We start from the raw sequence: 72,089 nt of genomic DNA on the forward strand, positions 1-72,089 counted from the left end.
CAGAGCCAATAAATGAATCAATACAATGAAGAAGTGTAAGTAAAGAAATGTAGGCAATATCGTATGCAGTGGGCCATACAGACTATTTCTTCTACAAAGAGATTTTTTTCCATTTGTGGGGAGAGTGTTACAAGGTCACGGGTGATAGAAATGAACAGGGGAATAAATAGAATTGGGGTGCCTGATTTTAAATTTGGGATGAATCAATAAGAAGTTTAAGGATCTGAAGGGGTTTGCAACCCCTGCTCCCCCAAAAGAAAACAATACGAACCAACCACAGCTCCCAGGGACTAAACCACCATCCAAAGAGTACACATGGAAAGACCAGTGGTTCCAAATGCATATGTAACAAAGGATGTCCTTCTGGGCATCAGTGGAAGAAGCCCTTGGTTCTGCTAAGGCTCAACTCCCCAGTGTACAGGAATGTCAGGGCAGAGAGGTGGGAAGGTGTGGGTGGGTGGATGGTGGAACATCCTCAAAAAAGCAGGGAGAAGGGTAGATGATAGGGGGTTTATGGATGGAAAACAGAGAGAGGGGATAGCATGTGAGATATAAATAAAAACAATCCAATAAAAAGTTTTTTAAAAGGGAATACAAGAGCACAGAATACATAAAGTAACTTATCTTCCTATCAAGGTTATCTGGTGGTGGCTCTGTAATTGGCTCAAAAGTTTCAAATAATGATGGAAACAAGTAAATAAATCTAAAAACATTTTACTTGTCTGCTAATACTTTGGCAGCAGAATTCTATACCATCTTAATTCCTATATTTTAAGAGAAGCACATTTTTCTTACAAATGATGTTTATTCCCAGGTGCACGCTGTCGAGCATATGAAATGTTCCACTCCTTGGAATGAAAGACTGTGCAGTTTCAAAAGTCTAAGAAATGTTTAGAGAACACAGAGGTCTTGGGATATAGGATAAGCCTAGGCTTCCAAACTAAAATATTTGCATACTGGAAAGAAGTTCTTCATGACTCAGAAAGTTCTACCTTGAAATATTCCAATACACATAGTAACTTCTTTAGGCACAGAGTTAAACAACTCACTTGACTAGAATGCTATTACATTAAAAATATAACACATAAATTCAAACAGACCATTATAAATTAGCTAAATGCCTTGAGAGCTATACATATACTGTGTCGTTTCTTTTCAAACATGATATTTTGAAAATTACATATATAATAAATTTACATACTATTTGAATGGCAATTAAGTTTCTAGTATGATTAATTAATGAACATTAAATAACTATATTCCAATGGACTTTCCAAACAATTTTTTGCTATATCAAGCAGAAGGAAGAATATTTATGAAGTTCAAAAAAATTAAAACATTAAATAAAAAGGAAAAGTTTATATCAAGAAAGGATACAAACATTTGAAATGATCCAGGAATGGTGCGATCAGGTCATACACTCAGATAAGTTGAATGACCAGAACACATATGCTTTTCAAACATGGAAAATAAATGGCTTTCCTACTAATTCTATTAATAATATTAATATATACACTGTAATATGGTTGGGTAAAGAAAAGCCTAATATAAATTTCATTCATACTATAATTGTATAACATATTTTAGAATGATGTATGAATGACTCCTTTAGGGAGTTTTTAACATAAAAGCTAAATTAACTTTTTCAATTATATTTTTGGAGAATTCTTACATCTAGAATGTACTTTTTTCCTGATATGTTTAAATGAATTCTTGTCTGGTCTCAACAAGATAATGTAACACTTGGGACCAAAAATGAAGGCAAGGGGTGATGTGCTAGAAGTCAAGATAGACAATACTTCCATAGCCACAATGAACTTCCCTTTAGTGCTGTGGTAGACAGGAAGAAAGGTGACCCAGATGCAAAAACCACCAGCGTACTGAATGATAGAAATTTGGTTTTATTGAATGTATCAGGCTAATTTCTAGACAAAAAGGCCATGGTATAACTCCCAAGGGCCAAGAAACAGGTATTCCAAGACAGAGTGGAAGGCAAGAGCTGAACCCTTGTTGCACAAAATGATGATGTGTCCATGTTCAGCATGAGTATCTTGGTCAATGAGTGGTGGTGACATTGCCATCCATATTCCACAAAGAAGAAGTTGGATTAAGGTGCAGATAATGATGTAGTTTGGAGCTTTTGATATCATTAGCCACCTTACCATTCTCCCTGGAAAACTGACCTTAACGGCAAGGACCACAGTAATAGCTTTGGCTAACACGGTGGCAAAAGCCATTGTGAAAGCAACTCCAAAGGCAGTCAGCTGTAGGATGCAAGTAGCTGTGTGGGGCTGACAAACTTGAGTGTGATGAGCAAAATGTAACTCAGGGCTTGATAATTGGCCTTGACAATAGGAGTGTTTTTGTGTTTCACAAAGATCCCTATAACAAAGGCAGTGAGTACAGATAAGCTATTGATGTGCTAGCTAATGCCATCCCCAAGGGGTCTTCATAGTCCAGAAAGCTCACAGACATTTGGAAGCCGTGGTTCTTCTCTGTATTTGCATAATGACTCTCTGGACACTTCACACACTTGTCTACATCTGGTCAGAAATGTAGGTTATCATGAGATCATAAGTCAAGGCTAAGGTGATTTTTCTGTGACATTTCGAACTACAGGGACTGTCACGGAAGTTTTGGAATAGATGATAATTCCATTGGATGTACTTTAATGGGAGGTATGGCATATAACAGGGTCATTAATTGGGTCAGTGGGTGCTGGCATGGTTTCTAGCAAATACTGTGATATTTGGGATGGAATACCTAGTCATGATTATAGGGTCCCTAAATTCATTTTTAACACTTTAACAATTTTTGTGTACATCTTTTATAGTTTTCTTATCTATTCACTTTTTTATGAATATCAGCTTGGGCACTGATTCATAGAACTATTTTAGGAAAGAACATAGATAAGTTAGTATTCCTTTGTTGGACAAAGACTACTTTGGCTTTTTCGCTAAGAAATGGTGTTGTTGTAAAGCTTCTAATAATTTTCACTAATGTTTCCATAATAACTTTGTAATCATTAAGTCTATCAAGGCTGGGTAAGTATTCCGGTATTTCAAAATGCTACTCTCAATGTGATTTCTTTAATGTCTTTGAAGTAGCCATTTCTACTGTGATGAAATGGAATAGTAAGTTAGTATTTTTTTAGTTTTCTCTGATAGTTAATAATGTTGAATATTGCAAAGAAATATTTATTGGGCTTTATGTTTCTTCATTTTACAACTGTGTTTTTATTCAATTCACTACTTATTGATGAACACATCTGTGTTCTAAGTATTGGTCTTTGACATTTCATTATATATTATAGATATGAAATACTCTGAGATATATACTTTGAAATTATTTTCTCTCACTCCATAGGCTGCTTTGTCTTTATAGAAACAGTTTCTTTTGTGGTGGATAAACTAATTTTATTATATCTCTTTTGTTTGTGTTTTGAAGATGATTTTAACACTACTTGCTAAAATCATTTTCAGAGAGTTTGTATCTGAATCTTCAAGTACACTCTCTCTGTTTCCTTATGGAAATGTCAATGTTTCAGACATGGAGTGAATAGACCTAGTCATATTTTAATTTACCTATGCACTGGGTAAAATTTAAACAGGTAATATTCTGTAGGGAGAGGAATAGTTTTGTCAGTGATTCTTGATCAAAAAGTATTGTCACCAAACTATGATTTTCATTTTTCAAAAAAAAGAGGAAACTATAGCTCTTTTTGTGAATTTTGAAAAAGGGTCTCTCACTGAAACTTGGGATAATTACAACTTCCCAAGTGTGGTACATGAGGTACAACTTTGATGAATGTGAAACTTTGTAAAGGAAGAGAAAGAAAAACTCCCAGATGTATAGAAAGCTGTATCTTATAAGAATACATCAAAGTGGGCTCAGAGCAAAAGCCAATGTTTGTACTAAGTTAATGATTATTTGGGGAGTTTCGTCTGGAAGGGGGCATTCATGGACAGGCATAAATCTCTATTTGGAACTCTGAGCCATATGGACCCTTTAGAAGATGTATTCCAGAAAACAGATACAGTATTAAATAAGTTTAAGAGAAGAGGGACCAAATTACTCAGAGCAAGGATGATTAGTTTCAGAACCCATATTATTCATAACATAACTGTCTTATTTGGGGTTTTCCTACTGTGAACAGACACGACGATCAAGGAAAATTTTATAAGGATACCATTTAATTATGGCTGGCTTACAGGGTTAGACGTTCAGTCCAGTATCATCAAAGTGGAAATATGGTAACATATAGGTAGGCATGATGCAGGCAGAGCTGAGAGTTATACATCTTCCTCTAAAGGCTTCTAGTGGAAGACTCATTTCCAGGCATCTATGGTTGAGGGGCTAATAGACCACAGCCATAGTAACACACCTTTACAAACAAGGTGGTCCCTTCTAAAAGTGCCATTCCCTGGGCCATGCATAAAGAAACCATCACAATAACCAAAGCTAGAAAAGAATGAGAAAAAAAAAGTCAGGAGTCAATGAAAATCTTAAGCAAGGCTTTGAGTAGACCGTGAGAAGTCAATAGGAGCAAATGATCTTTGCTTGCTACATGAAGCTTATGTCAAGGTGAGACATCTGGAAATCCATTAGAAAACAGTAATAAGATCTTTCAGGAAGACAAGTACAAAATCTAGAAGATTGACTACTTCTCTGGCTGCTAGTGGACAGACTTTATGTTATTTCTTAGGCAAAGTCATTGAAGTAGGCATAAAAGTAAGTCACACTCAAAATTTCATATGTATAAGTCTCCATAATAAACTGTGTGGGAATATGCACAAATCACACATAGAGGCCAGTGAACAACTATGTACCCAGCAGGCTTGTTCAGTGGAGGAGAAGAGGTAAGATGTGGGGATGAAGAATAGAGGAGGGAGGGAAGACTGTGATGAGGATGTAAATATTATATATTTTAACCAATATAACATAATATCAAAAAAGGAAGAGAATAACTCCATATAACAATATCACTGCCTCAAGTATATTTTTCCAAATCACTGTTTTAATAAATTGCATGAAAAGGCATTTGTAAAAAAAAACCAACAGTAAAAAAGAAAAGGACAATTTTTCACTACATTCATTAAACTGGGAACCTATTTCTGTGCTCATGAGAATAGCAGAGCGTTTCCTAACCCTCACCCACTGTACCACTCTGAAAGGAAGATCCTATACATCACATGAGTAGCACAGTAGAGATAAGGTTGGTGCTGTGGACAAAGTTAAGTGACCTATAATGGTATGATTATATCATTTCTGGCCCTGTAATTTGTTTATTGTGCATTGGGGTGGGCTGTGGAGAGATGCCAATAAGTTATTTCCTTCCAATCAATTATGGCAGGGGAAGATGGCTGGCCTGAGGTAATGAGAGCAAGAAAACTGTTCCTGTCTCTTCCTGGATACAACACTTGGAAGAGCATGGCCAGCATCTCTCCTTGTGAGGACACTACAGTTGGTCATGGCTCTGCATATTAAAGATAGACCTTAGGACATGAGAGAAGGAGTGTTTGTTCTGCCTCTTACAGGTTTCAGCATTAAGTAAGGTATCTGAGATATAGCTGGGAAGCTCTTTCTGATGATGTGGGTGTGGCTCAGCAACTACCCAGTCATAGATAGATCCAGAACTTTTAGTTGGTTCTCCTACACATTTGCTTTATGATCTTCTGGAGTACATGAGAGACCCAAACATACAGATTCAAATCTGAAGAATGTCAAATACAAATGGTAAGAACATGATGTTGCAGAGCAGTCCTGGTAAGTAACCCATATGGATAGTATAGTACTCATAGGACTCATAGTCAATAAATGAATCAATACAATGAATATGTGTAAGTAAAGAAATGTGGGCAATATATTATGCAGTGGGACATTCTGGCAGTCTATTCCTTCCACATAGAGATATTTTTATTTTTGTTTGTTTGTTTTTTATTTTGAGGGGGAATGTTGCAAGGGAGATGGTTGTACAACTGAATAGGGAGATGAATGGAATTTTGGGTGCCTGATTTTAAATTTAGGATGCATCAATAACAAGTTTTTTTAAAAGGGAATGCAACATCAGAGAAAATATGAAGTACCTTATCTTCCTGACAAAGCTATCTGGTGGTGGTTCTGCAATTGACTCAAAGGTTTCAAATGGTGATTGAAACAAGTAAAGAAATAATAAAAAAAACAAACATTTTTCATATCTGTAAATACTTTGGCAACAGAAGTCTACACCATCTTAAATTCTATATTTTCCAAGGAACACATTCTTCTTACAACTGATGGTTATTCCCAGGTGCATACTGTGGAATATTATATACTGTGGAAATTTTCCAATCCTTGGGATGACAGATTGTGTAGTTTCAAAAGTATAAGGACTGTTTACAGAGCACAGAGGACTTTGGACATAGGGTAGGCATAGCCTTCCAAACTAAAACATTTTCATCCTGGAGAGATGTTCTTCATGACTCAGAAAGTTTTACCTTCAAGCATTCCATTACACATTGTATCTTCTTTAGACTCAGATATAAATAACTCACTTGACTAGAAAGCTATTATATTTAAAAGATAACATTTAAATTATAACAGATAGCCGGTGCTTTTTAATATAAAAACAAAATTCAAACAGACCATTATAAATTTAGTAAATGCCTTGAGAGCTTTACATATACCATGTTGTTCATCTTCTAACATGATATATTGAAAATTAAATACACAATAACTTTATGTACTATTTGTATGGAAATTAAATTTTAAGTATGATTAATTAATGGACATTAAGAAAATATATTCCAATGGACTTTCCAAACTAAATGTTTTGCTATTTCAAGCAGAACGAAGAATATTTATGAAGTTCAAAAAAATTGAAACTATATATAAAAAGGAAGAGTTTATATTGAAAAAGGATACAAACATTCGAAATGATCCGGGAATAGAGCCATCAGGTCTTCAACTCAGAGAAGTTGAACGACCAGAAACATGAAAAATAAATGGCTTTCATACTATAATATTATAATATAGTTAGGTAAAGAAATAAAACCTGCTATAATTGCATTGCATTCATATTATAACTGTACAACATGTTTTAGAATGATATATGAATTATTCCTATGAAGTTGTCAACATAAAAGCTAAACTTATTTTTTCAACTATATTTTAGGAGAATACTTCCACCTAGAATGTGTTTTTTTCCTTATATGATTAAATGAAGTCTTGTCTGGTCTCAACAAGATAATGTAACACTTGAGACCAAATATGAAGGCAAGGAGTGTTGTACTGGAAGTCAAAATAGAGAATATTTCCATAGCCACCATGACCTTCCCTTTAGTGCTGTGGTAGACAGTAAGAAAGGTGACCCAGACACAGAAGAACACTAGCATACTGAATGATAGAAATTTGGATTCATTGAATGTATCAGGTAAATTTCTAGACAAAAAGGCCATGGTATAACTTCCCAGGTCCAAGAAACAGAGGTATCCCAGTACAGCGTGGAAAGCAAGAGATGAACCCTTGTTGCATAAAATGATGATGTGTCCATGTTCAGTATGAGCATCTCGGTCAATGAATGATGGAGACATTGCCATCCATATTCCACAAAGAAGAAGTTGGATCAGGGTGCAGATAGGAACAATGTAGTATGGACCCCTTGATATCATTAGCCACCTTACCATTCTTCCTGGAAAACTGACCTTAAAGGCAAGGATCACAGTAATAGCTTTGGCTAACACAGTGGCAAGAGCCACAGTGAATGCATCTCCAAAGGTGGTCTGCTGAAGGATGCAGCCAGTTGTGTTGGGCTGACCAATGAAATTCAAAGAACATAGAAATCAGAATTTGAGTGTGATGAGCAAAATGTAACTCGGAGCTTGATTATTGGCCTTGACAATGGGAGTGTCTCTGTGTTTTACAAAGATCCCTATAACAAAATCTGTAAGTGCAGATAAACATAAAGCTATGCTGGTTAGTGCCAGCCCCAAGGGTTCTTCACAGGCCAGAAAGCTCGAAGTTTATTGGTAGCAGTTGCTCTTCTCTGTATTTGCATAATGACTATCTGGACCCCTCAGACACTTGTCAGACTCTGTTCAGAAATATATGTCATCATGAGGTCATGAGTCCAGGCTAAGATTTTATTCTGAAATATTTCTAAATACAGGGACTATCACAGAAGTCACTGTACTTTGTTTTCTCAGGGAAAAATTAACTTACATACTGGTATGCATAATTCTAATTTTATAAAGTGCACCTTGGTCCTTCCTTATTTCTTTCCATATTTATATTCACATATAATAGGACTTGATCTAATCCTTCTTTAGTTACTACCATCACACTCATTTCCTTCCCTAACTTTTTACTCACTACTCAATGTCCTCTGTATCTCTACTTCTTACATTTAAATAACTACTCAATCCATTTAGAAGAGCTAGAGCATGTACAACTGGAATGGTTTCAGTGGGAAAATATGTAGACTTTTAAGCTCTACCTTTGTAAAGAATAGTATTATTTTTTCAGGTACTGATCACCTTCCAGTAAATTCCTTAACGATGTTCTTAATTGTGATCTAAATTTTACTAACTTAATGATTTTGTTTTCTTTTTGTACTATATTTTTACCTTTAGTGACAATGCTGTACCTCTTTTGAAAGTAACTCGAATACTAAATTACATTGCAAAAAAGTACCTGTGCCCTGATAGTACTCATAACTCACATATCCTTTTTAACTTAAACATAGAAAACCTAGATTAAAGGAAGTAGTCTTTGCAATACTTTTCAGATGTTTTCTTCTATTCTAAATTTCCTTTTTTTCCTCAAAATTCCTTGTGTTCTCAAATTCTGTATATTCTCTGCTCGAGTTTATGAAATAAACGCTATTACATTAGATAGTATTCAAATACCAGTCAATAATGTTTTTTTACCATTTGAAACAAGCATATATTTTCTCATAAATAGATTATTCCCAGAAGATGTGAGGGATTTTCAAAAAGATTATAATCCTCTGCTGTGAAGCTTTTAAAAATGTTTGGAAATATTATGATTAATACAAAAATATATGCTGCCATATTTATCAATTATATTATCTGGGCATGTTAGTTTGAATATACTTGGTACAGAGGGTGCCAATATTTGGAAGTGTGGTCTTGTTGAAAAAAGTATTTCACTGTGGGTGTAGGCTTTAAGGCCCTCATCCTAGGTGCCTGGAAGTCAGTCTTTTCCTAGAATCTTTCACCTGACAATGTTGAACCCTCACCTACTCTTGTCTCATGACTGCCTGGATACTGTCATGCTCTTGACTTGAGGATAACTTACTGAAAATTTGTAAGATAGTTCTAATTAAATATTGTTCTTTTAAAAGTTGACATTGTCAAAGTTGTTGTTTACAGAAGTAAAAATCAAGCTAAAACATAGGCAATACCCCAATTGTGGGTTATTGCTGAGATAACCTTGACCATGTTTTTGGTTATAAGAATGGAAAACATGAGATTTTTGATTTGGAAAGCAATACAATTTTTAAGTGGGGTTTAATGGGCCATCCTTGTATGGATATGGAATACTTTGTTGCTGAGGGTAAATTGAACTGCAGAAGCTTAGTTCTAGAAGTATCAGAGGAAAAGAATTTTTACATGGGGCTGCTCTTGTGGTATTTTGTTGAAGTATGTGTCTACCTTTTGCCCTTGTCTAAAGAGACTAACTGAGGCTAAGATAAAAAGAATTATATTAACTGGATTGGCAAAGAAAGACCCAAAGAGCTGAACATAGACTTAGATATCTGATTAAGTCTCAGGAAGAACATTTTCATGCAAGCATAGCAAGATTAGAAAGTAAAAAATATAAAACACATTGCTCAAGTAAAATTAAAAGGGCACCAAGAAATGAAATAAAGCTGATTCCTATGTTCAAAGAGAGAATGAATGAATTAAGAGCATGGATCTCCAGGCAAGAACCCACCCAACCAAACTTATTGTTTGTATTTTCAGTTGAAAAAGGAATACTTTGGAATTTTAATATGGAATGAACTACAATCCAGAAATACAGGGAAAACTGGAAGAGACAGGCTTTTGACCAAGATGTGATGAACAGTAGCCGTGAAAAACTTAGGCCAAGGCACGGTGACAAAGCAAAGCAGATATCTGAGTTTAAGTCCAGCCTGTGACAGAGTCAATTCCAACTAGAGAAAATCTAAGTGGGATAGTACATTTCAGCATTCAGGAAACAGAGCCATGCAGACCTTGGGTTGAAGATCAGTCTACAGATCAAGCCCAGTAAAGCCAAACACGTGCAGCCAGAGAGTTGTAAAACAAAACCTGGTAATAGAAAGTGGAAAGCCATATTCCAGTACTAGTAGGTAGACAAACTTGGCAACATTGGCCATGGGGTTCTGGCCTATGGGTTAATAAGAGAAGGAGATTACTGGAATAATTGAGGCTGGTTAGCTGGAGCTAAAAAATTAGCAATAGTTAAGAATAGAGGTGAATTCATCTGGGAAGTGTTTTCTGTGAATACAGAGAAGCTGTATACCCAAGGTTTTACTTGGTGCTGCAGTTGGACTTGGTTTTAGAGTCACACAGGTGGTACTGATTTTGAAAGTATGAAGGAGTCATGGAGAATAGCTGAAGCTTGGCACTATGAGAGGCCAGAAAAGACATTGGTGAAGATAAAGCATCAGTTGCAGTTGATACCTCAGGACTGCAGGTGTTGTGCAAAGACATTGAAGCTTAGGAGCTTAAACAAAGCCTATGAAAGGAAATTAATTGGTGAAGCCTAGCGGCAGTGGGAGAATCCAGTGTTCTGGAGATGTCAGAAACATGGTATTATTACCAAGAATACCAGCAACAGTAGAATGGAGTCAACCAGAGCCTGGAGTGCTACAGAGGGCTGAGCTATGGAAGTAATATAAGCCTTTTGGAGGAGCCTAGATAATATATGGATTCCAGACATTGGAATGAGAAGCTATAATGCTGAAGTTGCCTTGGAAACACACACACACACACACAAACCAGAACCATAGAATATATGCTGAGGAAAGCTGCTAACAGGGATTGGAACCAGATAAGAAGAAAAGATATTCCATGACAAGGCCAAGGTTAGACAATATCTTTCTATAAATCCAGCCTTACAAAGGATAATAGATGAAAAATTCCAACACAAGGAGGGAAACTAAACCATAGAAAAAGGATAAAAAGGTAATTTCTTGCACCAAAACCAAAAGAAGACAGACACAGAAACATAATTCCACCACTAACAGCAAAAATAACAGGAAAAAACAATCACTTAATATCTTTTAACAACAGGGGTTGTGATTTAGCTCAGTGGTAGAGCGCTTGCCTAGGAAGCGCAAGGCCCTGGGTTCGGTCCCCAGCTCCCAAAAAAAATATATCTTTTAACAACAATGGACTCAATTTCCCAATAAAAAGACATAGACTAACAGACTCGATATGTAAACAGGATCCAGATTTTTGCTGCTTACAGGAAACACACCTTAGAGACAAAGGCAGACAGTAACTCAGAGGAAAAGGCTGAAAAAGAATTTCCAAGCAAATGGTCCAAGGAAAAAAGCTGGAGTAACCATTCTAATATCAAACAAAATTGACTTTCAACCAAAAGTTATCAAAAAAGATAAGGAAGGACATTTTATATTCATCAAAGGAAAAATCCACCAAGATGAACTCTCAATCCTAAATATCTATTCTCCAAATGAAAGGGCAACTACCTTGATAAAAGACACCTTACTAAAGCTTAAAGCAACCAAGGCACTTCACATAGCAATAGTAGGAGATTTAAACACCACACCCTCATCAGTACACAGACTAGGGAAACAGAAAATAAACACAGACATAGTGAAACTAACAAAAATTATGAATCAAATGGATTTAACAAATATTTATAGAACATTTCATCCTAAAACCAAAGAATATACCTTCTACTCAGCACCACATGATACCTTCTCCAAAACTGACCATATAATCAGTCACAAAACAAGCCTCAAAGATCCAAGGAGATTGAAAGAATTCCATGCACCCAACCAGATCACCAGGGACTAAGGCTGGTCTTCAATAATAACAATAACAACAGAAATATGATATGTATATGAAAGTTGGATAAAGTTTTATTTAATGATAATTTCTTCAAGGAAGAAATAAAAAAAGAAATTAAAGACTTTTTAGAATTTAATGAAAATTATAACACAACGTACCCAAATTTATGGGACACAATGAAAAAAGTGCTAAGAAGAAAACTCATAGCTCTGAGTGCCTCTACAAAGAAACAAGAGAGAGCATACATTAGCAGCTCTACAGCAGACACGAAATCTCTGGAACAAAAAGAAGAAAATACACCAAAGAGGAGTTCAAGTCAGGGCTAAAAACAACATAGTAGAACCAAAAAGAACTATACAAAGAATCAACAAAACCAGGAGTTAGTTCCTTTTGAGAAAATAAAAAAGATAGATAAAAACTTAGCCACTTTAATCAGAGGGCATAGAGAGAGTATCCAGATTAACAAAATCTGAAGTGTAAGTGGGCAAACAATAACAGAGTCTAAGGAAATTAAAAAAAAAATCAGATCCTACTACAAAGCCTATATTCAACAAAACTGGAAAATCTGGTTGAAATGGACAATTTTCTAGACAGATGACTGGTACCAAAGTTAAATCATGATCAGACAAACCATTTAATCTGAACAAGCTCATAACTCCTAAAGAAATATAAGCAATTATTAAAAGTCTCCCAACCAAAAAGAGTTCAAGACCATATGGGTTTAGTACAGAATTCTATCAAACCTTTATAGAAGGCCTCATACCAATATTTTCCAAACTATTCCACAAAATAGAAACAGGAGGAACACTACCCAATTCCTTCTATGAAGCTACAATTATGCTTATACTTAAACCACACAAAGACCAAACAGAGAAAGAGTACTTCAGACCAATTTCCCTTATGAATATTGACACAATAATATTCAATAAAATTTTTGCAAACCAAATCCAAATACTGATCAAAATGACCATCCAACATGATCAAGTAGGTTTCATCCTAGGGATGCAGGGATTATTCAATATGCAGAAAATCATCAACATAATCTACTATGTAAACAAACTCAAAGACAAAAACTACATGATAATTTCATTAGATGCTGAGAAATCATTTGACAGAATTCAAAACCCCTTCAAGATAAAAGTCCTAGAAAGATCAGGAATTCAAGGCCCTTATATAAACAAAGAAATTAGGGAAATGACATCCTTCATAATAGTCACAAATAACATAAAATACCTCGGTGTGACTCTAACAAAGCAAATGAAAGATTTATAAGACAAGAACTTCAAGTCACTGGAGAAAGAAATTGAACAGGATCTCAGAAGACAGAAAGACCTGCCATGATCTTGAATTGGAAGGCTTTATATAATAAACATGGCAATTTTACAAAAGCACCCTACAGATTCAATGCAATTCCCATCAAAATTCCAACTCAATTCTTCATGGAGTTACAAAAAGAAATTTGAAAATTCATTTGCAGTAACAAAGTACCCAGGATAGCAAAAGCTATCCTCAACAATAAATGAACTTCTGGAGAAATTACCATCCCTGACCTCAAGATGTATTACAGAACAATAGTTATCAAAATTGTATGGTATTGGTAAAGAGACAGGCAGGTAGATCAGTGAAATATAATTGAAAGCCCAGTAATGAACCCACACACCTATGCTCATTTGATCTTTGACAAAGGAGCTAAAAGCATTCAGTGGGGGAAAAAAAATCACATTTTCAACAAATGGTACTGGTTTAAGTGGCAGTCAGCATGTAGAAGAATGCAAATCAATCTATATTTGACTCCTTGTACAATTCATAAGTCTGTGGATCAAGGACCTCCACATAAAACTAGATACACTGAAACTAATATAAAAGAATGTGGGGAAGAGCCTCGAACACATAGGCAGAGGAAATTTTCTTTAATAGGACACCAATAGCTCTGTACCCAATTTTATGGGATTATTTGATTCTTTGGAATCTAACTCTTTGAGTTCTTTGTATATATGAGATATTAATCTGTATCAGTTATAGGATTAGTAAAGATCTTTTCCTAGTCTCTTGCTTTCCCTTTTGTCTTATTGACAGTGTCCTTCGCCTTACAGAACTTTTGCAATTCTATGAGGTTTCATTAGTCGATTCTTGATCTTAGAGCATAAGTCATTGTATGTAAATACATAAAAATATCCAATTAAAAAGGAAATAAAAAGTACACAAATGGGACTTCATAAAAGTGCAAAGCTTCTGTAAAGCAAAGGACACTGTCAATAGGACAAAATGGAAATTAACAGACTAAGAAAATTTCTTTACCAATTCTATATTCAATAGAGTTCTAATGTCTAGTATATTAGATAGAAGAACAAAAAAGGTAAACTCCATAGAATCAAGTAACCAGATTAAAAATTGGGTACAGAGCTAAATGAAGAATTCTCACCTGAGAAATATCCAAATGGCCTTGAAACACCTCACCAAATGTTCATCCACCTTAATAATCAGGGAATGTAAATCACAACAACCCTGAGATTTCCCCCTCACACCAATCAGAATGGCTTGGATCAAAAACTCAGTTGACCATAAATGCTGGTGAGGATGTTGAGAAAGAAGAACACTCCTCCACCATTGGTGGCATTTCAAGCTGGTGAAACTACTCTGGAAATAAGTTCCTTGGGAAATTACAAATAGTACATCCTGAAGACCCAGCTATACAACTCCTTGGCATACACCCAAAAGATTCTCCAAAATATAACAAGGACACATGCTCTACTCTGCTCATATCAATGATATTTATAAAAGCCAGAAAGTAGAAAGAACCTAGATGTCCTTCAGCAGAGGAAGGGATATAGAAAATGTGGTATATTTATACAATGGAGTACTACTCAGCTATTAAAACAATGACTTCATGAAATTTTTAGGCAAATGTATGGAACTAAAAAAAACATCCTGAGTGAGGTAATGAGTCACAAAAGAACACACATGATATGTACTCACTAATAAGAGGATATTAGCCCAATAGCTCAGAATCCATAAGATATAATTTACAGACCACATGATGCTCAAGAAGAAAACAAAGTGTGGATGCTTCAGTCATTTTTTGAAGGGGAAACAAAATACTAACAGGAAGAAATGAGGTGACAAAGTGTGGAGCAGAGACTGAAAGCAGAGCCATCCAGGGACTGGCATACTTGTGGATCCACCCCACATGCAGTCACAAAACCCAGTCTCTATTAGGAATTCCAAGAGATGTATGCTAACAGGAGCATGATGTAGTTGTCTCATGAGAGTCTCTGCCAGAGCCTGATAAATACAGAGGAAGATGTTTACAGTCAAACATTGGACAGAGATGTGGTTCCCAATAGAGGAGTTAGAGAAAGGACTAAGGTAGCTAAGAGGGTTTGTAACCCCATAGAAAAAACCACAATATCAACCAGCAGGACACCACAGAGATCCCAGGGGAAAAAACACCAATCAAAAAGTATATATGGAGCAACTCGTGGTGACAGACAGCCACATATGTAGCAAAGAAAAGTCTTGTTGGACATCATTAAAAGGAGAGGCCCTTGGTCCTGTGAAGGCTCTATGCTCCAGTGTAAGGGAATGCCAGGGAAAGGCTGGTGGGAGGTAATGGGTGTGTGGGTGAAAGAGCATCCTGATGGAGGCAGGGCATTGGGGTATGCTTTAGGGAGTTTACGAAGAGGAAGGTAGGAAGGGAGATAACATTTGAATTGTATGTAAAGAAAATATCCAATAAATGTGAAAATTAAAAAGTTGAAGAAGACCTCATAAAATGGGGAGATTTCTCCTGCTCATAGATTAGTTTGATTAATACAGTAAATATGGTCATCCTACCTAAAGCGATCCACAGAATCAATGCAATCACCATCATGATTCCAACAAAGTTCTTCAGAAATATTGAAAGAGTAACTCTCAATTTCATTTGGAACAACAAAAAGCCCAGGATAGCAAAAAAATTCTGAACTGGAAAAGAACTTCTGGAGGAATTACCAACTCTAACATGGAGCTGTACCACTGTGCAAGAGCAATAAAAACAAACAAACAAACAAACAATTGTATTGGTACAGAGATAGACAAGTCAATCAATGGAATAGAATTGAAGACACAGGAATGAACCCACAGACTATGGTCACTTGACCTTTGACAAAGGAGCTAAAATGATCCAGTGGAAAAAAGATACCATTTTCAAAATATGGTGATGGTTCAACTGGAGGTCAACACGTAGAAGAATGCAAATTGACCCGTTCTTATCAACCTGTACAAAGATTAAGTATAAGTGAAAGAAAGACCTCTAAAAAATGAAAAAAAACCCACAGCCATACAAAAACTAATAGAAGAAAAAGATGGGAAGAGCCTCAATCACATGGGCACTGGGAGATAATATCCAATATATACAAAGACCTCAAGAAATTAGACTCCAGAGAGTCAAATAACCCTATTAAAATGGGGCTCAGAACTAAACACAGAATTCTCAGCAAGGAATATCAAATGGCTGAGATTTACCTTAAAAAGATCCTACACCATATATTAATGCATGAATCTGATTTTGAATAAGCATATTTGCTCATGTATATTGCACACCATTACACAACATCATACACATGATACTAACTTGGTATGATATCTTCTAGGTAAAATTAGAAAACAAAAAATTCTGTGACTGTGGACAAGATAAACCAAATTTTACATTATCTGCATTAGTGTTGTTTCAAACATCATAGGGCAGTGTGCAGACAATAAAATCAGTAGGAGAGTTTACCTGCCATGGAAAGGTCATTCCTTCATCATTTTCACATGGTTGCGTTTGGACTTGGTGAAGTCTCATATCATGGAGGCTGTGAGCCACAGCATACACACCATTGTAAATACTAATGTTCTCTTCACTCATGGCTACACAAAATATGTGACTAGGTAACACATCCAAAGAAGCATTGGTTTGACAGTTTTCCAAGAGATGACAATTAATATCAGAAAATGAGAACTTGAAGAACAAATTCCACAACTTCAGAAGATAAATGTCTTCTGGGTATCTCTTAGGATTAACTCGTATAATGAGTATGGTAAACTCAAAATTCTCTCTATAATTGTGCTTAAAAATTAGGCTTCCATGGAATGAGTCTAACATGAAGTAATCAGTAATTTCAGTAACATGGTATTCAATGTTCATGACCCAGACTTTCCATGTCAATAATCTTTGCCCAATATTTCTCATTAGACCTTCTAAAGAATCAATGTCACCATAAATGATTATTACACTTGTCTCATCCATATTGTCCCAGAATCTGGTAAAATATGAAGTCCATGTGGCTGGGATCATTTTTACAAAAGCAATGCAGACTCTTTGTCTCTCCATCTCCTCTCTAAAATCGAATAGAATTTTATTTCCTTTGTGGCCATCAGAGAGGATGAGACCTACCCACAACCACCTAAAATGAACCATCAAAGAAACAATGGCAGGGGAAAGAAATGTGTCCTTGGGGGCCGTCTGGTAGAGAGAAGAATACTGACCACGGTCACTCAAGACAGGATCATAAGGTCAAAAAGAAATCTGAACCAAATTGTGGAAAAGAGGAAGAATATTAATATCAAATAAAAAATTCTTTCCTGGGGCTGAGGATTTAGCTCAGTGGTAGAGCGCTTACCTAGGAAGCGCAAGGCCCTGGGTTCGGTCCCCAGCTCCGAAAAAAAGAACCAAAAAAAAAATTCTTTCCTGAAGCAATAGATAAAACAGGAGAAGATTTTAAAATAACATTCCATTTACTAGATTTTATAGAAATTTCTGTTAAGCCTGTAATTTTTAAGGACTTATCTGGTTTCATTTATACCAACCTTACTCTTACAAGCAAAATATATCTGGATTGAACTCCATGTGTCTGGGTATGTCTTTGATGTTTGATCAATTGCTCTTTCAGTTAAAAGCACCTATAATATGAACAAAGAGAATTGACTCTCAGTTTGCACAATCCAAATTTTCTCACCTGTGGAAATTTAAAGAGTTGAAGCAATGTCCCGATTTGGGCAGATGTTATCCATGATGTTCCTGTGAGTGCAGCAGAAAATTTTTCATTTTACAATTGTAATTAGGTAAAGCATTTCTCTGAATATAAGCAGTGAGCCAAATAACAGAATTCATTAGTGTTTCTTTCTCAGTGAATCTGACATTGTAGGAATCAAATCCAAGAGATATGTTAGGTAAAAGATTGGGGTTCCCATTGATCTCCTCAATGGCAAATACCAGAGTCAGAATATACTGGTAGTTCTTAAATTTATACCTGTGTAAGTGAAATAAAAACACACAATATTATAATCATATGTACCACATACATCCATATATTTAGTACAGTAAATCGTATAGTTCAACTTCGGTTCTATAAAACATGTAATTTATTTTCTTCAATATGAACTGACAAACTAGATTAGGTAAATATGTTAGGATTCAGCAAGAACTTTTACCACTATAAATCATTAATTATACATCCTCAAAGAATATTTTATTCATATTTTATAAATTGATTCTTTACACAGTCTGTTTACGAATCAAAAATCATTTTCCTCAAGAGTAGATCTGTTGAAATCTAGAACTTTAGCCTTTGGGGTCTTCCATTTGAAAACCAACTATTTTATTATTAACCAAACCACATTTTAAAAACAATATCTTAATTAAATAATATTCCAAAGTTAATTTCATTTCACATCTGAGCATTATACCTATGTCTCTGATATGTTTTTTTTATTATAGCAGCATGAAATTACTAGTGATAGAACAATCATTAAAAACCCTGCTTCTGTATTTGAATAGATGAGATTAAAAATAATGCAGCACCATGTCCTTCATATGTTTATAGCTATATGTACTTATGGTGTTTCTGTGTGTGACTGTGTGCATGTATGTCTCTTAGTATGTAGAGTAGTGTGGAGTTCAGCTAGTAAGAATCCAAGACAAGAGAACCCCATGCTGATTCCATGTTTTTAACCATTTTTAAAAAGTGTTAATTTTATTTATTTTATTGGACTTTTAAAAATTACATTTCAACTGTTATTCCTTTTCCCAGTTTTCTGACCATAAATTCCCTATCCTATACACCCTCCTCCTTCTTGTATAATGGTGATTCCCCCTCCCCAACAACCCACACATTCCCTTCTGATATTCCCCTACAACGAGGAATCCAGCCTCGGTAGGACCAAGGCTTCTCCTTCCATTGTTGCCCAACAAAGCCATCCTTTGCTACATATGCATCTGGGGCCATGGGTCTGTGCACGTGTACATTTTCTGTGGTGATTTAGTCCCTGGGAGCTCTGATTGGTTGGTATTGTTATTATGGGGTTGCAAGCCCCTTCAGCCCCTTTGGTCCTTTCTCTAATTCCTCCAATTGGGACCCTGTTCTCAGTCCAATGGTTGGTTGCTAGCATTCAACTCTTTATTTGTTATGCTTTGGCACTGCCTCTCAGGAGACAGCCATATCACGCTCCCATCAGCATGTACTTCTTGGCATCAGCAATATTGCTTGGGATTGGTGGCTGTACACACACACACACACACACACACACACACACACACACACACACACACACACACACACACATGGACTGGATCCCCGGGTGGGGCAGGCTCTGAATGGCCATTCCTTAAGTCTCTGCTCCAAATTTTGTCTCTATAATTCCTCCTATGAATATTTTTGTCCCCTCTTGTAAGAAGGACTGAAGCTTGTGCACTTTGGTCATCCTTCTTCAGCTTCATGTGGTCTGTGGATTTTATCTTGGATAATTCCAGCTTTTCAGCTAATATCCACTTATCAGTGAGTATATAACATGTGGGGTTTATTTTGTGATTGGGTTACCTCACTCATGGTGATATTTTCTAGTTACATCCTTTTGCCTATGGATTTCATGAAGTTGTTTTTCTAATAGCTGAGTCGCGCTCCATTATTTACATGTATCACATTTTCTGTATCCATTCCTCTGTTGAAGCACATCTGGGTTCTTTCTAGCTTCTGCCTATTATAAAAAAAGGCTGCTATGAATATAGTGGAGCATATGTCATTGTTATATGTTGTAGAATCTTTTGGGTATGTGCCCAGGAGTAGTATAGATGGGTGCTCAGGTAGTACAATATGCAATTTTCTGAGGAACCTCCAGAATGGTTTCCAGAGTTGTTGTACCAGCTTACAATACCACCAACAATGGAGATTTCCTCTGTCTCCACATCCTCACCAGCATCTGTTGTCACCTGAGCTTTGAATGTAGCCATTCTGATTGGTATGAGAGGGAAATCCTAGGGTTGTTTTGATTTGCATTTCCCTGATGACTAAAGATGTGGAACATTTAGTCCTTCTCAGACATTCAATATTCCTCAGCTGAGAATTCTTTGTTCAGCTCTGTACACTATTTTTTTATTTGTAAACTTTGAAAATATTTTTTCTTTTTTTTATTATTTTTTTATTAACTTGAGTATTTCTTATATACATTTCAAGTGTTATTCCCTTTCCCGGTTTCTGGGCAAACATCCCCCTCCCCCCTCCCCTTCCTTATGGGTGTCCCCCTCCCAACCCTCCCCCCATTGCCGCCCTCCCCCCATAGTCTAGTTCACTGGGGGTTCAGTCTTAGCAGGACCCAGGGCTTCCCCTTCCACTGGTGCTCTTACTAGGATATTCATTGCTACCTATGGGGTCAGAGTCCAGGGTCAGTCCCTGTATAGTCTTTAGGTAATGGCTTAGTCCCTGGAAGCTCTGGTTGCTTGACATTGTTGTACTTTTGGGGTCTCGAGCCCCTTCAAGCTCTTCCAGTTCTTTCTCTGATTCCTTCAACGGGGGACCTATTCTCAGTTCAGTGGTTTGCTGCTGGCATTCGCCTCTGTATTTGCTGTATTCTGGCTGTGTCTCTCAGGAGCGAACTACATCCGGCTCCTGTTGGTCTGCACTTCTTTGCTTCATCCATCTTGTCCAATTGGGTGGCTGTATATGTATGGGCCACCTGTGGGGCAGGCTCTGAATGGGTGTTCCTTCAGTCTCTGTTTTAATCTTTGCCTCTCCCTTCCCAGCCAAGGGTATTCTTTTTCCTCATTTAAAGAAGGAGTGAAGCATTCACATTTTGATCATCTGTCTTGAGTTTCGTTTGTTCTAGGGATCTAGGGTAATTCAAGCATTTGGGCTAATAGCCACTTATCAATGAGTGCATACCATGTATGTCTTTCTGTGATTGGGTTAGCTCACTCAGGATGACATTTTCCAGTTCCAACCATTTGCCTACGAATTTCATAAACTCGTTGTTTTTGATAGCTGAGTAATATTCCATTGTGTAGATGTACCACATTTTCTGTATCCATTCCTCTGTTGAAGGGCATCTGGGTTCTTTCCATTTTCTGGCTATTATAAATAAGGCTGCGATGAACATAGTGGAGCACGTGTCTCTTTTATATGTTGAGGCATCTTTTGGGTATATGCCCAAGAGAGGTATAGCTGGATCCTCAGGCAGTTCAATGTCCAATTTTCTGAGGAACCTCCAGACTGATTTCCAGAATGGTTTTACCAGTCTGCAATCCCACCAACAATGGAGGAGTGTTCCTCTTTCTCCACATCCTCGCCAGCATCTGCTGTCACCTGAGTTTTTGATCTTAGCCATTCTCACTGGTGTGAGGTGAAATCTCAGGGTTGTTTTGATTTGCATTTCCCTTATGACTAAAGATGTTGAACATTTCTTTAGGTGTTTCTCAGCCATTTGGCATTCCTCAGCTGTGAATTCTTTGTTTAGCTCTGAACCCCATTTTTTAATAGGGTTATTTGTTTCCCTGCGGTCTAACTTCTTGAGTTCTTTGTATATTTTGGATATAAGGCCTCTATCTGTTGTAGGATTGGTAAAGATCTTTTCCCAATCTGTTGGTTGCTGTTTCGTCCTAACCACAGTGTCCTTTGCCTTACAAAAGCTTTGCAGTTTTATGAGATGCCATTTGTCGATTCTTGATCTTAGAGCATAAGCCATTGGTGTTTTGTTCAGGAAATTTTTTCCAGTGCCCATGTGTTCCAGATGCTTCCCTAGTTTTTCTTCTATTAGTTTGAGTGTGTCTGGTTTGATGTGGAGGTCCTTGATCCACTTGGACTTAAGCTTTGTACAGGGTGATAAGCATGGATCGATCTGCATTCTTCTACATGTTGCCCTCCAGTTGAACCAGCACCACTTGCTGAAAATGCTATCTTTTTTCCATTGGATGGTTTTGGCTCCTTTGTCAAAAATCAAGTGACCATAGGTGTGTGGGTTCATTTCTGAGTCTTCAATTCTATTCCATTGGTCTATCTGTCTGTCTCTGTAGCAATACCATGCAGTTTTTATCACTATTGCTCTGTAATACTGCTTGAGTTCAGGGATAGTGATTCCCCCTGAAGTCCTTTTATTGTTGAGGATAGCTTTAGCTATCCTGGGTTTTTTGTTATTCCAGATGAATTTGCAAATTGTTCTGTCTAACTCTTTGAAGAATTGGATTGGTATTTTGATGGGGATTGCATTGAATCTGTAGATTGCTTTTGGTAAAATGGCCATTTTTACTATATTAATCCTGCCAATCCATGAGCATGGGAGATCTTTCCATCTTCTGAGGTCTTCTTCAATTTCTTTCCTCAGTGTCTTGAAGTTCTTATTGTACAGATCTTTTACTTGCTTGGTTAAAGTCACACCGAGGTACTTTATATTATTTGGGTCTATTATGAAGGGTGTCGTTTCCCTAATTTCTTTCTCGGCTTGTTTCTCTTTTGTATAGAGGAAGGCAACTGATTTATTTGAGTTAATTTTATACCCAGCCACTTTGCTGAAGTTGTTTATCAGCTTTAGTAGTTCTCTGGTGGAACTTTTGGGATCACTTAAATATACTATCATGTCATCTGCAAATAGTGATATTTTGACCTCTTCTTTTCCGATCTGTATCCCCTTGATCTCCTTTTGTTGTCTGATTGCTCTGGCTAGAACTTCAAGAACTATATTGTATAAGTAGGGAGAGAGTGGGCAGCCTTGTCTAGTCCCGGATTTTAGTGTTTTTTTTTAAAATAGGGTTATTGGATTCTCTATAACTTCTTGAGTATATCTTCTTGAGTTTTTGGTACATATTGGACATTAGCCCTTTATTGCCTGTAGGAATGTAAAGATCATTTCCCTATCTTTTGGTTGCCATTTTGTCCTAATGACAGTGTCTATTGTCTTACAGCAGCTGTGCAATTTTATGAAGTCCCATTTGTTGATTCTTGATCTTAGAACATACAACACAGGTGTTTTTTTGTTCAGGAAATTTCCCCAGTGCCCATTTGTTTTAGGCTGTTCTCATGTTTTTTTTTTATTAATTTGAGTGTATCTGGTTTTATGTGTAGGTCCTTGATCCATTTGGATTTAAGCTTTATACAGAGCAAAAAGAATGGATCAAATTTTGTTCTTCTACATGCTGACCTACCGCTGAAACAGCACCAATTGTTAAAAATGATATCTCTTTTCCACTGGATTGTTTTAGCTCCTTTTTCACAGAACAAGTGACCATAGGTATGTGGGTTCATTTCTGCATCTTCAGTACAATTCCATTGATCTAACTGCCTTTCTCTGTAGCAATCTCATACAGTTTTATCACCATTGCTCTGTAATACAGCTTGCGGTCAGGAATGTTGATTCTTCCAGTAGTTTTTTCATTGTTATTTGTGACTGTTATGAAGGGTATCATTTCACTAATTTGTTTCTCACCCTGTTTATCTTTTGAATAGAAGTCTATTGATCTAATTTAATATCCAGCCACATTGCTGAAGTTGTTTATTAGGCTTAGTAGTTCCCTAGTGAAACTTTTTGCGTCACTTTTGTATAATATCATATCATCTCCAAATGGTGATATTTTGACTTCTTCCTTTCCAATTTGTATCCCATTGACATCCTTTGATTCCCTGATTCCTCTGGCACTGCCTTTGAGTACTATATTGGTTAATTTGGGAGATATTGGGCATTCTCATCTAGTCCCCGATTTTAGTGGGATTGCTTCAAGTTTCTCATAATTTAGTTTGATGCTGGCTACTAGTGTACTGTATATTGCTTTTACTATGATTAGGTATTGGCCTTCAATTCCTGATATTTCCAAGGCTTTTAACATGAAGGTGTGTTGAATTTTGTCAAATGCATACTCGGCATCTAATGAGATGATCATCTGTTATTTTTTTCTTTCAGTTTGTTTATATAGTGGGTTGTATGATAGATTTCCACATACTGAACCATTCTGCAATGGCTATGATAAAGCATAATTGATCATAATGGATGATCATTTTAATGTTTACTGGGACTTGGGATGCAAAAATGTTTTTGAGTAATTTTGCATTGATAATCATAAGGGAAATTGGTCTGAAGTTTTCTTTCTTTCTACGATCTTTGTGTACTTCATAGAAGGAGTTGGATAGTGTTCCTTCTGTTTCTCTTTTATAGAATAGTTTGCACATTACTTTTACTAGGTCTTCTATGAAGATCTAATAGAATTATTGACTAAACACATCTGGTCCTGGACTTTTTTACTTAGGTGACTTTAACAAACATTTCTATAACTTAAGGAGTTATAGGACAATTTAAATGGCATATTTGACCCTGATTTGAATTTGGAAATTGGTATCCTTATATAAATTTGTCCATTTCCTCCAGATGTTCCAGTTTTGTTGAATATAGGCTTTTGCAGTAGGATTTGTTAATTTTTTGAATTTCCACAGATTCTGTTTTCATGCATCCATTTTCATTTCTGAGTTTGTTAATTTGGATACACACTCTGTGACCTCTGGTTAGTATGGCTAAGGGTTTATATATCATGTTGATTTTCTCCAAAGAAAAAGCTCCTGGTTTTGTTTATTCTTTGTATAGTTCTTTTTGTTTCTATTTGGTTGGATTCAGCCCTGTGTTTGATAATTTCCAGCAATCTATCTACTCTTCTTGCATTCTTGCTTGCATTTTGATTCTTTCTTTCTCTCTCTCTCTCTCTCTCTCTCTCTCTCTCTCTCTCTTTCTTTCTTCTGTTCTCTCTTTCTTTCTCTCTTCCTTTCTATCTCTCTTCCTTTCTTTGTTTTAGAGCTTCCAGGTGTACTGTCAAGCTGCTGGCATATGCTTTCTCTAGTTTCTTTTTGGAAGTACTCAGAGATATGAGTTTGACTCTTAGCACTGTTTTCATTGTGTCACATAAGTTTGGGAATGCTGTGCCTTCATTTTCATTAAATTCTAAAAAGTCTTTAAATTATTTCTTTATTTCTTCCTCGACCAAGTTTTTATTGAGCAGAGCACTGTTCAGCTTCCATGTGCATTAGAGTTTTCTGTATTTTTTGTTTTTGTTTGTTTATTTTTGTTTTTTGTTGTTTTTGTTTGTTTGTTTGTTTGTTTTTGTAATTGAAAACCAGTCTTAGCCCATGGTGTTACAATAGGAAGCATGGGATTATTTCAGTCTTCTTGTATCTGTTGAGGCCTATTTTGTGACAGATTATATGGTCAATTTTGGAGAAAATACCATGTGGTGCTGAGAAAAAGGTATATTCTTTGCTTTAGGATGAAATGTTCTATAAATATCTGTTAAATCCATTTGGTTCACAACTGCTTTAGTTTCATAATGCCTCTGTTTTTTTTTTCTGTTTCCATGAATTGTCCATTGATGTGAGTGGGGTGTTGAAGTCTCCAACTATTATTTGTGAGGTACAATGTGTGTTTGAAGTTTAGTAAGGCCCCTTTGATAAATGTAAGTGCCCTTGCATTTGGAGCACAGATATTTAGGATTGAGTGTTCATCTTGGTGGATTTTTCCTTTGATGAAAATGAAGTGTTCTTCCTTATCTTTTTGGATAACATTTGGTCAAAAGTCAATTTTATTCGATATTAGACTGGCTACTGAAGCTTGTTTCCTGAGACCATTTTCTTGGAAAATATTTTTCCAGCCATTTACCCTGAGATAGTGTCTGTCTTTGTCACTGAGTTGTGTTTCCTGTATGCAACAAAATGCTAGGCCCTCTTTACATATCCAGTCTGTTAGTCAACGTCTTTTTATTGGGGTATTGAGTTCATTGATGCTACGAAATATTAAAGAATAGTCTTTGTTGTTTCCTGTTATTTTTGTTGGTTGTGGTAAAATTATGTTTGTATTGGTATCTTCTTTTAGGTGTGTTGCAAGAACATTACTTTCTTGCTTTTTTCTAGGATGTAGTTCCCTATTCACTTTGGACTTTTCCATCAATTGTCCTTTGTAGGGCTGAACTTGATGAAAGATATTGTGTAAATTTTGTTTTCTCATGGAATTCTTGGTTTCTCAATCTCTGTTAATTGAGAGTGGTCCTGAATATATTAGCGTGGGCTGACATTTGTGTTCTCTTAGGGTCTGTATGACCTAAGTTCCTGTGTCTTAGGTCTGTCTCTAGAGGCTTCCTCTTTGGCCATGAAATGTGAGGAGAAGTGGTGGACATTCCTGGGCTCTCAGGATTGTCTGCACTTTTGTGTGTCCAGCTCTCTCCCCAACAGGATTTGGGTACAGAAGGCTGTGTGACCAGGTCAGCGCAGTGAGCAGGCAGAAACCAGAAGGGTTCTGCCCCTGACTGCTCCTGGGTTTATGTGACCTGATGGCTCCTGGCTGGTCCTTAGGAGCAGAAGTGGTGATCTTACCCCTTTGAGACTTGCTTTCTGCTCTGGATACAGGCATTGACCAGAATGACCTTCTCCCTGTCTGCTCCTAGGCTTCTGTGTCTTAGATCTCTAGGCAGCTTCCTCTTCTGACAGGAATGTGAGCAGAAATGGTGAAGCTGGCAGAAGCTGGAAGGTCCTGTCCCAGACTGCTCCTGTATTTGTGTGTCCTGAGGGCTCCAGGTAGGTCTCTGGGAGCAGAAGTGATGGTCTTACCTCTGTTCTCATGTGTGTCAGTGTTCCTGCCTACTGGCTTTCAGCTTGAGCACAGTCAGAGCTGATTCATTTCTTTATGCATTTATGTATTTATTTATGTATTTATTTGTGCATTTATGCATTTTATTCATTTTGGTCTCAGTTGCTTGCTTAGTTTACTCAGTAACACAGAGTCTATAACTTGACTGTCAATTGTTTTATTTATCAGACTGGTCTTAAACAATGAAATCCCACCTGTTTCTTTCTATAGACTTTTGGCAATAAAGTCTTGAACTAGCATATCTGCCTGCTGGATTTCTTTATTTTCTTATCATGTACACCTAGATCCCAATACAGCAAACTTCTAGAGTTTCTCTTGTTTCTCTCACCTACCCTTCACATAATCACTAGATTCTTTTGCAAAGTATGAAAACAGTTCCTCAAACGTGGAATAATCCACTCTCTGGAACATCTCTTCATGTGTTTTATAATAACTTAAAAAATAACATTTTACTGTGAAGGGTCCCAAATCCACACTGACAGAAGAGTATCACTTAGTTTCTCTGTCAAAGTGAGTTGATGACAGAAATAAAATTTCATTAAGGTTTCATTTATGAAATAGAAAAATATCATCCTGAGTGAGGTTACTCAATCATAGAAAAACATGCTTGGTATGCACTCATTGATAAGTGGATATTAGCCAAAAAGCTCGAATTACCCAAGATGCAATCCACAGGCCAAAGGAAGCTCAAGATGCAGGATGACCAGAATGAGGGTGCTCCCACTCCTTCTTAAAAGGGGAATAAAAATATCCATAGGAGGGGATATGGAAGCAAAGTTTAGAGCAGCGACACAAGGAATGACCATTCAGAACCTGGCCCACATGTGGCACATATATATACAGCCACCAAAACTAGACAAGATTGATGAAGCTAGAAAATGCATGCTTGGGGCTGGGGATTTAGCTCAGTGGTAGAGCGCTTACCTAGGAAGCACAAGGCCCTGGGTTCGGTCCCCAGCTCCGAAAAAAAAAAAGAACCAAAAAAAAAAAAAAAAGAAAATGCATGCTGAGAGGGACCGGATATAGATCTCTCCTGAAGGAAACATCCAGAGCATGTCCAATACAGAGGTCAATGCTAGCAGCAAACCACAGAACTCAGGATAGGACCCCCTTGGGGGGAATTAGAGGAAGAATTGCAAGAGGTGAAGGAACTTGCAACGCCATAAAAACAACAATGCCAACCAACCAGAGCTTCCAAGTACTAAACTATCGAAGAACTATACATGGACTGACCCAGGGCTCCAACTGCATATGGGGCCTTGTTCAGGCCCCAGGGGAAGGGGAACCCCTTGGTCCTGCCAAGGTTGGACCCCCAGTGCAGAAAAATGTGGGGGTTGAATAAGGGGGATGTATAGAGGGAATACCCATATTGGGGAGAGAGAGGGGAAGGAATGAGGGCTTATGAACAGGAAACCGGGAAGGGGAATAACGTTTGAAATGTAAGTAAAGAAATGTATCTAATAAAAAATTTTTAAAAAAGTTCAGCTCAAAAGCAGAGGAAATCAACTAAGAGCCAGAAGTTATTAATAACCTCGGGGAAACAATGAATGTTATATTCATGATCTCATGTTAAATATTAAATATGATAACAGACAATGACCTGTGAATGTTCAAGTGAATCAAAACCCCAGCAAGGAAAATGGAAGTCAGCATGAAGTCCAACCCCTATTTAAGAGGGAATTCTTCTTAGTTTGGGTTTTATTGCTGTGAGGAGACACAAGGAGCATGGCTATTCTCATAAAGGAAACGATTTAAGTGGAGCTATCCTACAGTTTCAGAGTTTTAGTCTATTATTTTCATGGTGGAAACCATGGCAGTTTACAAGCAGAAATAATCTTCTAAATTTATCTGAGTGTTTTACATCTTAATCCATGGACGACCAAAGTAGAAACTGGAACATACTAGCTAGACTTGTTCTTCTTAGACATGTATCCCAACAACCCGAATGGCACACTTCCTCTAACCTGCCCATGCCTACTGCAACAATAACAAACACCCTTATAGTGCCATTCACTGTGATCAAAACATTATTGTGGATTACAGTATTTCAAGATAAGGCAGTGCTATTTTTTAAAAAGCTAGTTTGGCATTCTTTAAGTCAATGGAACCCTTTCAGACAAGGAGAATACCTGTTTGGATTTCTGCTTTGAGTGGGAACAAGATCATTAAAATTTATGGCATCTTCTCCTTATTGGGATATTGTTTACTGCTATGTTCAGGCTGGTTGTTTGAATAATTTTGTGAGTCATGCTTGATTTATTAAATATTTTCTTTCCTTGATTTCTAAGATTTTGGATGGTGTTCTGATTCTGTGAGGTTGTTGTAATGAGTATATCTTGAAAATATAAAGTAAAAATCTCAGCACACTCTAAATTAGTTTCCAGATTTTTTTAATTGTCTTTAGAAGAGATTGACAAGTGGGTGTAGCATTCTCAGAGGACAGATGTTTTAAAAATATATCTTGGGCTTCAAAGCCTCTATCGAGCAACAGAGTCCTCAAAATATTTTTTTTTTGGTTTTTGTATTATATTAACAAGCCTTTTGATATTTGTATCTATTGGGGAAGAATCTCCATGCTTCAAGAACTGAAGCTGCTATTTTTACTAGAACTTCCTTGTCTTTTTTTTTTTGTGAGTTGTTCCTTCAAACCATTCCCCCATACCCATAAACATTTCACATTTCCCTTTTCCTTTTTTTCAGACATTTTAAATAACTATTTGATCCAAGTTCTTTTATATACATATTCATCCACAGTAACAGTTCATCTATAGTTAGGCAGACTGGCTATTTTAAACTAATCATGAGGAGTCATAAGCAATTTAAATGGAAAGGTTTCCCATAAAGGATACTTATCCTCTTTGTTATTCTCCATATTCACTGAAAAAGAGCCTAACAGCTCACCTTTGTTGAGCTTGGAGTACACTAGAGGCAGAGACCTCTTCAGTTTCTTTATATATTTTTTCAGGGAGTCTTATGGAGTGACTTGTAGGCCACTTATGTTTATGATATTTTGTTAATTTTTTTCTGAGTCAGTTTCCTTCTCTGTGGTTGATTTTTCCTTTTTTGATTTATCACTACCCTCTCCTTTTTCAGACTTTTCTGTTGAGGAATGAACATTTTTCTTAGATCCTGAGAGAGACAGTAATAACAGAATCCCCTCACAAATAGAGGAATTTAATGTCTCTGGGCACATATGACTTTTATTGTTTTGTTATCTGCCAATGCCTTCCTAAGCACATTTAAATAGCAGTCTTTGTAAGAGGCACACCTACTCCTCCATTCTCTTAAACCAGGTTTTAATATCTTACCCTGTTTTCTCCTATGTATCCATATCTAAAGTTCTCCTTCCTGGAAATGAAGGACTGACCATTTGTACGAACTGATGAAACTCAATCAGCTGGCTAGTGCTAACCTAAATGCTATTTTCCTTTAAGAGTATGCTTAATAGCATCTGTATATAACTCTCTGTCAGTAGATTCACTTTGTCTCCTCCTGAGAGATACATGAAATGCACACAACCCAGAAACGATGGCTCCTGACCTAAGATTGGTCCAGATAGCTCCCAATAGAACTGATGAGAGAATTTCCTGGTGACAGCAGACAATTACAGCCAGAGCTAATGACTCCTGGTATACCTTGGGCATTGATGGCAGTCAACCAACCCAACCAGGTTCTGATAGCACCAACTATCTGCCTCTGCAGATTGCAGCAGGCAATTTCAAGAAAGAGGTCATGGCTCCTGGCATAACCCAGTGCTAATGGTACCAAATATCAGCCTCTGCTGATGGCAGTTGTCCATAGTAATTCCCATTTCTCACCCTCCATAACCAGGCACTCCCTGGCCAAGGGGTTTTCAAGGTCCGGTTGAGAATCCTATCTATGTGGACTTACCTTAAAAAGTCCCTGTTCCACGGCACCAATTTAGATCCTGGAAGCTTCCCACACTGGAAAGGGTAGAGATGGCACAGCTTAGGACTCTAGTGTGGCTTTAAAGTCTAAGGGTTTTTTTTCCTTTTTCTTTTTTTTTTCGGAGCTGGGGACCGAACCCAGGGCCTTGCGTTTGCTAGGCAAGCGCTCTACCACTCAGCTAAATCTCCAACCCCAGTCTAAGGGTTTCCATATATTCTAGCTCTCTAACTATACTGAAGTACTGATGATAACTTCTAAAACTCTAAAAACTTTCTTGTTCTTTCTGAGTGTAAAAAGCTGCTGGTTTAGGAGATTGATATCTGTAGCCATGCAGCTATGGATTAAGTAATGTAGCCTTTGATTTATCTCAGCAGAGACTGCATGGCTATTTCAGTCTGCTAGTTGGAAGTTGCAGGAAGAAAGGGGAATACTTTAAAAAGTCATTATAGCATTTACTTCTAACTTGTAAAACATTTCTGATGAAAGCCATCTAAAAAAAATGGGAAGAGCAGAAAAATCCTAAATGGAGCAAGGGAAATTTTTCTCTCTTCTCCTCTTAGTCTAAGTTTTCTGTCCAAAAAAAGTTCTCTTCAGCTCAGTTCCTCAGACGTGTCTCTTTTTCTTAAGCACTTATACATCTTTTAGGATACATGGTCACATACTAAAAAGTTTATCACAAGTTCACACATAAAATCAAATCATAAATTGAAATAAAAATTTACAACAAAAATGTTTGATTGCATATCCATTAGGAGTAATTATCTGGCTAAACTTTCATCTCCTTTCACAGGTCCACAGATTCATTGAAAGTTAAAAAGCCATAACTTAGTCATTGGTGAAGATTTGTATAGATGAACTCTGTCAATATTTTATCTTCTGCCACAGCAGCTATGATAAATCACAGTTCCCTTTTATGAACTTTGCTTAATTGTCTTACAAGCTCTTGGAATGTGCTCTGGGTAGTAGACAGTCTGGATACTATCTAGAAGTAATTACTGGTGACACATGTGAGACTGGCAGAGTTCTCATTGAGACTATCAGAAAAAGAGCTAATAGGATTACAACTATAAAGAAAGCTTAATAATATAATTTTAGGAATTCTTATAAAATCATCATTAAGAATTAAGAAGTCATCTATTTGTCTGTATAGCATCACTAAACAATCTTCCTGAATATGCAGAGATTTGCTCAAAGGGGTAGGCAAATACATAGTTATTGTTATATATGTTCAATAATAACAGAAAAGCATATTAAAAGCAGGAATCTTTCCTAAATTATTTATTCCTATGCCTTGGCATTTGGAGCTTCAACATAGATATAATATAAAGTGTAGTCATTTCTGGAAAATTACCTGCTAGATATCAGTTTGTCTTATGATGGATCCTGACAAAATTTAAAGTTGGGAATGAAAGATATAGGTGGAGCGGGTAGGTACTGAACTAGGTGGGGACTTTGAAGAATATGAACAATGCACTGAATTGCTTATAAATGTAGATATATTATTATTATTATTAATATTTTCAAGGAAAATTTTTATGGTGGGGAGGAGAACTTGCTCAACAATTAACTGTGTTATTATTCCAGACAATCCAACTTATTCTGAGATTCCCAGAAATTATATTAGGCAGCTCACAAATATCCAACTCTTAAGGATCCAATACAAGTACTTTGATTCAGTTGGCCTAAATATGAAAGTGTCCTGTACTCACACATAAACACAGTCACAAACATACACAAAATAAAAAAGAAAATGTAGTCATAATAATACCACTATGATGACATGCAGTAGAGGTGCTGAAACATAAAAAGCAAAATCAACAACCTGGCATCCTGAGTATAGGAAAATTGATTATTTTACCTACTTGAGTATATATTTGAAAGTAAGTATAATGATATTTTGTGAATGCATGCATGTGTTTTGAAATTAACTATTCTTTATTTAAATGATTAATAAAGTTCTTTGACATCACAAACAAATGATAAAACAATTAGAAATAAGTGAAGTAAAATAGTCCAAAGAACAGAATTGGTAAGTTGCATGTTTAATTTAAGAAATAAGATCAATGATATTTTCTTATGGATATATATTATATATTCAAATAAACCATATAAATAAATACTTTCTTGCCATGCTGCCTATATTCATACAGCTGTAAGAAGGTCTTCTTGGGACAGGAAAGTCTAATTGAAATTAAAACATCTTATTTCCTTTATTAAGAAACACACATGGATATATCTGTCCGACTCAGCAATACCTGTCAGACACTATCCATTAACTGGGATTATTTAACACAAGCTAAGAAACAGTACTATTATGAAACTTTCATAGTCACTATGTCTTGGTAGACACATATATAAAAACAAGAATAAATATTGCAAACCAATGAAGTTAACAGATAAACACAAGGAAGCTGTCTGAGTATAAAAACTAAAATATCGGGGTTGGGGATTTAGCTCAGTGGTAGAGCGCTTGCCTAGGAAGCGCAAGGCCCTGGGTTCGGTCCCCAGCTCCGAAAAGATGAACCAAAAAAAAAAACTAAAATATCAAACAAACACATAATAAAGTATGAGATAGATGAAATATCTTTGGAGCACAGAGAAGTATTCACAACTTCTAATTGTGAGATTCTTAACTCTGGAATCAGCTGCATGTAACACATATGGGCTCTTCACTCAACCATTAAAACACTCCCAGCCTACTGCACTTAGTACATCCTGTAATATCATAGCCACAATGATGACATTTATATGCTATGAACACCAAGGTCAAGTTTGGGATAAATCATCTTTCCTTGAAATCATAATACAAGAATTGCAAATAAGAGGTTATGGTTATTAATCAAATGAGGAAACTAAAGTGAGTGCAGTCAAAGTTACTATTTAATTTTGCCCCTCCCCCGAGTAAGGAAAATAAAGTTGATGAAAAGATTTTAGAATCTCTAAGAGTGAATTTGTAAAATAAAAAATAAACAATATGTAAATTTTAGTGACTACACCATCTAAATCATAAGATTTCTGAACTCAGAAAATAAATAATTTTAATCACTGTATGTAATTATCCAAATATTGATATGGTAGAGTTGAATGTGGCATTTTCTTCCCAGTATAGAAAGTATGAAGGGGAAAAATCCACCAATCATAATATCTCCTTCATGGTGAAATACTTCACTGATTATGTAAGAACACCTACTGATATTAAAGACAATAGCAGAGACAAATTTGAGAATCTGCAAGAGCCAGAAGATAAAAATCCAGGAGGACATCCTATTAGTACATAGGTCTGCTTGATGAAGAACACACAGTGTCCAGTACATATATACTCGGTTCATGGTTTGTGACCATATATGTTTTGAATTTGTTGATGACTCAGTCTGTCACACTAATCATTCCAAGGGATTAGAAATGCCACTGGGAATTTTGAATCTATCCCTTGGACTCTGCTTCTGATACCCTCTGTTCAAGTGAAAAATAAGTTGGCAAATATGTTTGTTCATATTCTTCACTAGCCAGTGGCACTATGACTTCAGCAAAGATTACAAACAGCAAGAGCTCGGGGTTGATATTCTCCTGGCATAAATTGGCTAACCGTATGAAGCAAGGAACTTTTGATATGAAACAACAATTTAGGCTGATCACCACAGGTTACACCAGAAGAGATCAACTAAGTGAAAAAGGAAAAGATTAAAAAGAATGCATTGTGGGTATATCCACTCAAATTAATATATTGGAGAGCTTTTGGTGACAACTACAAAGTGTGAATCAGGGGTAACAACTTCCAAGCCATTTTATACAATAAGCATTTTTGTATCATATCCCAACTTTTTCTACTTATAATCTAAGAAAGAGGCTTTAACTCTAATATCTGTAAATTTTACACAATAAAAAAATTACGAAAACTTTAAGGGTTAGAATTATTGTTACAATGTCTACTTTCAACAAAGTACTTCTAAACTTTATCATATCTTGCTGAGTCCAAAGTTCTATAGTGTGGTTACGTTCAATGAATACAAGGAAAAGTGCATTGAAAGTTTATAATTAGAAGGCAGCCAAAGATCAAAAACACAGGTGACAGCAAATGCTGGTGATGATGTGGAGAAAGAGAAACACTCCTCTGTTGTTGTTGGGATTGCAGACTGGTACAACCATTCTGGAAATCAGTCTGGAGGTTCCTCAGAAAACTGGACATTGAAATACCTGAGGACCCAGCTATACCTCTCTTGGGCACATACCCAAAAGATGCCACAACATATAACAAAGACACATGATCCACTATGTTCATAATAGTGCCTTATTTAGTTATAATAGCCTTATTTATAATAGCCAGAAGCTGCAAAGAACTCAGATGCCCTTCAACAGAGGAATGGATACAGAAAATGTGGTACATCTACACAATGGAATATTACTCAGCTATCAAAAACAATGACTTTATGAAATTCATAGGCAAATGGATGGAACTGGAAAATATCATCCTGAGTGAGGTAAACCAAACACAGAAAAACACACATGGTATGCACTCACTGATAAGTGGATATTAGCCCAAATGCTTGAATTACCCTAAGTGCACAGAACACATGAAAATCAAGAGGGATAACCAAAATGTGAATGCTTCACTCCTTCTTTAAAAGGGGAACAAGAATACCCTTGGCAGGGAATAGGGAGGCAAAGTTTAGAACAGAGGCAGAAGGAACACCCATTCAGAGCCTGCCCCACATGTGGCCCATGCATATACAGCCACCAAACTAGATAAGATGGATGAAATAAAGAAGTGCAGGCCCACAGTAACCAGATGTAGATCTCTCCTGAGAGACACAGCCAGAATACAGCAAATACATAGGCGAATGCCATCATTAAACCACTGAACTGAGAACAGGACCCCCATTGAAGGAATCTTAGACAGGACTGACAGAGTTTGAAGAGGCTTGAGACCCCATATGAACAACAATGCCAACCAACCAGAGCTTTCAGGGACTAAGCCACTACCCAAAGACTATACATGGACTGACCTTGGGCTCCAATCTCATAGGTAGCAATGAATAGCCTAGTAAGAGCACCAGTGGAAGGGGAAGCCCTTGGTCCTGCCAAGACTGAAACCCCAGTGAACCCGATTTTTGGGGGGAGGGCGGTAATGGGGGAAGGATGAGGAGGGGAACACCCATAGCGAAGGGGAGGGGGGGTTAGGGGGATGTTGGCCCGGAAACCGGGAAAGGGAATAACAATCGAAATGTATATAAGAAATACCCAAGTTAGTAAAGATGAAAAAAAAAAAGAAAGACTACTTTAAATCTCTCTAGAAAAAAAAAAAGAAGGCAGCCAAAGGAAATTTCAGTTTTGGTGCTTAAGACTATGATGATATCATCAGAGCTTCACTGATTAATGTTAACCTCTGGACTTATGAACTCTATCATTAGTCTAGTTCTCAAACCCATCAAAGACCTGAGAGGGATACATTTCATCTGAGTAAGCAAGATGATATGTAGACCAAGGAGCTTCTGTGTTAAATAAAATGGCAGAGATTTACTATCAGACAGTTTGTCTATAGCAGTGGGTCCAGGTGTTCTGAGAGACCTGATTTGAAACAGAAAGTTTGGAGGAATGTCCTACCTTGTCTAAGAAACGTCGGGCAATTAACTATGCAGTAACTTGTCTTTCAAATGTTTTGGCTTTGTACTGTCATTAGTCAAGGCAAAGGGCACTTAATAGCCTAGTGGACACTTTTGACACATTTGTAGCAAACTCAAAGTGAAGATTGATTTTTGCCAATCATCTTCTTTAAGGAAATTCACAGTGTTGCCTTGACTTGATCCATCTCTCTACCACAAAAACCTTTTTTTTCTTTAAATTACTTTAAATGTACATTATGAAAATCTCTGAAGTGGGTGAGAACTACCTATCTAAAGTCGATCTAAAAAGAAAAACTGTGCTTCTTGTTTCTTGTTAAATGTTTGAAGCTTAAGCTGAAAAACACATACAGCTTACAATATTAGGCTTATTCATATAATTAAGTACATCAATTCTGAGCATAACTATAATGGTAATTCTGAATGCATTAAAATTTTTGATAATTTGTAAAGTTACTGATTTCCAACACGAATTTCTTATTACTAACAGTTAACAATAGTAGCTTTTATATGTCAAGAAATTTAAAGTATGAGTTTTTAAATTAAAGTACTTTCATTAACTAACTAAATGTTTAATCAGGGACACAGTCCATAAGGAGACATGCAGTGGCCTGACCATAAGAGTAGGCATAATGAAGAAACTAAAGAAACTCCATGGGTTAAATAGAAAAGGGTAATTCTAATTTGACAAAACTGTCTTCTAGAAAATCATGGAGAACTACTAGTAGTCAGCATTAACTTTTACATGGCAGTAGGTACCAGTTCTATATTAATGGAAGGGACACAATTTCCTCTTCTTAGAGATAAAGAGAATTACTCCATTTTTAGCAAGTAGACCATTCTTCAACCTTATGATGGATTGGGGATATTGTCTAAGACATTGACCTTGTGAAAAGAATTTCTTAGAGGACCAACAAACATGTTGTTATTTATCTAAAATATTTAATAGCTTTGGAATAAAGAGTTAGCAAAGACATAATTAATTAGACATACATCTTAATTATTATTGATCTAATTAGATCTTTATAACATTAAATTTTTCAATCATCTTCCAAAAATTCCTTATCAATCCAAGATATTCCAGAGTTTTGCTACTTTTTTTATTCTAAGAGGAGATAAAATATTTTACCCATCTTTTCCTTTTCACCACATATTTACCCCCAGTTTCACACCCTAACACTAAACAGAAGAGAAAGGATAGAGGACACAGAGAGAAAGAGATCCCTGAACATATATTCTTTTACATCCTTCACCATTACCAACCTGCAACCAACCTCTCTGTGTGACCAAAAACTGACAACAGCAACCATCTACCCCACCTCTCAAAGGAAAGAGAGAATTGTTCTCTGTGGAAAGCTTTCTTTTGTGTGAGGTCAACAAGATGTTTGGAGACCCAATGAAAATTGGGGTGTTGGCCACATCTTAGGAGAGCTGGCTTTTTCACTCTTCCGGACCACCTGTTAATAGGAAACTGCAGATCGACCTGATGCAGTCTGTGAGGCTGAAACACATTGAGCTAGCCTCTTGGAAGCTGCCTGAATCCAGATTTTGAGGAAATACCTCTACCAGGGAAGACTCTGGAAGAGATGCTGATTTTTCCATCTTTAAGGTGAATGTTTTCAGGTAGATATTAACTTTAATGGTTTCTAATGGTTTTGCTCTAAAAATGCACAAACATTTAAAAGTAACATTGTATGGACATTTTTGTATTAGTATTGTATGGATTGATGGTGTGATGCGCACCAAGCTGCTAATGTAGGCTCTGCTCTATGTATGAGTAGGTGAATGGTATCAACCAATCTTTGTAAGCCCTGTTGCACTGCATAAAGAAACCGTAACAGTGGGTCATATCCCCAATTATGCTATATGAATGGATGACATGTAGCAATAAATCAAGAAAACTCGGATTGCTAAAAAGATTCATTAGCTACTATAGAGACTTTTATGTCTCTTCCCCTTGTCCCTCTGATAGTCACAAGTGTTCAGGAAAAAAGGTTGACTATTGTTACATGTATAGGTACCATAATGCCATAACAAGGAAGAGGCTTTAAGCACTCAGGTTTTTCACCTTTCTTTCTTTTCAGCTGTTCTCATGTGAGGAGATCAACTTTCACATTTCCATAGGCTTTGCTGTCTTCAGGGTCTCCTCCTTTGTACTTTCCTTGTCAGGAGTCAAGATTTTTAAGACTCACTCACTCACTTTCAAAAATGTTTAAGTTAATAAAGCATTATATAATCCATCTCTAGGAGATCTCATATTCCCCTTCAGTTTTATTTTATTGTTTATGGTACAGTTAGATTTTTCCACAATTGTTTGATCTGTAGGATTGTACAGAATACACAGAGTATGTTATATCTTATAATATGTAAAAATTGTTTCATTTTACTATATTCATAGCCAGATCATTATCAGTTTTAATGTGTAAATGTATTTCCATTGTAGCCATCAATAATTCTTGAGGCTTTAAATCAGTGGTGAGCCAAAACAAATTAATATCTCCCAGCAATTTTCTTTTTTTTTTATTAACTTGAGTATTTCTTATATACATTTCGAGTGTTATTCCCTTTCCCAGTTTCTGGGCAAACATCCCCCTCCCCCCTCCCCTTCCTAATGGGTGTTTCCCTCCCCACCCTCCCCCCATTGCCGCCATCCCCCCAACAGTCTAGTTCACTGGGGGTTCAGTCTTAGCAGGACCCAGGGCTTCCCCTTCCACTGGTGCTCTTACTAGGATATTCATTGCTACCTATGAGGTCAGAGTCCAGGGTCAGTCCATGTATAGTCTTTAGGTAGTGGCTTAGTCCCTGGAAGCTCTGGTTGCTTGGCATTGTTGTACTTATGGGGTCTCGAGCCCCTTCAAGCTCTTCCAGTTCTTTCTCTGATTCCTTCAGCGGGGGTCCTGTTCTCAGTTCAGTGGTTTGCTGCTGGCATTCGCCTCTGTATTTGCTGTATTCTGGCTGTGTCTCTCAGGAGCGATCTACATCCGGCTCCTGTCGGTCTGCACTTCTTTGCTTCATCCACCTTGTCTAATTGGGTGGCTGTATATGTATGGGCCACATGTGGGGCAGGCTCTGAATGGGTGTTCCTTCACTCTCTGTTTTAATCTTTGCCTCTCTCTTCCCTGCCAAGGGTATTCTTGTTCCCCTTTTAAAGAAGGAGTGAAGCATTCACATTTTGATCATCCGTCTTGAGTTTCATTTGTTCTAGGCATCTAGGGTAATTCAAGCATTTGGGCTAATAGCCACTTATCAATGAGTGCATATCATGTATGACATTCTGTGATTGGGTTAGATCACTCAGGATGATATTTTCCAGTTCCAAACTACGAATTTCATAAAGTCATTGTTTTTGACAGCTGAGTAATATTCCATTGTATAGATGTACCACATTTTCTGTATCCATTCCTCTGTTGAAGGGCATCTGGGTTCTTTCCAGCTTCTGGCTATTATAAATAAGGCTGCAATGAACATAGTGGAACACGTGTCTTTTTTATATGTTGGGGCATCTTTTGGGTATATGCCCAAGAGAGGTATAGCTGGATCCTCAGGCAGTTCAATGTCCAATTTTCTTAGGAACCTACAGACTGATTTCCAGAATGGTTGTACCAGTCTGCAACCCCACCAACAATGGCGGAGTGTTCCTCTTTCTCCGCATCCTCGCCAGTATTTGCTGTCACCTGAGTTTTTGATCTTAGCCATTCTCACTGGTGTGAGGTGAAATCTCAGGTTTGTTTTGATTTGCATTTTTTTATGACTAAAGATGTTGAACATTTCATTAGGTGTTTCTCAGCCATTCGGCATTCCTCAACTGTGAATTCTTTGTTTAGCTCTGAACCCCATTTTTTAATAGGGTTATTTGTCTCCCTGCGGTCTAACTTCTTGAGTTCTTTGTATATTTTGGATATAAGGCCTCTATCTGTTTTAGGATTGGTGAAGAACTTTTCCCAATCTGTTGGTTGCCGTTTTGTCCTAACCACAGTGTCCTTTGCCTTACAGAAGCTTTGCAGTTTGATGAGATCCCATTTGTCGATTCTTGATCTTAGAGCATAAGCCATTGGTGTTTTGTTCAGGAATTTTTTTCCAGTGTTCCAGATGCTTCCCTAGTTTTTCTTCTATTAGTTTGAGTGTCTCTGGTTTGATGTGGAGGTCCTTGATCCACTTGGACTTAAGCTTTGTACAGGGTGATAAGCATGGATCGATCTGCATTCTTCTACATGTTGACCTCCAGTTGAACCAGCACCATTTGCTGAAAATGCTATCTTTTTGCCATTGGATGGTTTTGGCTCCTTTGCCAAAAATCAAGTGACCATAGGTGTGTGGGTTCATTTCTGGGTCTTCAATTCTATTCCATTGGTCTATCTGTCTGTCTCTGTACCAATACCATGCAGTTTTTATCAGTATTGCTCTGTAATACTGCTTGAGTTCACGGATAGTGATTCCCCTGAAGTCCTTTTATTGTTGAGGATAGTTTTAGCTATCCTGGGTTTTTTGTTATTCCAGATGAATTTGCAAATTGTTCTGTCTAACTCTTTGAAGAATTGGATTGGTATTTTGATTGGGATTGCACTGAATCTGTAGCCCGTTATTTGACCACTTATATGGTCAATTTTGGAGAGAGAACCATGAGGAGCTGAGAAGAAGGTATATCCTTTGCTTTAGGATAAAATGTTCTATAAATATCTGTTAAGTCCATTTGGCTCATGACTTCTCTTAGTCTGTCTACGTCTCTGTTTAATTTCTGTTTCCATGATCTGTCCATTGATGAGAGTGGGGTGTTGAAATCTCCTACTATTATTGTGTGAGGTGCAATGTGTGTCTTGAGCTTTAGTAAGGTTTCTTTTACGTATGTAGGTGCCCTTATATTTGGGGCATAGATATTTAGGATTGAGAGTTCACCTTGGTGGATTTTTCCTTTGATGAATATAAAGTGTCATTCCTTATGTTTTTTGATGACTTTTAGTTGAAAATTGATTTTATTTGATATTAGAATGGCTACTCCAGCTTGCTTCTTCCGACCGTTTGCTTGGAAAGTTGTTTTCTAGCCTTTCACTCTGAGGTAGTGTCTGTCTTTGTCTCTGAGGTGTGTTTCCTGTAGGCAGCAGAATGCAGGGTCCTCATTGCGTATCCAGTTTGTTAATCTATGTCTTTTTATTGGGGAGTTGTGGCCATTGATATTGAGAGATATTAAGGAATAGTGATTATTGCTTCCTGTTATATTCATATTTGGATGTGAGGTTATGTTTGTGTGCTTTTCTTCTCTTTGTTTTGTTGCCAAGACAATTAGTTTCTTGCTTCTTCTAGGGTATAGCTTGCCTCCTTATGTTGGGCTTTACCATTTATTATCCTTTGTAGTGCCTTATTTGTAGAAAGATATTGTGTAAATTTGTTTTTGGCCTGGAATATCTTGGTTTCTCCATCTATGTTAATTGAGAGTTTTGCAGGATACAGTAACCTGGGCTGGCATTTGTGTTCTCCTAGCGTCTGTATGACATCTGTCCAGGATCTTCTGGCCTTCATAGTTTCTGGCGAGAAGTCTGGTGTTATTCTGATAGGTCTGCCTTTATATGTTACTTGACATTTTCCCTTACTGCTTTTAATATTCTTTCTTTATTTTGTGCATTTGGTGTTTTGACTATTATCTCACGGGAGGTGTTTCTTTTCTGGTCCAGTCTCTTTGGAGCTCTGTAGGCTTCTTGTATGCCTATGGGTATCTCTTTTTTTAGGTTAGGGAAGTTTTCTTCTATGATTTTGTTGAAGATATTTACTGGTCCTTTGAGCTGGGAGTCTTCCCTCTCTTCTATACCTATTATCCTTAGGTTTGATCTTGTCATTGAGCTCTGGATTTCCTGTATGTTTTGGACCAGTAGCTTTTTCTGCTTTACATTATCTTTGACAGTTGAGTCAATGATTTCTATGGAATCTTCTGCTCCTGAGATTCTCTCTTCCATCTCTTGTATTCTGTTGGTGAAGCTCGTATCTACAGCTCCTTTTCTCCTCTTTTGGTTTTCTATATCCAGGGTTGTTTCCATGTGTTCTTTCTTGATTGCTTCTATTTCCATTTTTAATTCCTTCAACTGTTTGATTGTGTTTTCCTGGAATTCTTTCAGGGATTTTTGTGATTCCTCTCTGTAGGCTTCTACTTGTTTATTAATGTTTTCCTGTGTTTCTCTAAGGGAGTTCTTCACGTCTTTCTTGTAGTCCTCCAGCATCATGATCAAATATGATTTTGAAACTAGATCTTGCTTTTCTGCTGTGTTCAGATATTCCATGTTTGTTTTAATGGGAGAATTGTGCTCCGATGGTGCCATGTAGTCTTGGTTTCTGTTGCTTGGGTTCCTGTGCTTGCCTCTCGCCATCAGATTATCTCTAGTGTTACTTTGTTCTGCTATTTCTGACAGTGGATAGACTGTCCTATCAGCCTGTGTGTCAGGAGTGCTGTAGACCTGTTTTCCTGTTTTCTTTCAGCCTGTTATGGGGACAGAGTGCTCTGCTTTCGGGCGTGTAGTTTTTCCTCTCTACAGATCTTCAGTTGTTCCTGTGGGCCTGTGTCTTGAGTTCACCAGGCAGGTCACTTGCAGCAGAAAAGTTGGTCTTACCTGTGGTCCCGAGGCTCAAGTTCGCTCGCGGGGTGCTGCCCACGAGCTCTCTGCGGTGGCAGCAACCAGGAAGATCTGTGCTGCCATTTCTGGGAGCTTCAGTGCACCAGGGTTCTAGATGGCGTTTGGTGTTTTCCTCTGGAATCAGTAATGTGTGCAGAGTGTAGTGTCTTCTGGTTTCCCAGGCATGTCTGCCTCTCTGAAGGTTTAGCTCTCCCTCCCTCGGGATTTGGGTGCAGAGAACTGTTTATCTGGTCTGTTCCTTCAGGTTCCGGCGGTGTCTCAGGCGCAGGGGTCCTGCCACTCCTGGGCCCTCCCCCACGGGAACACAGAGGCCTTATACAGTTTCCTCTTGGGCCAGGGATGTGGGCAGGGATGGGCAGTGTTGGTGGTCTCTTCCGCTCTGCAGCCTCAGGAGTGCCCACCTGACCAGGCGGTGAGGTCTCTCTCCCACTGGGATCCGAGGGTGTGGGACTCCCAGTAAAAACTCCCAGCAATTTTCTAAACTGATCTTTTCTAATCTGTACTCTATGGTACTGAGTTTTCCACATACCTATTTTAAATTCTAAAAAGTTAATAAAATCTCCTCTTTGTATTTTTTCAGAAATCATTTTTAATCTCAAGAAAGTCAAAATTGTTTTATTTTAATTAGCAATTATTTCAAGGTATCAGTATTGGGATTCATCAATAGTAGAACATCCATTTCGTGACATGTTATAGATCAGAAAAACTTTACTATTTTTACAAATGTGTGTTTTAAAAATTATTGAAAAATGAGAGGCACTTTAAAATTCCTTATGCATTTCATTTCATTGATATCTTTTTGGAGGATATTTTATTGTTGCGTGCGGGCATAGTGAAGTGTATTTTTCTGTTTTCTATATTTCTTTTCTTTTATTAGATATTTTCTTTATTTACAATATACTTTGGAGGAGGGCAGTTTTCAGTGCAGAGTCCTTTGAAGTATTGAGGTGGTTGACCTCCTGCCTTTCCATTTCCAATGCAGGTATCTGTATGCCTCTTCTAGGAATGGTTTATGCTTTAAAATTTAAAACTTCTCCAATCTAAAAAAAAAAGAGATAGCCATAAAAATACAAGAAACCTAAAGAACACCAAATAGGTTGCACTGAAAAAGAAAATCTTCACACCATATACTAATAAAAAAAAAAAAAACTAAATGTACAGAGCAAATAAAGCGTACTAACTGCTGCAAAGGAATATGGCCAAGTAATATCTAAAGTAGAACTGTCAGAATTACAGCTGACTCACCAACAGAGACTCTAAGAGCAAGAAGATCCTAGACCAATATCATGCATAACCTAAGGGAACACCAATGCCAGCCCAGACTACTATGCATATCAAAACTCTCAATCATCATAGGAGGAGGAATGAAGATATCTCATGACAAACACTAATTTAAATAATGTCCTTTTACTAATAAAGCCCTGCCAAGGATTCTAGAAGATAAAGTCCAACACAAGCAGTGCTACTACATACAAGGAAACATTAGAAGAGTGTCTGTATCCATATCCCATGGGTGAGAGAGCTAGACTCTCAGAAGTGCCGACAATTCTGAGATCTCAGGGGAGACCACCAATTCTGCTCACATTTCTCGCTCAAGAGGAACTGGCCTGGAACCCTCTTGACACAGGAATCTAGGACCAGTCAGCGATGGGATTCTTCCAGTCTCTGCTGCGCCCAAGGTGAAAGCCAGTCTCCAGGAACATGACACACTTGAAAGCAGAGGTAAGACTACTATTTCTGCTCTGAGGGACCCGTCTGGAGCCCTCAGAACACAGGAATCGAGGAGCAGTTTTGAAGAGGATACTTCTGGTTTCTGCCTGCACCCAGAACTGACCAGGTGACACAGCTCTCTGTACCCATATAGCTGGAAGAAAGCCTGTCTGCAGGAGGGCTGACACACAGGCTTACAGAAGGGTCAAGCCACTGTCAGAGACAGCAAGACCTGCTATCACAAGAGATAACCAGACGGTGAGAGACAAGGGCAAGAACCCCAGCAACAGAAACCAAGATTACTTGTCAGAGGAGGAGGAATTGAGCAAAAGGGACAAGGACACCACCAAATGTGCAAAGTTAACTCACCATAGGGCTCACGGAGACAGAACCATCAACCATCAACTTAGGCTGGACCTAAGTCCCCTACATATTTATAGAATATATGGACCTTGCACTTTTTTTTGTGTCATGTAAAAATTGGAGTGTAGCAGAAGCTGTCTTTGAATTTGTTGCTGGAATTGCATCCTCTTCCTATAACTGGACTGCCTGTTTGGGCCACAGTGGAAGATGCTATGATTAGTAGGACTTCACTCGATGTCCCAACCTGTGGCAGTAACTCAGTGGTGGTGGGGGCTTCCCTTTCTCTGGGGAGAAGTGGGATTAATGGTAAAAAGACATTTGTAATGGTGGGACTGGGAGGATACTGGGGTGTTTATCAGGATATAAAGGAATGACTGACTGAATGAATAAATATTTTCTTATTGCAGGGAAGTTTCATTTAGAATATCTGCAATGTAGATTGTAAAGGAAAGGGTGGAAGAGAGGAGGATCGTCGAAGGAATTAGAATCAGATTATAGTGATTTAAAACGATAAAGGAAAAACAAGAATAAGAGGATTAGATGGGGAGAAAACTGGAGGACAGGGTAAATGAGTGAATATGAGATGGTATAACTAACACTGAAGACCTGTTAAGAAGCCATATGGAAACCTGCTACTGTAAAGCATGTGTGTGTGTGTGTGTGTGTGTGTGTGTGTGTGTGTGTGTGTGTGTATGTGAATTTAAGTGGAGTTATCATATAATGAAGGAGACCATACCCCCCTCACATGAAACTTTGTTTGGTAAAGGAAGCTATGAACCTGATATTAAATAGGCCATGTGCTTAGGAAAGAAAATAATGGTATTACCCTGATATGTGTGTGTGTGTGTGTGTGTGTGTGTGTGTGTGTGTATGAAGAAATGGCTTCACATAGCAAATTACCCATATGCTAATTTAATGCTTAACGTTCACAATAAAAGTTTCTTAGTGAAGTTCATGACAATTAACACAGACTCACAACTGAACAGTATGCAGACATTGAAACCTTGAAACACTCTGCCTGAAATAAGATGTATTTATCACATCTCTTCACTAAAAACTCATGGATCGCTGCACAATTGGTGGTGGAAATTTTTGAGAGTCACAGGTGGTAGGCAAGTATAAAGAAACAGCAGAGTTAATGAACAAAATCGCTGATGCAAATGTGAACTCACAAAAATTGTGAAAGCCTGCCAAACCTATCGAGAAATGCTCAGAATAGAGAAGAGTTCCCAATGTCTCACACATAACAACAAAGGCAGTTTCAATCAATCTGTTCGGAAAGAAAAGGGTCATTTTGTTTATTTGTTTTTGTTGTTGTTTTTTTTTAAAGAAATGACACTGAATATGTCAACCACTCCAGAGCAGGGCCTCATGCTCAGGAGTAGTTGGCCAACAAAGAGACTACTCCGTGTTTGTGTGCTTTCTTTGTTTTTTTTGGTTTTTGTTTTTGTTTTTGTTTTTCCAGGGGATTTGTTAGAAGCTTTGTCTGAGGAAAAAATGTAATCTGCCTCTCAACATTCTCCCTTTTGACATACTAATGATAGGGGGACATTTTCTAAAGGTGTTTTCAAATCCAGTTGATGGCACTGTTCATTTTTAAGACATACAGAATTTTATGTTCCCATTTTTTTATCCATAATCCTTCTTTGGTCTCCATAATGATCTATTAAGCAAAATATTTCACTTTCCGGTAAACATGGTTTATTGATTGCGTAATATCCTTGCATACAATTGCCACTAACAATTAGCCCTGTGGATACTCTGCATTCTTAAAACTTCTCAAATGCATTTTTGGTTCCCAGTCTCCTGTGCTAAAACTTTACACTCCAGATTTCATTTCATGTTTCATGAAATAAGCTCCCCTATGAATGGCATGTTTCTGTTTTTCTATTTTTATGATGTGGTTGCTTTTAATATTTTTTTTGTATTTGTGTTTTTTGTTTTTTTAATTTTTCAGAAAGACAGAGATCATGAAGTTGGGAGTGACAGATAAAGAATCAAAGTATGCTGTGGAAATAATTTAGAATGGTTTTTAAATTTTTATGACAATTATAATAATTATAATAATAAAGCTATCTGAAATCTGTAATAATTGAAACAGTAGACTGTGTCTTCCAAGACACAGTTCTTGTGTCTCGGCCTCTCAAGTAGGAGGAATAACAGCCTACTGGGATGACTTAAAATGAAAATATATGCTTTCATCTTTTCTGGAAGAAAGTGTTAATACAGATCAGACAAGAAATACTTGTATATGACTCAAAAATCACAATCATATGAAGAAAAAACAGTGGCACGTTGGACTTCATAATTGAAAAGTTTACTTAGAAGAGAAAAATAACCCATATGCAGGGAAAATATCATGTTTAACAAAATGTCCATCTAGCACATAAAAAGTATTGTGTAAATCCTATACTAAGACATAAACATTTCAACTGAGAAACAGATGTAAGTAAGCACTTTCTGGAAAATATTTAGATGGTAAATGAGCACTATCACATATATAACATACTGATAGTAATAAGTGCATGATTGGACATAATGAGATTTTAATGCATTACTGTTGAGTATTGGAAATGAAACACACATTGGGGGTTGAAAGCTGCTTTGATTCATAATTAAACATACTCTTACCAAAAATCATTAACCGTACTTTCTAATAGTTAGCTTTGAAAACTGAAAACAATAAGATAGCACCAAAGCTTTGTACAAGAACATTCATAGTATGTTTTGTTTATTTGTAGTAGCAAAAATAAGGAAATGACCCAATTGTCCTTTAGCAATTTACTTTTGATAGTATAATAATTTCATTTTCCTATCCCTCAAAAAGAACTATGACTGCATATTTTTGTGAGTTGATGAGACTTTAGGCACTTATTTTCATAAAACTCTGAATCTAAATTACCTCAAAACAGAAAGTTATTTTACAATTATGTTTATAATGACTGCCTAAACTGGATGTTACCCACAAACTGGTAAATATATTCAAGCATTTTATATTATTTTAACATATTTGAAGCCTTTTGAAATAAACTAGACACTCAGATAAACAAGTTATGAAAATTATATTAGCAAACATCATTCCTATGTATCGTGGTATTGTGTCTCTAAATGCACATCTGGTAAGTTTTTTTTTTTGTTTTTTGTTTTTTGGGGGGTTTTATGTAGCAAGTGATCCTAAACACTGAAACATGTCTCTGTCCCCTTATCTCTTGAAGATATATAATTTTCATTTTTCTCAAGGCTTCATTCCTTCAGTAATTATCTCCAATGTTTACTAAAAGTTACTCACATTAAGTATCTTCATAAATTATGTGTTTCTTGTTTTCAACTACCAAGGATTGAGCTTAGCACCTCCGACACACTGGTTAAGTGTTATATCTAGTATATAAGCACTAAGATATATCCTGTAATGGTTGCCAGTACCAAATAGATTTCCTAATAAATGATAATCCAATATAATATTGCAAGGCCTGCCACACAAAAGTACTGCTTTAGTGTGAATTCTAAATCTATATTTTGTCAGTGGATAGGTATTCCAATACCTATGATCCTTTAACAGTGTGTATCTTACTACTGACATTTTCATCTGTCACATTCATGTGACTTTCTCAACATATACTATTCACATTATATTTTTAAAACTGTCCCTCAATAATAAATAATTAAATCAGTCATTTCACAATTCCTTTGACATAAAACATAGGTCATTTGTCCCTAGATATACCAATATAAATTTTATACTCCACAATATTCTTTGTAGATACTAAGAATTAGTTACATACAATAAGAGGTTTGTTGACTATGAATTCTCTTATGCTTAACATGGGTTGACAAGTTTGCAAAGGCTTTCCCACAATCACTACATCCATGAGGCCTCTCTCCTGTATGATTTCTTTGATGAACATTGAGCCAAGACTTTGTAGTGAAGGCTTTCCCACACTCACTGAACTCATATGGTTTTTCTCCTGTATGAATTCTCTGATGGGTAATGAGATCAGTTTTGCGCAAGAAGCATTTTCCACATTCAGAATATTCAAAGGAAGTCTTTCCTGAATGCAGGCTCTGATGGACTATGAGCCATGTCTTTTTCTCAAAGATTTTATCACACTCATTACATTTATTTGTATGGCCTCTCCCAAATATGAGTTTGCTGATATGTATCTAGTATACCTCTCATTGTGAAGCCCTTCCCACTTTCACTGCATATGTAAGGCTTTTCCCCACTATGAGCTCGATGATTTGCAATAAGCATTTTTTATCACTTAAGCCTTTACCACATTCACTGCATACATAAAGGTTTCTCTCCTGTGTAAGTACACTGATGTACATTTAGTTGACTCTTCTCAGGAAAGCCCTTCCCACATTGGTTGCATTTATAAGGTTTTTCTCCAGTATGAGTCCTTTGATGTATTATCAGCTGTACCTTTGTTGGAAAACCTTTTTCACATTCATTGCATACATAGGGTTTTTCTCCTGTATGAATTCGCTGGTACACAACTAGGTGGCTCTTCAAGGTAAAACTATTTTCACACTCATTGCAAGTATATGGTTTTTCCCATGTGAGTTTGCTGATGTGCAATTAGATAACTCTTCATGACAAACTTTTTTTTGACAATTAGTTTCTCTTCAGAATGTATTCGCTGATGTGTAACAAGACTATTCTTTAATGTGAAGCCTTTCCCACACTTACTGCAGATGAAGGGCTTTTCACCAGTGTGGGTTCTATGATGTCCAAGAAGACATCTCTTCTCAATAAAGCCTTTCCCAAATTCCCATATATATGGTTTCTCTGTTGTGTGAGTTTTTTGGTGGGCAGCTAGTCTAAATTTTGTAGAGAAGGCCTTTCCACATTCATTGCATATATGTATTTTCTTTTCGGTATGAGTCAGCTGATGTGTATTAAGACTGTTCTTCAGTGCCTTTTCCAAATTGATTGCATATCAATGTTTTCTCACCAGTATGAGTTCAATGATGTGCAACAAGATGCCTTTTCTCAATAAAACCTTTACCACATTCATTACATACATACATATATATATATATATATATATAAGTTTTCTCTCCTGTATGAATTTTCTGATATGCTAACTAGACTAGTCTTTGTAGAGACTTTGTAGAGAAGGCTTTGTCACATACGTTGCAGTTATGGGGTTTCTCTCCTGTATGACATTGTTCATCAACAATGATGAGCAGATATTTTCTAGTGAAAGTTTTCCCCACTCTGTATAGCTATAATGATTCTCTCCTGCAATATTTTTCAGATGCATATTAGGGTATTGGCCATTTACATCAGCAGTATTCCTTGCATCACAGTTTCTGGTCTGGTGGTCAACACTTAAATTTGTGTTCAAAGATTTTTTTTTTTTATTAACTTGAGTATTTCTTATATACATTTCGAGTGTTATTCCCTTTCCCAGTTTCCGGGCAAACATCCCCCTCCCCCCTCCCTTTCTTATCGGTGTTCCCCTCCCAACCCTCCCCCCATTGTCCCCCTCCCCCCAACAGTCTAGTTCACTGGGGGTTCAGTCTTAGCAGGACCCAGGGCTTCCCCTTCCACTGGTGCTCTTACTAGGATATTCATTGCTACCTATGAGGTCAGAGTCCAGGGTCAGTCCATGTATAGTCTTTAGGTAGTGGCTTAGTCCCTGGAAGCTCTGGTTGCTTGGCATTGTTGTACATATGGGGTCTCGAGCCCCTTCAAGCTCTTCCAGTTCTTTCTCTGATTCCTTCAACGGGGGTCCTGTTCTCAGTTCAGTGGTTTGCTGCTGGTATTCGCCTCTGTATTTGCTGTATTCTGGCTGTGTCTCTCAGGAGCGATCTACATCCGGCTCCTGTCGGTCTGCACTTCTTTGCTTCATCCATCTTGTCTAATTGGGTGGCTGTATATGCATGGGCCACATGTGGGGCAGACTCTGAATGGGTGTTCCTTCAGTCTCTGTTTTAATCTTTGGCTCTCTCTTCCCTGCCAAGGGTATTCTTGTTCCCCTTTTAAAGAAGGAGTGAACCATTCACATTTTGATCATCTGTCTTGAGTTTCATTTGTTCTAGGCATTTAGGGTAATTCAAGCATTTGGGCTAATAGCCACTTATCAGTGAGTGCACACCATGTATGTCTTTCTGTGTTTGGGTTAGCTCACTCAGGATGATATTTTCCAGTTCCAGCCATTTGCCTACGAATTTCATAAAGTCGTTGTTCTTGATAGCTGAGTAATATTCCATTGTGTAGATGTACCACATTTTCTGTATCCATTCCTCTGTTGAAGGGCATCTGGGTTCTTTCCAGCTTCTGGCTATTATAAATAAGGCTGCAATGAACATAGTGGAGCACGTGTCTTTTTTATATGTTGGGGCATCTTTTGGGTATATGCCCAAGAGAGGTATGGCTGGATCCTCAGGCAGTTCAATGTCCAATTTTCTGAGGACCCTCCAGACTGATTTCCAGAATGGTTGTACCAGTTTGCAATCCCACCAACAAAGGAGGAGTGTTCCTCTTTCTCCACATCCTCGCCAGCATCTGTTGTCCCCTGAGTTTTTTATCTTAGCCATTCTCACTGGTGTGAGGTGAAATCTCAGGGTTGTTTTGATTAGCATTTCCCTTATGACTAAAGATGTTGAACATTTCTTTAGGTGTTTCTCAGCCATTCGGCATTCCTCAGCTGTGAATTCTTTGTTTAGCTCTGAGCCCCATTTTTTAATAGGGTTATTTGTTTCCCTGTGGTCTAACTTCTAGAGTTCTTTGTATATTTTGGATATAAGGCCTCTATCTGTTGTAGGATTGGTAAAGATCTTTTCCCAATCTGTTGGTTGCCGTTTTGTCCTAACCACAGTGTCCTTTGCCTTACAGAAGCTTTGCAGTTTTATGAGATCCCATTTGTCAATTCTTGATCTTAGAGCGTAAGCCATTGGTGTTTTGTTCAGGAAATTTTTTCCAGTGCCCATGTGTTCCAGGTGCTTCCCTAGTTTTTCTTCTATTAGTTTGAGTGTGTCTGGTTTGATGTGGAGGTCCTTGATCCACTTGGACTTAAGCTTTGTACAGGGTGATAAGCATGGATCGATCTGCATTCTTCTACATGTTGCCCTCCAGTTGAACCAGCACCATTTGCTGAAAATGCTATCTTTTTTCCATTGGATGGTTTTGGCTCCTTTGTCAAAAATCAAGTGACCATAGGTGTGTGGGTTCATTTCTGCATCTTCAATTCTATTCCATTGGTCTATCTGTCTGTCTCCGTACCAATACCATGCAGTTTTTATCACTATTGCTCTGTAATACTGCTTGAGTTCAGGGATAGTGATTCCCCCTGAAGTCCTTTTATTGTTGAGGATAGCTTTAGCTATCCTGGGTTTTTTGTTATTCCAGATGAATTTGCAAATTGTTCTGTCTAACTCTTTGAAGAATTGGATTGGTATTTTGATGGGAATTGCATTGAATCTGTAGATTGCTTTTGGTAAAATGGCCATTTTTACTATATTAATCCTGCCAATCCATGAGCATGGGAGATCTTTCCATCTTCTGAGGTCTTCTTCAATTTCCTTCTTCAGTGTCTTGAAGTTCTTATTGTACAGATCTTTTACTTGCTTGGTTAAAGTCACACCGAGGTACTTTATATTATTTGGGTCTATTATGAAGGGTGTCATTTCCCTAATTTCTTTCTCGGCTTGTTTCTCTTTTGTATAGAGGAAGGCAACTGATTTATTTGAGTTAATTTTATACCCAGCCACTTTGCTGAAGTTGTTTATCAGCTTTAGTAGTTCTCTGGTGGAACTTTTGGGATCACTTAAATATACTATCATATCATCTGCAAATAGTGATATTTTGACTTCTTCTTTTCCGATCTGTATCCCCTTGACATCCTTTTGTTGTCTGATTGCTCTGGCTAGAACTTCAAGAACTATATTGAATAAGTAGGGAGAGAGTGGGCAGCCTTGTCTAGTCCCTGATTTTAGTGGGATTGCTTCAAGTTTCTCTCCATTTAGTTTAATGTTAGCAACTGGTTTGCTGTATATGGCTTTTACTATGTTCAGGTATGGGCCTTGAATTCCTATTCTTTCCAGGACTTTTATCATGAACGGGTGTTGAATTTTGTCAAATGCTTTCTCAGCATCTAATGAAATGATCATGTGGTTTTGTTCTTTCAGTTTGTTCATATAATGGATCACGTTGATGGTTTTCCGTATATTAAACCATCCCTGCATGCCTGGGATGAAGCCTACTTGATAATGGTGGATGATTGTTTTGATGTGCTCTTGGATTCGGTTTGCCAGAATTTTGTTGAGTATTTTTGCATCGATATTCATAAGGGAAATTGGTCTGAAGTTCTCTTTCTTTGTTGTGTCTTTGTGTGGTTTAGGTATAAGTGTAATTGTGGCTTCGTAGATGGAATTCGGTAGTGATCCATCTGTTTCAATTTTGTGGAATAGTTTGGATAATATTGGTATGAGGTCTTCTATGAAGGTTTGATAGAATTCTGCACTAAACCCATCTGGACCTGGGCTCTTTTTGGTTGGGAGACCTTTAATGACTGCTTCTATTTCCTTAGGAGTTATGGGGTTGTTTAACTGGTTTATCTGTTCCTGATTTAACTTCGGTACCTGGTATCTGTCTAGGAAATTGTCCATTTCCTGCAGATTTTCAAGTTTTGTTGAATATAGGCTTTTATAATAAGATCTGATGATTTTTAGAATTTCCTCTGAATCTGTAGTTATGTCTCCCTTTTCATTTCTGATTTTGTTAATTTGGACACACTCTCTGTGTCCTCTCGTTAGTCTGGCTAAGGGTTTATCTATCTTGCTGATTTTCACAAAGAACCAACTTTTGGTTCTGTTGATTCTTTCTATGGTCCTTTTTGTTTCTATTTGGTTGATTTCAGCTCTGAGCTTGATTATTTCCTGCCTTCTACTCCTCCTGGGTGTTTTGTTTCTTTTTGTTCTAGAGCTTTTAGGTGTGCTGTCAAGCTGCTGACATATGCTCTTTCCTGTTTCTTTCTGCAGGCACTCAGCGCTATGAGTTTTCCTCTTAGCACAGCTTTCATTGTGTCCCATAAGTTTGGGTATGTTGTATCTTCATTTTCATTAAATTCTAAAAAGTTTTTAATTTCTTTCTTTATTTCTTCCTTGACCAGGTTATCATTGAGTAGAGCATTGTTCAATTTCCAAGTATATGTGGACATTCTTCCTTGATTGTTATTGAAGACCAGTTTTAGGCCGTGGTGGTCCGATAGCACGCATGGGATTATTTCTATCTTTCTGTACCTGTTGAGGCCCGTTTTTTGACCAATTATATGGTCAATTTTGGAGAAAGTACCATGAGGAGCTGAGAAGAAGGTATATCCTTTTGCTTTAGGATAGAATGTTCTATAAATATCCGTTAGGTCCATTTGGCTCATGACTTCTCTTAGTCTGTCTACATCTCTGTTTAATTTCTGTTTCCATGATCTGTCCATTGATGAGAGTGGGGTGTTGAAATCTCCCACTATTATTGTGTGAGGTCCAATGTGTGTTTTGAGCTTTAGTAAGGTTTCTTTTACATATGTAGGTGCCCTTGTATTTGGGGCATAGATATTTAGGATTGAGAGTTCATCTTGGTGGATTTTTCCTTTGATGAATATGAAGTGTCCTTCCTTATCTTTTTTGATGACTTTTAGTTGGAAATTGATTTTATTTGATATTAGAATGGCTACTCCAGCTTGCTTCTTCTGACCATTTGCTTGGAAAGTTGTTTTCCAGCCTTTCACTCTGAGGTAGTGTCTGTCTTTGTCTCTGAGGTGTGTTTCCTGTAGGCAGCAGAAGGCAGGGCCCTCGTTGCGTATCCAGTTTGTTAATCTATTTCTTTTTATTGGGGAGTTGAGGCCATTGATGTTGAGAGATATTAAGGAATAGTGGTTATTGCTTCCCGTTATATTCATATTTGGATGTGAGGTTATGTTTGTGTGCTTTCATTCTCTGTGTTTTGTTGCCAAGACGATTAGTTTCTTGCTTCTTCTAGGGTATAGCTTGCCTCCTTATGTTGGGCTTTACCATTTATTATCCTTTGTAGTGCTGGATTTGTAGAAAGATATTGTGTAAATTTGGTTTTGTCATGGAATATCTTGGTTTCTCCATCTATGTTAATTGAGAGTTTTGCAGGATACAGTAACCTGGGCTGGCATTTGTGTTCTCTTAGGGTCTGTATGACATCAGTCCAGGATCTTCTGGCCTTCATAGTTTCTGGCGAGAAGTCTGGTGTGATTCTGATAGGTCTGCCTTCATATGTTACTTGACCTTTTTCCCTTACTGCTTTTAATATTCTTTCTTTATTTTGTGCATTTGGTGTTTTGACTATTATGTGACGGGAAGTGTTTCTTTTCTGGTCCAATCTATTTGGAGTTCTGTAGGCTTCTTGTATGCCTATGGGTATCTCTTTTTTTAGGTTAGGGAAGTTTTCTTCTATGATTTTGTTGAAGATATTTACTGGTCCTTTGAGCTGGGAGTCTTCACTCTCTTCTATACCTATTATCCTTAGGTTTGATCTTCTCATTGAGTCCTGGATTTCCTGTATGTTTTGGACCAGTAGCTTTTTCTGCTTTACATTATCTTTGACAGTTGAGTCAATGATTTCTATGGAATCTTCTGCTCCTGAGATTCTCTCTTCCATCTCTTGAATTCTGTTGGTGAGGCTTGTATCTACAGCTCCTTGTCTCTTCTTTTGGTTTTCTATATCCAGGGTTGTTTCCATGTGTTCTTTCTTGATTGCTTCTATTTCCATTTTTAATTCCTTCAACTGTTTGATTGTGTTTTCCTGGAATTCTTTCAGGGATTTTTGCGATTCCTCTCTGTAGGCTTCTACTTGTTTATTAATGTTTTCCTGTGTTTCCCTAAGTGTGTTCATGTCTTTCTTGAAGTCCTCCAGCATCATGATCAAATATGATTTTGAAACTAGATCTTGCTTTTCTGGTGTGTTTGGATATTCCATGTTTGTTTTGGTGGGAGAATTGGGCTCCGATGATGGCATGTAGTCTTGGTTTCTCTTGCTTGGGTTCCTGCGCTTGCCTCTCGCCATCAGATTATCTCTAGTGTTACTTTGTTCTGCTATTTCTGACAGTGGCTAGACTGTCCTATAAGCCTGTGTGTCAGGAGTGCTGTAGACCTGTTTTCCTCTCTTTCAGTCAGTTATGGGGACAGAGTGTTCTGCTTTCGGGCGTGTAGTTTTTCCTCTCTACAGGTCTTCAGCTGTTCCTGTGGGCCTGTGTCTTGAGTTCACCAGGCAGCTTTCTTGCAGCAGACAAGTTGGTCTTACCTGTGGTCCCGAGGCTCAAGTTTGCTCGTGGGGTGCTGCCCAAGGGCTCTCTGCGGCGGCAGCAACCAGGAAGACCTGTGCCGCCCCTTCCGGGAGCTTCAGTGCATCAGGGTTCCAGATGGCCTTTGGTGTTTTCCTCTGGCGTCCAAGATGTATGTACAGAGAGCAGTCTCTTCTGGTTTCCCAGGCTTGTCTGCCTCTCTGAAGGTTCAGCTCTCCCTCCCACGGGATTTGGGTGCAGAGAACTGTTTATCTGGTCTGTTTCCCTCAGGTTCCGGTGGTGTCTCAGGCAGGGATCCTGCCGCTCCTGGGCCCTCCTCCACGGGAGCCCAGAGGCCTTATACAGTTTCCTCTTGGGCCAGGGATGTGGGCAGGGGTGGGCAGTGTTGGTGGTCTCTTCCGCTCTGCAGCCTCAGGAGTGCCCACCTGATCAGGCGGTGAGGTCTCTTTCCCACAGGGTCTGGGAGCAGACAGCTGCTGCGGAACCCGGGATCCATGGGCGTGGGACCTCCTGCAAACACAGGACGTGCCCATTCCTAGATGAACTCTGCCTCTGTGTGTCCTGATCTCACCAGGCAGCTCTCTTGCAGCAGACAAGTTGGTCTTACCTGTGGTCCCGAGGCTCAAGTTTGCTCGCGGGGTGCTGCCCAAGGGCTCTCTGCGGCGGCAGCAACCAGGAAGACCTGTGCCACCCCTTCCGGGAGCTTCAGTGCACCAGGGTTCCAGATGGCCTTTGGTGTTTTCCTCTGGCGTCCGAGATGTATGTACAGAGAGCAGTCTCTTCTGGTTTCCCAGGCTTGTCTGCCTCTCTGAAGGTTCAGCTCTCCCTCCCACGGGATTTGGGTGCAGAGAACTGTTTTGTGTTCAAAGATTTTTGCATAGAAATCAAACTCACTGCCATTTTGCTTTAGTGGTGAATGATCTTTGCTGTGACTAAAAATATTTAGGAATTTTGTATGTTAATAGCATTGTTGAATGCTCCTGTGAATGCTGCTTTCTTTTAAGTGATGTTGCAGAGGATCACCCACTTCTCTGATTTCTAGGAAAGAAGAAAATAGTAAATATTTTCACCATCTTGCTACAAAATAAGTCTGCCTAAGAAATGCCTTAGAGAGCTGGAGAGATGTCTTACAGTATTTATAACCCATACTGCCTTCTGGAGATTTTGAATCAGTCCCATGTCAAGAGGCTCACAACTATCTTGAACTCCAGCTTCAGGGAAACAGACACACCCTTCTAGCATCTTGTGATATTTGTACTCGTGTGCATATATTCAAATATAAAAACATGACCACAAATTTAAAAAAGGAAAGTGATATCTTGGCTCTTGATGCTAACGAAAATTTAATGACAAACTTCTATCAGTAGAAGAAACAATACATGTGTATATGTATATGTATACAAACTCAAGCATATTTGTGTGTGTGTGTGTGTGTAATCTTGGATATTGGTAAAAATAAAAATAAAGATAAGTATTTAAACATAAGGAAAGATAAAAATTATTAAACACATAATGCATACGGATTCGGCTACTTCCTAAGCAGAATTTGCTGTATATTCATAATTGGAATGCAAAAACATATTCCATACATTCATACAGGTTTAGTTCTTCTTATAGAAAGACAAAGCAATAAGAAGAAAAGAAAAAAAGAAGAAGAAGAAGTAGGTCAGACTGGGCATGGTGGTGCCTGACTATAATCCCAGAACTCCAATGACATTGGTAGGATTATTGTGCATTCAAGGGTTGCCTAGGCTACAATGTAAGGTCCAGGCTTGCCAGTGTGTCATGCAAAAATAACAGACATGGAAGAGATATGAAAGAGAGGAGTATTACAGTTTATATTTAAATGATGTAAGAGAAACATGGATGCAGTGGTAGTAGAGTTAAAGAAATAAATATACACAGAATAGCCACAATTTATTAATTGGTTCAAAAAAGGAATAGGAAATAGATAAATCAAAATGTAATGCTAAGATTATTTCAAAAAAATATGGATTTACTCACAAATATGTCTAAAAGCCTAATGATGAAATAAAAAGCTTTATTAGGATTACATGTCCACCTCTCTACCCATCTTATCCCAGCCCAGAGCATCCAGAACATTCAGGTTAGATTCCCTTATCGCATTCCCCTGTACATGGAGACCCCACACCAGGGTACACCTTGCTGCCCTGTACAGCACCCTGTCCTCCACAAACCACAGCTTCATTATCCTACTACCTCTCCTTCTGTCTTCACCAGGCCTGCTACACAAGAAACATGACAGTTAGACCCTTTCCCCAAACTCCAATCTTCTGTCCATCATGTTTCCAGAGGCAGGCTCAGTTGCCTGGAAACAGACACTTCAAATTGAGTTCTATTTTCCAGTCCACAGCTGCCTACAACAGGCCTGTAGCAACAAGAACATTCAGTTTACAGATGCCTACCCAATACCTGCTACATCAGGAACATACAGGGATTACCAGAAGGCTAAAGACTAGCTTAAGAAAATAATCAACAATATGGTACCTTCAATGTACAGCTATCCTACTACTGAAAGCACTGGGCATCCTAATACAACCAAAGCAGAAGAAAGTTACTTCAAATCCAATCTTAGATGGATGACAAAGTACTATAAAGTGGAAAAAGTTGAATCCCTTAAAAGAAATACAAAAAAAAATACCACCCAACAGATAGAGGCCTTGAAAAAGTCAACTAAAAAATCCACTGAAGAAATATAGGAAAATAAAATTAGGCAGGTTAACAAAACAAACAACTCCTCAACACCTGAAAATAGAAATAGAAGAATCCAGAAAACACAAACTGAGAAAATCCAGGAGATGGAAAACTTAGAGGAAAAGAACTGGAAAAATAAATGCAATAGTCATCAACAAAATTCATGATATGAAAGAGATAATCACAAGTGTAGAAGATACAATAGAAGAAATTGATGCCCCAATCAAAGAAAATATTAAGTCTAAAAAACTTCCTGACATGAAATATCCAGGCAATATGTGATACCATGAAAAGACCTAACATAAGAAGCTTAAGGATAGAAGAAGATGAAGAGTCCCAGCCCCAAGGTCTGGAAAATATTTTCAACACAATCATAAAAAAAATTCCCCAACCTAAAGAAAGAGATGCCTATAAACATAAGAGAAGCATATGAAATCAGATTAAATTGTACCAGAAAAGAAAATTTTCTACATTATAATCAAAAAGTAAATCTTCAGAACAAAAAAATAATATTACTCAAACTTATGGGACACAATGAAAGCAATGTTAAGAAGAAAGCTCATAACATTAATTGCCTTCATAATGAAATTGTAGAGCTCTAATGGAAGCAATTTAAATGTATACCTAAAAGTACTAGAAAAGAAGAGTGGGAAGAGAGGGAGGAGGAAAAGAGGACAAGAAGAAAAAGAAGGAGAAGGAGGAGGAGGAGGGGGAGGAGGACGGGGTGGATGAGGAGGAAGAGGAGGAAGAGCAAGGGGAGGAGGAAGAGGAGGAGGAGGAGGGGAAGAGGAGGAGGAGTAGGAGCGCTGCGGGTGGTAGTGGTGGCGGCAGCAGCAGCAGCAGCAGCAGCAGCAAACTGGGGAAGTTGATGGCAGGAAAAAAACATCAATCTCAGAACTAAAGGGCTGAAATCAGTCAATTAGAAACAAAGACAATACAGTGAATCAAAAACAAAGCAAAACAAATAAACAACACCACCACCAGAAAAACATGACATATTCCTTGGGAGAAAATCAACAAGACAGACATACACTTAGGCAAACTAAGTAAAAGGCAGAGAGACTGTATCTGGATTCACAAAATCAGAAATGAAATGGGAGTCATAACACCAAATACTGAGGAACTTCAATGAATCACAGGTCTTACTTCAAAAGCTTGTACCCCACAAAACTAGAAAATCTAAACTAGGTGATTTTCTACATAGATACCACTTACCAAAGTTAAATCAAGACCAGGAAAACTATTTAAATCGTGCTATAACCCCCAAGGAATTAGAATCCTACCTTCAAAGTCTCACAAACTTAAGCTTCAATGCCCCAGTGTAGGGTAATGCCAGAGTGGGGAGATGAAAGGGAGTGGGTGGGTGGATGGGGGAACACTCCCATAGAGTCAGGGGGAGGAGGGTGAAATAGGGGAATTCCAGAGGGGAAATCCGGAAAGGGGATAACATTTGAAATGTATGTAAAGAAGATATCCAATTAAAAAAATAAAAATCCCAGAATGATACTAATACCAATGCTCCTAAAGCTAATCCACAGAATAAAAAATAACTAACTAAATAAATAAATAAATAAATAAATAAATAAATAAATAAATAAGTAAACCTACCATTGCCAAATTCATCCTATGAGACTACAAAGACTCTGATACATAAACTACACAAAGACTCAACAGACCAAATTCTCTAATGAACATTCATGTAAAAATACTCAATAAATACTCTCAAACTGTATCCAAGAACACAGTAAAAACATCATCTACCATGATCAAGTATTATTCATTCTAGGGATGCAGGGATGGTCTAATATATGAAAATCCACTAATGAACTCTACTACATAGACACATTTAAAGAAAAAACATCACATGATCATCTCATTAAATACTGAAAAACCTTTGACAAAATCCAGCACCCCTTCATGTTAAAACCGTGGGAGAGATCAGGGATTCAATAAATCAAAGCAATATATAGCAGGTCAATAGCCAACATGAAACTAAATTGAGGGAAAATTACAAAGCAATTTCAATAAAATCTAATGCGGCTTGTATCCTAATGTTTATCTGGGTCCCCAAAAACTGTTTGCATGAGAGAATCTGCATGTAAGAGACTGAGGGACACTGCCCCCAATTAGTCTAGCAGCTAATGGCTGGGGACAAGAGTCATTGGTGAGCTTTAGGTTTCCTGGGCTTGAGACCTCAAGGAAGAAGAAAGGAGAGTGACCATGTCTTAGAAGAGTGTGCAGGAGGCAGAGATGCCTTGGGGTAGAGAAGCAGGGAGAGCACCCTGGGCTCTGGGCCTAGAGAACATGGCCCAGAGGGCTGACTGATTGGAGTTAAAAGCAACCAGAATGGAACATATTAAGAATGGAGTTATAGGTAGCTGGATTCTAGCAGCATGGCAGTTGCACACCTATTGTGCTGCCTCAGGCATATTGAAATAAAGAGGCTGTGTTCATCTTTTTCTAATCAGGAACTTAAATGGTCAAAGGCAGGAGGGAACTCTGTGCTAGAATTTATTTAAAATAGTCATGGAACAGGGTCATCTGTGGGACTAGCTGTAGACCTATGATGGAAGACACTGCACAGTGTCTAGAAGTGACCCTAGATGAGATTTCTACCAGAGGGGAATATGCATATTGATATGACCACCTCATGTAGCCAGGTGGAACTTCCAGTGGAGGAAGAGGGAAATCAGCCTATCTACAAAGTCTTCAACACAAAACTTGCCTTGGCTACAAAATGTGTAGAGATAAAGATAGGGCAAAGGTAGAGAGAAGAGCCAACCCTTGACACTATCAATGATATTCTGCTATGCTTTCAGACAGGAACCTTGCATAACTGTCTCCTGAGAGGCTTCATTAAGCAGTAAATGGAAACAGGTAGATCTCAGGAGTCTTATGGGAGAGTAGGGGATAGAATTGAGCCAGTGAAAGGGGGAGTCAAGGTCACCATAGGAAAACCTACAGAGTCAAATAGACTAGGCCCATTAGGGTTCATTGAGACTGAACGACCAACCAAATAGCATGCAAGAGCTAGACTTGACTGTCTACACATCTGTAGCAGATGTGCAGCTTGGTCTTCATTTGGTACCCCAAAAATTGGAGTCAGGGCTGTCTCAGACTTTGTTGCCTGCCATTGGATCCCCTTCCCCTAACTGGTCTACCTGATTAGGCCTCAGAAAGATAGGGTGTGCCTAATCCTGCTGGGACTAGATGTCTTTGGGCAAGAACAAGGGGAAATAGAGAGAGGAAATTGTAAAGGTGATATTTGGAGTAGAGGAAGAAGTGGGCAATGGCTGAGATGCACTGTGAATGAATAAATAAACCTTAAAAAGCACAAGAGCTGGGCAGATACCTACCCTCTATGCTATTAGAATATAGTTTCCTATCAATAACCCCAAGTTATTACTGTGTTTCATCTGTGCTGCTCTTAACTACAATTACCCAGCCATCAGGGCCAGGTTTTAAGACTCACTACCTTCATCGCCTTCTTCTTTCCATCATTGTTCTTGGTTCTCCTCTGACCCCAAGCCTGGGAAAACTAAATCCCATCTATGTCTCTTCTAATGAGCTGCTGACTGCTGGCATCTTTATTTACCAATCAGAAATAAATTGGGGGCAGGGCCACTTAGGTCTACAAGCAGATTCCACATCTTGGGGGCCTATGCTTAATATTAAAATACACAGTAAAAGAGAAAACCTCAACAACTTGGTTTTAACTGGCTACTCGAAAATAAACTTGAGTCTCTAGAGTATTTGCTTGTTCTTTCTTTCTATGCTAAAGGTCTTTGGCCATAAAAGTTGTTTTTGCTAACAAGGCCATCTGTGGCTCAACTGTGTTTCTGTATGCCTAAGACATTTTTCCACAATGTATCATGTTCTACTATGAGGGGTGCTATATTTTTCTGTTGCTTTGATAAAATACCATGACCATAAGCAACCCATAGAAGATTTTAATTTTCCAACGGTTGCAAAACGACATCAGAGCTGAAAGATATTTCTAGAGCAGGAAGCTATGAAATCACATCTCAATGTTACATCATAAAAAGAGAGAACAAACTGGAAGTGGATCAAGTCTATAAATTTTCAAAAAACTGCGTCCAGTAAAGAATTTTCCAACACGGTTTGAGCTCTCGAAGGTTCTGTAACCTCTGTAAATAGTGATCCTAAGTTCATGAGCCTTTGGGGACAATTCTCATCCAAACTACCACAGAAGAATTAGAAACACCCTGTTTGAGAGAGCTTCCCATACTGACAACACTTCACATGTGTTTTCAAAATTTATTGCTCATTAGGGGGAATAGTGTTGCACATCGCAGCATTTGGAAGACAGAAGGAGTTGTGGGCTATCCTCAACTACCTAATATATGCCAAGCCATTGAGGGATCTCAATACTATAAGACCTTGTCTCAAATCTTAGAAATAAAAGACTACTATTAGCAAAATTCAGCATTATTTGTACAATGGTGTTAACAAAAGATAACTGGGACCGTTAAATACTTAAAAATACTTACTATGTACCTTCCCACTTTGAGGTCATTTTAATTTGCTTTTTGTCATTATTGTGTTTATTCCATATAGTACTGAGAATTGAACTCAGACAGGTCCTCAGACAACCTAGGCAAGTGCTCTAAGACTAACAGCACATCACTGGATGATTTTGGTTTTAATTCTAATGACTTGTTTTGTACAATTTCACTGTCACAAATTGTAACCAAGAATAAAATAACTTCCTTTCCCTCCTCACTAATGTCTATGTTTTACATAAAAGTGTCAAACATCTACATGTGCCTATGCAGGCACAAATGTACATATATCATAATAGATAAATTTTAATTTAAAAATAAGGCTAAATAAATGTGGATAACCATTCTTAATGTAGGGATACCATACTGTTCCTCTACTCTAAACTCCCTACCACTTCCTTTCCCGAATTTACTTGAAAGAAAATAAGGCCTTGAATAGGATCTGTGGCTACTACATTACACTACTACATATCAATGATCACTTTTGTTTTGTTTACTATACTCCAGCTACACAATCTTTCTAGAAGTTTCTCAAGCATCCTTCAGATGAATTTGCTATTATGTCACACAGTGGGGCTATCCATTTTAATTATCAGTTAGTTGAAAGGCACCTTATCAAGGATCCACTTGTACCCTACAGATACGTTATAAGTCTCAAACCTATTGTTTCTGTTGCTTTTTCTTCATAGTATGTTTTAACCGAAGATATTATTTATACATCTATTTTTGTAATTATCTTCACTGAAACTGAAAGCAATGAAAAGAATACAGATAAGATTTGTGTGTGTGTGTGTATTTTAAATAGACCACTAAAATACAAGTTTTAAAGTAATATATTTTAGTAATGATGGTTATCGAACACAGTGTCCTGTGTATGTAGAAAAAGAATCAAAGACATTCATAAAAAAGATAATATCATATCACGGATATCACTAATAAAAAGTCAACAATTTCCCAACAGGGAACATGATTATTTGGGAAAAAGTATCACCAGAATATAAAGTCAAAACATTGTGCTTCTATATTCTACCACTACAATCGTCTGAAAATGCAAATGAAGAAACTTATATTAATGGCAGGATAAAAATAAATCAAAAGTATTTTTCAAAGGTTCGTTGAAAATATGCACTTTGTACTGAAAATGTTTTAAGAACTATGTACAAATAAGTGATTATTACCCAAGTAGGTACTTATAATAAAAATAACCAAATGAATTGTATATCTTAAATGAGTAACTCATGGCACATGGCATGCAGCTTAATAACAGTGTAAAAAAATTTTTTTAGATAGTAAGGAGAAAAAAATTGTAAGGAAGTGAAGAGAGTAAAAAAAAAACTAAGGTGAACCGAGGAAATGTTTAAAATTAACAAAACTATGAAACAAGCAATGCTTAGAAGAATTATAAGTTCTCACCTGCTTTAGACTAAAAATATGATACATTATTAATCTTTTCTAGTAAAAAGAAAAATGTAAAAACATTAAATAATGAGCTCAGAATAAAAGAATAAAGTATGGTTGTGCACCCTTTTAATCTGAGCTTTGAGGAAGCTGAGTAAAGTGAGTTCGGAGAGAGACAGAGAGAGAGGGACAGAGAGAAAGAGAGAGACAGACAGAGAGAGAGACAGAGACACAGAGACAGAGACACAGAGACAGAAAGAGAGACACAGAGACAGAACGAGAGAGAGAAGAGATCTCATCATTTAAGGCATATTTAGTGTTATTCCAAAACATATCAATTTTAAGATGTATAGAACCATAAACTTAAATCAAGAAAGATAGTCAAACCAGGTTTGTGAAATGACTAAGGTAATACCATCGTGTCTTCACTTGATTTTCTATTTGTGTAGATAGTTCTCAGACCTCTAGTCTCACCCTCCAACAATCACTTATGCCTTGGTAACACACGTGAGATTTACTAGACCATGGTCCAGGTCAATTAACCAAACAATTGGAAAGTTATGTCTAAAATAACTACTATGCTGTGTTATGAATGAACATTTAAGCCTCCACTTACCCTCATCTAACTTTCATATATTTTTGTAGTTCCTTTGTATTCCTGTATCTGGCCACCAAGAGCCAAAGGTTGGTCTGGAGATTTTATATATACATATATAATTAAACTTAAAGTTCTCAATTGACTTAATGAGTGTAATGGTCATAACTATTATAGGTGGACCATTATTAAGTGATACATGCAGTGTCTCCAATTACTCGGAAGGCAGGGAGGAAAATATCACCATAGTCCATGAGTTCAAAAACAGCCTGTCTATATAATGAGATGTCCTCATGTTTAAAGACAAGACATGTTTAAGACATGTCCTCATGTTTAAACCAAGACAGCCAAAAGTATTTTTCTTGGTGGAAAGATGATTCTCATTCCTTAGGTAAAAAATGAGAAGTTATGAGCAAGTTGCCATAAATATGAATATATAGGGGAAAATGGATAAATTTGATTTTAAGGGAAATGTCACCTTTGGTATATTTTCCAGAGAACAGGAAGAGGTTAATAAGGGGAGTGGAGAGAAAATGGTGGAAACTCTTAAAGAGATAATAGAATACAGAAGAAAAAGAAAGAAAAATATAAAAAGTCTCAGCAGAAAACATGCTAGCAAGATGGTTCCACGGGTATAATGGTTATTTTTCTCTTCTTTAGAAAAAATACTATAACTAGAACCAGAGCAGACATAGTGTGCTGGCTGTACACGCACTCCAACAACACCCAGAAGGAGCCTGACTCCCAGGTGCTCTGAAACGCACAGGTGAGGCCATAACATCTACCCCACCACCCAGACTAACTAGGACTCCCGGGATCCAGGGACTCAGGAATCCCTGCCCAGCCATTGTCAAGGGTTCCTTTTGGTCTGAACCTGCACCCAAGGCAGACCTTCAGTTCTGGCTTTACACACACTCCTACAACATCCAGAGGGAGCCCGACTCCGAGGTTCTCTGAAATGCCCAGAATCACAGGTGAGAAGGCAACATCTGCCCCAACACTAAGAGTAACTGGTACCAAGGGATCCAGAGACCCAGGAACCTCCACCTAGCCCATGGCATGGGTTCCCCTCTCTCTGTCTCTCTCTGTCTCTCTCTGTCTCTCTCTCTGTCTCTCTCTGTCTCTCTCTGTCTCTCTGTCTCTCTCTCTCTCTCTCTCTCTCTCTCTCTCTCTCTCTCTCGCTATACTACTAGGAGCAGGCATCACCGCAGGGATAGGGATGGGAGCTGCCGTGTTAGCTACTGGACAACAGGGCCTTAATGCTCTCAGCACTGCCATTAATGAAGATTTAGAGATACTAAAGCAATCCATTACCAACTTAGAAAAATCTTTGACCTCCTTGTCGGAAGTGGTGCTTCAGAATTAGGAGGGGTTTAGACTTATTGTTTCTGAAAGATGGAGGGCTGTGTGCTGTCCTCAAGGAGGAGTGCTGTTTCTATGCTGATCATACCTGGGTAGTAAGGGATTCAATGCAGAAACTCAGGGAAACAATAGACAAGAGGCAGAAAGATAGAGATGCTCAACAAGGTTGGTTTGAGTCTTGGTTCACTCGGTATCCCTGGATGACTTCCCTACTCTCTGCTCTAGCTGGGCCATTACTAACAATTTTCTTGGTTTTAGTTTTTGGCCCATGCATGGCAAACAGGTTAATTGCTTTTGTTAAAAAATTGGGTGGGTTCTGTTCAGTTGATGGCTCTGGGACAACAGTACCAGTTAGTTAGAACAACTTGTGAAACAGAATACGAGACTTGATATCCAAATTCTAAGATTAGAATTACTTAGTATAAGAAGAGGGGAATTAGAGATAGGGTTTTAAACTAGCTCAAAACTCAGCAACAGGATCTGACTCAGGAAGACAGATGGTTAAAAATGCAGGAGGTCTGTGTGCTACACTAAAAGAAGAATGTTTTTTCTATGTAGACCATTCAGGAGTAATTAAAGACTCCATGAGTAAACTCAAAAAAAGGTTAGACAAAAGACAGAAAGACAGAGAAGCACATCAGGGATGGTTCAAGAGCTGGTATAGTAGATCTCCTTAGATAACTACTGTGATATCTTCCCTTATGGGACCCTTCTTAATTTTGCTTCTGCTTCTGATTATAGGTCGATGTGTCTTAAAAAAAACTAGTTACCTTCATTAGAGAAAGAGTGAGTGCTGTTCAGATTTTGATGCTACACCAACAATATCATGCTTTAGGAGGACAATATAATCAATATTATGAAGATACAGAAATTTAGTTCTATGATTAGAACTAGGCATTAGAAGAAGTGGGAAATGAAAAGTAAACGTTTTAAAGTTGTCCCCCTAGACACAAGGTTTAGAGCAGAAGAAAGAAACAGGTTAAGCCCCAGAATTGTATGTTCCAGGAAGCCTCTCCTAGGGCTATAGAATAGGTAATTACATCGGCCGGTTCAACAGCTTTCTCCCAGGAAATAAGTGACCTTGAAGTTAATTAGAATATTGAGAACAATCTTGAGAATCAGGGAGCAGCTTCTCCCAGGAGCTAGCAGTCCATAAAGTTAAACAATCTTGAGAAACAGGGAGTTTCTCCTTGTGATTTTCACTGGTATTCACACTTTCCAATGACGCCATCCCTGCCCCCTCAGGTTGTGGTTTCTCCCTTTAAATACCCTTTCTCCCAGCCTCTTGGTGTCGAACTCCACTGCCGCTGCGTGGGATATGAGTCTCGACCCCAGTGCACTGGTTCCTATCAATAAACCTCATATGATTACAGCAAGGACGGTCTTGTGTGAGTTCCGGGGGGGTCACGTCATCCCGAGACTTGAGTGAGGATCTCCCCGCTCCAGGGGTCTTTCCCTACCAATTGCCAAAAGTCTGCAGACAAGACAAATAACTACCAGAATATCACAAGAGATTCTTTTGTGCATTTCACTCTACAAAGTCAGGACAAGTGAAGTTCAGCGATGTGTGGCAAGATGAACCAATGGCAGTGCATCTTCAGTGAAGACTAGTATCAGCAAAGCCCAGTGGAGATAACCAAAGAGTTGCAAGGCAAATCAATGCCAGAGCATCATTCACTGTCCATTGGATTATACTTATACACTTTTCAAACATCACATATCCTCTCAAGCATCAGATCCTGCAAAACATCACATACCCTTTCACCAGGCAGCTTCCAGAAAAATACCATGTGTATGTTCTGAGCAAAACATCCTCTCATGGGTCTGTTTCAGCAAAATATCTCCTTATGAGACAGTTTCCAGGAGAATATCATGACACAACTGAGTATTCAAAGAAACCAAAAATCTCTACTTCACAGAACATTGGTCATTTCTATATCAGTCTACTTCATGAGAAAACAAAGCAAACAAAGAAAACAAAGTTGACAGTGCCTATAGGATCATGTCATACAGGTGCAGGCAGGTATAAGATAGAATGAGGCCTGTCATTGGATGAGAAGGAAGAATGCATGGGAGAAAATTTTGAGGGAAGGGGAAGTATTTATGGCAATTGAGAGGTTTACTCGTTATTGTTGCCTGGCTTGGCATTTGTGTTCTCTTAGGGTCTGTATGACATCTGCCCAGGAACTTCTCTTCTGGCTTTTAGAGTCTCTGTTGAAAAAGCTGGTGTAATTCTGATAGTTTTCTCTTTATATCTTACTTGATGATTTTCCTTTACTGCTTTCAATATTATTTCTTTGTTCTATGCATTTAGTGTTTTAATTATTATGTTACAGGAGGAATTTCTTTTCTAGCCATCCTATTTGTTGCTCTATAGGCTTCTTGTATGCTTATGGACATCACTTTCTTTAGGTTAGGGAAGTTCAATTCTATAATTTTGTTGAAGATGTTTGCTGTCCATCTGATTTGGGAATCTGGCTTCTATACCTATTATCCTTAGATTTGATCTTCTCATTGTTTCCTGGATTTCCTGGATGTTTTTGGTTAGGTGTTTTTTGCATTTTACATTATTATATTTGATGGTTTTGTGGATGTTTTCTGTGGTATCTTCTGCCCCTGAGATTCTCTCTTGTATCTCTTGTATTCTGTTGTTGATGCTTGCATCTATGACTCCTGATCTCTTTATTGTTTCTATCTCCATTTTAAATCCAAGATGGTTTTGTTCAATTCCTCCACCTTTTTGGTTGTGTTTTCCTTTAATTCTTCAATGGATTTTTGTGTTTTGTCTTCAAGGGCTTCTATTGTTTACCTGTGATCTCCTACATTTCTTTGAGGTAGTTATTTATGTCCTTCTTAACGTCCTCTATCATTCCCATGAGATGTGATTTTAAATACAAATCTTTCTTTTCCGGTGTGTGGGAATATTCAATATTTGCTTTTGTAGGAGAACTGGGCTCTGATAATGCCAAGTAGTCTTAGTATCTGTTGCTTATTTTCCCGTTCTTGCCTCTAGTCATTAGATTTTCTAAGGAGTTAACTTATCTTGCTGTCCCTGACAGTTGCTTGACCCTACTGTAAGTCTGATGGCCAGCACTTCTGTAAATCTGTTTTCTTTCAGTCACATTTGGGAAGAAATGGCTGCTCCTGTATTTTTGTGTCCTGAAGCCTACACCTGGTTGCTTGGAGCAGAAGAGATTGTCTTACCTCTGCTCTCAGGTGTGTTGGTGCTCCTGGTGACTGGCTTTCAGCTCTTGACACAGGTAGAAATCAGTAGGGTCCTTCCTCTGACTCCTCCTAGGTTCCTGTGCCTACAGGACACAGAGAGCACTAGGCAGGTTTCTCTTGGGTCAGGAATGTGGGCACAGTAGTTGTCTCTTTTGAGCTCTCAGGGTTCTCTGCACTTCTGAGAGTCCAGCTCTTTCTCTCTTATAATCCTTTAAGGGAATTATTTATGTCCTCTTCAAAGTTCTCTATCATCATCATGATGTGTGATTTTAAATCAAAATCTTGCTACTCTGGTGTGTTGGGGTATACATAGCTTTCTATAGTGGGAGAACTAGTTTCTGATGCAGCCTTGGTTTCTGTTACTTAAGTTTTTCTTGCACTTGCCTCTCACCCTCTGGTTATCTCTGGTGTTAGCTAGTCTTGCTGTCTTGGACTCTAGCTTGTCACTCCTGTGAAGCTATGATGCTCTGCTCTTAGGTGTGTCATCATTCCCAGGATACCTGCTTTCTTGGGGCAGGAATTGAGTGTGGAGTCTGTGGCACAGGATTGGCTCCAGGGTGCAGATGGAAACTAAAAGCATCCTGTCCCAGGCTGCTCCATGGTTCCTGTGTCCTGTATTCTCCAGACAGGTACCACGTGGGCCAGGTATTGGGGCAGTAGTGCTGGTCTTATCTGTGATCTTTGGTGTGTCAGCACTCCTGGGAGACCAGCTATCTCTGTGTGGGCTCTATTATAATTTTAATAGGTTTGCCTATATAAGTTATTTGGTCTTCATCTCTTACAACTTTCCATATATTTCTTTGTTCTGTACATTAAGTGCTTTGATTATCATGTTGCAGGAGGATTTTCTTCTTTGACTCACTCTATTTGGTATTCTTTAAGCCATTTGTACATTTGTAGGCCCTTTCTGTTGTTGTTGCTGTTGTTGATGTTGTTGTTGTTGTTGTTGTTGTTGTTTAGAGAAATTTTCTTCTATGATTTTGTTGAAAATATTTTCTGGGGATTTAATTTTATAGTATTGTCCTTCAATTCCTATTATTTTGAGGTTTTCTCTTTTCATGCTGTTTCAAATTTCATGGATTTATTGTGATGAAACATTTTACCTTTAGTAGTTTCTTTGACTGTTATATCAATTTTTCTACTGTATCTTCTATGCTTCAGATTCTTTCTTCTATCTTTTGTATTCTGTTCCGGATCCTTGTGACAGTAGTTTTCTGCTTTCTTGTGACTAGGATTTCTGCCTCCAGGACTGCCTCAGATTATGTTTTCATTTCTATTATTTCTATTTTCATGTCTTGAACATTCTATTCACTTCATTCACCTGTTTGTATTTTGCTCTATTTCTTTTAGGGATGAATTCATTTCCTCTCTAAATGCCGCTATCATAAGTTATATATAAGGTTATTTTTATTTTCTTACAATTTTGGTTTGTTAGGTGATTCAGGACTTGCTGTTGTAGGATAGCTGGATTCTTGTGGTGCCATATTGCCCTATTGTTTGTTGATTGTGTTCTTATGCTGGCAGTTATCGATCTGACATCCAGTGTTTTCAGTCCTCATATTCCCTGACAAGAGCAGTTCTGTGGTATTACAAGTAAAGATGGCTAACCCTGGTGCCTGAAAGATTCTAGGGATGTATGCTGGGCTGCTAGTCCCTCACAGCTCCAGACTGCTCTTTAGCATGGGTAGTAACTGCCTTCATGGATGCAGATAAAGCTTGTGGTCCCTGATGGTTGCAGCCCTCTATTTGATTTTGGTGACCTTCAGGGATGCAGACAGAGTTGTGGCCTGGGAAATGGAATGGGCAGGGTGGAGGGAGCTTACCACTGCTTAGTTTGGCACAAGAAGACAATTGGGG

At 37.8% G+C, this 72,089-nt stretch overlaps 2 pseudogenes; both read right to left on the reverse strand.

The window, feature by feature from the left end:
* On the reverse strand, positions 1,662-2,544 carry Vom2r-ps17 (vomeronasal 2 receptor, pseudogene 17; annotated as a pseudogene).
* Vom2r-ps18 (vomeronasal 2 receptor, pseudogene 18) lies at positions 7,143-34,096 on the reverse strand (annotated as a pseudogene).
* Positions 34,097-72,089: the final 37,993 nt, after the last annotated feature.

The sequence above is a fragment of the Rattus norvegicus genome, chromosome 1 (genome assembly GCF_036323735.1).
Source record: "Rattus norvegicus strain BN/NHsdMcwi chromosome 1, GRCr8, whole genome shotgun sequence".
Taxonomy (NCBI): Eukaryota; Metazoa; Chordata; class Mammalia; order Rodentia; family Muridae; genus Rattus; species Rattus norvegicus.